Raw genomic sequence first — 62,776 nt, forward strand, 5'->3', positions numbered from 1 at the left:
AGTGACTGAGTGACTGAGTGACTGACTGAGTGACTGACTAGGTGACTAACTAAGTAACCTTCTCAGGAGTGGGCCAGGCTGGCTCCAGCTGGTCCAGGTAGAGGGAACGTGACAGTGAGTGACTGACTGAGTGAGTGACTGAGTGACTGACTGAGTGACTGAGTGAGTGACTGACTGAGTGACTGACTGAGTGACTGAGTGAGTGACTAGGTGAGTGACCTTCTCAGGAGTGGGCCAGGCTGGCTCCAGCTGGTCCAGGTAGAGGGAACGTGACAGCACCCAGCCCAGACCCGGCATGGACTCCACGCGGTATAGCAGTGAAGCATCCTGGGACGTGTGCTCGTAGCCCTGGCAACAGCAACAACAACAACAACAACAACCATCAACAACAACCATCAACAACAAGCATCAACAACAACAACCACCAACATCAACAACCAACAACGACATCAACCAACAACGACATCATCAACATAATCAACATCTACAACAATATCAACATCATCAACAACAACCAACAACAACGACCATCAACATCAACAACAAAAACGTCGTCATCATCATCATCACGAAGATGATGACGTCACGTAGATGATGATGACGTCACGTAGATGATGATGATGATGATGACGTCACGTAGATGATGATGACGTCACGTAGATGATGATGACGTCACGTAGATGATGATGACGTCACGTAGATGATGATGACGTCACGTAGATGATGATGACGTCACGTAGATGATGATGATGTCACGTAAATGATGATGATGTCACGTAGATGATGATGATGTCACGTAGATGATGATGACGTCACGTAGATGATGATGACGTCACGTAGATGATGATGATGTTACGTAGATGATGATGATGTCACGTAGATGATGATGACGTCACGTAGATGATGATGACGTCACGTAGATGATGATGACGTCACGTAGATGATGATGACGTCACGTAGATGATGATGATGTCACGTAGATGATGACGTCACGTAGATGATGATGATGTCACGTAGATGATGATGATGTCACGTAGATGATGATGATGTCACGTAGATGATGATGACGTCACGTAGATGATGATGACGTCACGTAGATGATGATGACGTCACGTAGATGATGATGACGTCACGTAGATGATGATGATGTCACGTAGATGATGATGATGTCACGTAGATGATGATGATGTCACGTAGATGATGACGACGTCACGTAGATGATGATGATGATGATGTCACGTAGATGATGACGACGTCACGTAGATGATGATGATGTCACGTAGATGATGATGATGTCACGTAGATGATGATGATGTCACGTAAATGATGATGATGTCACGTAGATGATGATGATGTCACGTAAATGATGATGACGTCACGTAGATGATGATGACGTCACGTAGATGATGATGATGTCACGTAGATGATGATGATGTCACGTAGATGATGATGATGTCACGTAGATGATGATGACGTCACGTAGATGATGATGACGTCACGTAGATGATGATGATGATGTCACGTAGATGCTGATGATTTCACGTAGATGATGACGTCACGTAGATGATGATGATGTCACGTAGATGATGATGATGTCACGTAGATGATGATGATGTCACGTAGATGATGATGATGTCACGTAGATGATGACGTCACGTAGATGATGATGATGTCACGTAGATGATGATGATGTCACGTAGATGATGATGATGTCACGTAGATGATGATGATGATGTCACGTAGATGATGATGATGTCACGTAGATGATTATGATGTCACGTAGATGATGATGACGTCACGTAGATGATGATGTCGTCACGTAGATGATGATGATGTCACGTAGATGATGATGATGTCACGTAGATGATGATGACGTCAGGTAGATGATGATGACATCACGTAGATGATGATGATGTCACGTAGATGATGATGACGTCAGGTAGATGATGATGACGTCACGTAGATGATGATGATGTCACGTAGATGATGATGACGTCACGTAGATGATTATGATGTCACGTAGATGATGATGTCACGTAGATGGTGATGACGTCACGTAGATGGTGATGACGTCACGTAGATGATGATGATGTCACGTAGATGATGATGATGTCACGTAGATGATGATGATGTCAAGTAGATGATGATGATGTCACGTAGATGATGACGACGTCACGTAGATGATGATGATGTCACGTAGATGATGATGATGTCACGTAGATGATGATGATGTCACGTAGATGATGACGTCACGTAGATGATGATGATGTCACGTAGATGATGATGACGTCACGTAGATGATGATGATGTCACGTAGATGATGATGATGTCACGTAGATGATGATGACGTCACGTAGATGATGATGACGTCACGTAGATGATGATGATGTCACGTAGATGATGATGACGTCACGTAGATGATGATGATGTCACGTAGATGATGATCATGTCACGTAGATGATGATGATGTCACGTAGATGATGATGATGTCACGTAGATGATGATGACGTCACGTAGATGATGATGACGTCACGTAGATGATGATGACGTCACGTAGATGATGATGACGTCACGTAGATGATGATGATGTCACGTAGATGATGATGATGTCACGTAGATGATGATGATGTCACGTAGATGATGATGACGTCACGTAGATGATGATGACATCACGTAGATGATAATGACGTCACGTAGATGATGATGACGTCACGTAGATGATGATGATGTCACGTAGATGATGATGATGTCACGTAGATGATGATGATGTCACGTAGATGATGATGACATCACGTAGATGATAATGACGTCACGTAGATGATGATGACGTCACGTAGATGATAATGACGTCACGTAGATGATGATGACGTCACGTAGATGATGATGATGTCACGTAGATGATGATGACATCACGTAGATGATAATGACGTCCCGTAGATGATGATGACGTCACGTAGATGATGATGACGTCACGTAGATGATGATGACGTCACGTAGATGATGATGACGTCACGTAGATGATGATGACGTCACGTAGATGATGATGACGTCACGTAGATGATGATGATGTCACGTAGATGATGATGATGTCACGTAGATGATGATGATGTCAAGTAGATGATGATGATGTCACGTAGATGATGATGATGTCACGTAGATGATGATGATGTCACGTAGATGATGACGTCACGTAGATGATGATGACGTCACGTAGATGATGATGATGTCACGTAGATGATGATGATGTCACGTCGATGATGACGACGTCACGTAGATGATGATGATGTCACGTAGATGATGATGATGTCACGTAGATGATGATGATGTCACGTAGATGATGACGTCACGTAGATGATGATGATGTCACGTAGATGATGATGACGTCACGTAGATGATGATGTCACGTAGATGATGATGATGTCACGTAGATGATGATGATGTCACGTAGATGATGATGATGATGACACGTAGATGATGATGACGTCACGTAGATGATGATGATGTCACGTAGATGATGATGATGTCACGTAGATGATGATGATGTCACGTAGATGATGTTGACGTCACGTAGATGATGATGATGTCACGTAGATGATGATGACGTCACGTAGATGATGACGTCACGTAGATGATGATGACGTCACGTAGATGATGATGATGTCACGTAGATGATGATGATGATGATGATGAAGTCACGTAGATGATGATGATGTCACGTAGATGATGATGATGTCACGTAGATGATGATGATGTCACGTAGATGATGATGATGATGACACGTAGATGATGATGACGTCACGTAGATGATGATGATGTCACGTAGATGATGATGATGTCACGTAGATGATGATGATGTCACGTAGATGATGTTGATGTCACGTAGATGATGATGATGTCACGTAGATGATGATGATGTCACGTAGATGATGATGACGTCACGTAGATGATGATGATGTCACGTAGATGATGATGACGTCACGTAGATGATGACGTCACGTAGATGATGATGATGATGTCACTGTGTAGTAGATGATGATGATGATGAAGTCACGTAGATGATGATGATGTCACGTAGATGATGATGATGTCACGTAGATGATGATGATGTCACGTAGATGATGATGATGATGACACGTAGATGATGATGACGTCACGTAGATGATGATGATGTCACGTAGATGATGATGATGTCACGTAGATGATGATGATGTCACGTAGATGATGTTGATGTCACGTAGATGATGATGATGTCACATAGATGATGATGATGTCACGTAGATGATGTTGATGTCACGTAGATGATGATGATGTCACATAGATGATGATGATGTCACGTAGATGATGATGATGTCACGTAGATGATGATGATGATGTCACTGTGTAGTAGATGATGATGATGATGATGTCACGTAGATGATGATGATGTCACGTAGATGATGATGATGATGATGACGTCACTGTGTAGATGATGATGATGATGATGATGACGTCACCTGGTCGTTCCAGGCGGAGATGCAGTAGATGCTGGGATCTTCATCCAGAAGATGCAAAGTCTGACTCATGAAGCTGCAGAGAGACACACACACAGACACACACACAGTCATACACACACACAGACACACACACACAGACACACACACAGTTACACACACACACACACACAGACACACACACAGACACACACACACACACAGACACACACACAGTTACACACACAATTACACACAACAACAACAACAACCGCCATTCGCCACTAAGTGGCGGTGACGTCACCACGACGCTTGTGCCAGGCCATGTGCACCTTGAGGCCACGTGAAGTGTCGAACGCCCGCTGGCAGGAGGTCACGGGGCAGACCCAGGTGCCACGGGTCGACTGACCGAGATGACCGAGATGACTGGCTGATGCACCACCTGTGCCCCCTACTGTGCCAACTTGCTGTGCTTTAGCCACCCGGCGCTCCGCTCGTTGTTGTGAGCGTCGCTCCTCCGCCCTCCGTTGTTGTTGGAGGGCGACTGCCTCCAACTGCCCAGTAGCGTCCTTCACGAGCCTCCTCCACTGAGGCCGATCTTGACACCGCTGGTACCAGTCATCGGCAAGTCCACTCAGCTCCACGTCCTCCTGTACCACATCACTCCATCTCTTCTCTAGCCCGTGCCGCGCCCGTTTAGCCCCCTCGATCCGGCCGAACAAAAGCTGTTTAGGCATGCGGTGGCTGGGCATGCGGGCTACATGACCCAGCCAACGCAGCCTTGCCTGCCGGAGGAGCTCACTGATGGGACTTTGCCCAGATCTTTCAAGGACTTGTGAGCTCCTCACACAATCCAGCCTGGTCAAACCCAGGATGGATCGTAGGCAGGCCAGCCTAAATGTTTCCAACCGGCGAAGATGCTCCACTAGGGGGGTCCACGTTTCGCAAGCGTAGAGAAGGGAGGGAATGACCGTGGCCGAGAAGACCTGAAGCTTCGTGCGGAGCGACAGACCAGGTAGCTTCCACACAGCGTTACGCAACCGATGAAAAGATATTGCCGCTCGACTGATTCGGAGTGAGACCTCTGCTGATAAACTGGAGCTGGTCATGAGCACACTGCCCAGGTATGGGAAACTCTCTACTCTCTCCACAACTGCCCCATCACCGATTGGGAGTTGTGGGGGCGGAGTGCCCGATGGTACAAAATACCCAGGCAGGTGCTTAGTTTTGGTGGGGCTGATGGTAAGGCCCCACCTCTTAGTGGCACACTCCAGCCTCAGCAGCAGCGTCTCCAACTCCTCTTCTGAATGAGCAGCTATTACCAAATCATCGGCATACATAACGTGGTTGACCAATAGGGAGCCATCCCTTGATCGCACCCGGGCGTCGATCAGCCTCCCATTATATCTGTACCAAATGGTAATTCCCCCGGTACAGCTATTGAAGGCTTCACGAACTACGCAGTCGAAATAGATGTTAAATAATGTGGGAGCCAGAGGACATCCCTGTCGCACCCCAAGGTGTACAGGGAAAGGCTCCGACTCCCGGCCACGTAGTTTTACCCGGGCCCGCTCACCATCATGAAGGTCCTTAATGATCGTGAGCAGAGGGTCAGGGACTCCGAAAGCACGAAGAACAACCCAGAGCCCAGTCCTACTGATGGTATCATAGGCCTTGACCAGGTCAATAAAGCAGAGATGTAGGTCTTTTTGGAATTCCCTACACCTCTGCTGTAGCAGACGGACAGAAAATATGGCATCTGTGCAGGACCGCCCTTTCCTGAAACCACATTGGGGCTCCGCAAGCCTCTCCTCAGCATGCCTAGCAAGGCGATGTTGAATAATCCTTGCCAGGACCTTACCCGGCACACTGAGGAGTGAGATGCCCCTGTAGTTGTTACAGTCTGTGCGGTCCCCCTTCTTAAAGAGGGGGACCACCAGGGCATCCTTCCAGTCCTGCGGAACCCGTCCAGTGGTCCAGACTGTTGTTATGATGTCATATAGGGCAGTCTGTGCACAAACGCCACCCTCCCTCAGCATTTCGCCTGGGAGATCATCTCTGCCCGGTGCCTTCCCTGGTCTCAGACTCCGGATCGCCCTCAGTACTTCCTCAACAGCCGGTACCTCAGCCAGCCACTCACAGGGGGTGACCTCTTCCAATATTTGAGGCACCGCAGCCTCAGCAGGGTTATCCCCACTTTGTGCCATGATGTTTTCCTGGCTGAGAGATTTTCCCTCCCCCAGGACCTCACAGAAATGCTCAGCAAATCTGCAAACCTGTTCCTGGGGGTCGGAGATTGGATCACCGTTTTTTCCTCTAATGATGGTAATAGGTGTGGCGCTGCAGGTTACTTTTTTGATGGAGTTAAATAGTGATTTGTGATCGCGGGCCACTGAGGCAGACTCCATCTCCTCAGCAACCCGCGACCACCACCCATCCTTACAGCGCCTTACGGCTCTCCGAACCTCCGAGCGAAGGCTGCGGTAAACCTCCTCATTCTCTGACGTGGGATGCTGTAGGCGATGAGAGTGGGCCTGTCGCTTTTTCTCAATTAACCTGAACACCTCCTCCGTCAGCCAGGGTTCCCGGGGAGGTCTGGACCGCGTACCCAAAGCAGCCATTGCAGCTGCATGAGTCACAGTCTTAAACCTCGCCCATTTACCCTCGACATCAGGTGGAGTGGGGGACGATGCCAACCCCAGCTGCAAGCGATGATGAAATTCTCGCTTGCAACTTTCATCAGCTAACTTAGACCAGGCCACTTTTGGTTGGAATGGGATCCTGGGTGTACACCCACCACCGGAGTGGAAGAATGGCAGGCGCATCTTACAGATGACTAGTCGATGGTCAGAGGGCAGATCAGCTCCACGGTAGGTCCTGGTGTCAAGGACATGGGCTCGCATCCGCTGGTCCGTCACTACGTAGTCCAGCAGATGTTCTTGCTTGGACCCGGCATGCATCCATGATGTTGTGTGGATGCGCCGATGCCGGAAGAGCGTGTTGGTAATTACAAGCCCATGGGCTGCACAGAAATCTAGCAGCCTCCTACCGTTGTTATTGAGCTGATCTGGCCCATGCCTTCCAATCACTCCAGACCAGGTGCCAGCATCATGACCAACTCGGGCATTGAAGTCACCCAACAAGATGACTCTGTCCCGAGTGGCCACTTTAGCCAGCACCTGTGACAGTAGGTCATAGAAAGCGTCTGACTCATCGGCTTTGCCTGCATCCCTCCACGGATGTTCGTCTTCGGTGGGGGCGTAAGTAACCACGACCACCACTCCTCGCCTCTGGTTGATGGGAAGGCGAGCCCAAAGTATCCTGGGGCTTACAGCTTCCCACACCTCACCGCCACGCTCCCACGCCCCCTTCATTCTTTTGTTCAGAAGAAGAGCCACACCCTGTTGTTTGGCAGTCTCCTGCCCCGAGTAGAGGACTGTCCACCCCTCATGGTGGCAGGAGCCAGAACCGGTCCACCGGACCTCCTGAATGCCACAGAGATCCAGGCGGTACCGGTCCAGCTCCCGACAGAGGAGTGGCAGCCTCTCCTCCGCAGTGAGCGTTCGAACATTCCACGTGGCCATCCGCAATGGTTTTTCGTTGTTACTGGAGGAGCCCCGAGGGTTAAAATTCAATCTCCTGGCTCCGCCAAATGGGGTTTGGCCAGGAGACGTCATAAAAGCCTGACCCCCCGGGGCCTCCGGCACAAGCTTATTAATTACAGGTTTATGTTTAAATCGTAGTTTAGTGGTGGTTAATTGAAGGTGGAGGGGTTACCAGCCCCTCGCACCCGTCCAGAGCCCCCGTTTAGCCACTGTGGTGGTCACAGACGCCATGAGGGGAGAGGCCAATGGGCATTGGCCCTCCCCCCACAGCACTGCCCACGACAGTGTTGCCCGTCCGGCACCGCGAGAAGGTAGGAGGTTGTTTTGCCGGACACACACACACACACACAGACACACACACACACACACAGACACACACACACACACAGACACACACACAGACACACACACACAGACACACACACAGACAGACACACACACACACAGACACACACACAGACACATACAGACACACACAGTCATACACACACACAGACACACACACACACAGACACACACACAGACACACACACACACAGACACACACACACAGACACACACACAGACAGACACACACACACAGACACACACACAGACACATACAGACACACACACACACAGACACACACACAGTCATACACACACACAGACACACACACAGTCATACACACACACAGACACACACACACAGACACACACACAGACAGACACACACACACAGACACACACACAGACACATACAGACACACACAGTCATACACACACACAGACACACACACACACAGACACACACACAGACACACACACACACAGACACACACACACACAGACACACATACACAGACAGACACACACACACAGACACACACAGTCATACACAGACACACACACACACAGACACACACAGACATACACAGTCATACATAGACACACACACACAGACGGTGTCTCTCTGTGTGTCTATGTGGTTTGTCTACCTGAAGAAGTCAACAGACACGTCCAAATCCTCCTCCAACACGATGACATGTGGAGCCTCCTACACACACAGACACACACAGACACACACAGACACACACACAGAGACAGAGACACAGAGACACACACAGACACACACAGAGAGACACACAGACACACACAGAGAGACACACAGACACACACAGAGACACACACAGACACACACAGACACACACACACACAGACACACACACAAACACACACAGACACAGACACACACAGAGACAGAGACAGAGACACAGAGAGACACAGAGACACACACAGAGACACAGAGACACACAGAGAGAGAGACAGACATAGACAGAGAGACACAGAGAGACACAGACAGAGACACACAGAGACACACAGAGACACAGAGACACACACAGAGACACACACAGAGACACACAGAGACACAGAAACACACACAGAGACACACACAGAGACACACAGAGACACAGAGACACACACAGAGACACACACAGAGACACACAGAGACACAGAGACACACAGAGACACAGAAACACACACAGAGACACACACAGAGACACACACAGAGACACACAGAGACACAGAGACACACACAGAGACACACACAGAGACACACAGAGACACAGAGACACACAGAGACACAGAAACACACACAGAGACACACACAGAGACACACAGAGACACACACAGAGACACACAGAGACACAGAGACACACACAGCGACACAGAGAGAGAGACAGATTGAGACACAGACACAGAGAAACAGAGAGACAGAGACACACACAGAGACACACAGAGACAGAGAGACACAGAGACACACACAGAGACACAAAGACACACAGAGACACAGAGACACAGACAGAGAGACACAGAGAAACACAGAGAGAGACACAGAGACACACAGAGACAGAGAGACACAGAGACACACAGAGACAGAGATACACAGAGACACACACAGAGACACACACAGAGACACACAGACACACAGAGACAGAGAGACACAAAGACACACACAGAGACACACACAGAGACACACAGATCCAAACACAGAGACACACAGAGACAGAGAGACACAGAGACACACACAGAGACACACAGACACACAGAGACAGAGAGACACAAAGACACACACAGAGACACACACAGAGACACACAGATCCAAACACAGAGACACACAGAGACAGAGAGACACAGAGACACACACAGAGACACACAGACACACAGAGACAGAGAGACACAAAGACACACACAGAGACACACACAGAGACACACAGATCCAAACACAGAGACACACAGAGACAGAGAGACACAGAGACACACACAGAGACACACAGACACACAGAGACACAGAGACACAGACAGAGAGACACAGAGAAACACAGAGAGAGACACAGAGACACACAGAGACACAGAGACACACAGAGACACAGAGACAAAAAGAGACACAGAGACACAGAGAGACACAGAGACACAGACAGAGATACAGAGAGACAGAGAGAGACAGAGAGAGAGTGGGTGAGATATTGTGCGTCTGTGTGTGTGTCTGTGTGTGTGTCTGTGTGTGTGTGTCTGTGTGTGTGTGTCTGTGTGTGTGTCTGTGTGTGTGTCTGTGTGTGTGTGTCTGTGTGTGTGTCTGTGTGTGTGTCTGTGTGTGTGTGTCTGTGTGTGTGTCTGTGTGTGTGTCTGTGTGTGTGTGTCTGTGTGTGTGTGTCTGTGTGTGTGTGTCTGTGTGTGTGTGTCTGTGTGTCGTACTCACAGGGAATAGGTTGAATGTAGCAGTCAAGCTCGCTTTGTAGTGCTGTTAGACACACACAGACACACACACATACTCACTCACCTACTCACTCACCAACTCACTCACTCATTCACTAGTATACTCACTCACCCACTCACCTACTCACTCATTCACTCACCTACTCACTCATTCACTCACATACTCACTCACCCACCCACTCACCCACTCACTCACCTACTCACTCACCTACTCACTCACCCACTCACTTACTAACTCACTCACCCACTCACCCACTCACTCACTCACCTACTCACTCACCCACTCACTCACCTACTCACTCACCTACTCACTCACTCACCTACTCACTCACCCACTCACCTACTCACGCACCCATTCACTCACTCACCCACTCACTCACCTACTCACCTACCCACTCACCCACTCACCTACTCACTCATTCACTCACCCACTCACTCACTCACTAACCTACTCACTCCCCACCCACTCACCCACTCACTCACTCACCCACTCACCCACTCAATCACTCACTCACCCACTCACCCCACTCACCTACTCAACCACTCACTCACCTACTCACCTACTCACCCACTCACTCACTCATTCACCCACTCACCCACCCACTCACCCACTCACTCACCCACTCACCCACCCACCCACCCACTCACCCACCCACCCACCCACCCACTCACCTACCCACCCACCCACTCACCCACCCACTCACCCACCCACCCACCCACTCACTCACTCACTCACCCACCCACTCACCCACCTACCCACTCACCCACTCACTCACCCACTCACTCACCTACTCACTCACCTACTCACCCACCCACTCACCTACTCACTCACCTACTCACCCACTCACCCACCCACCCACTCACCCACCCACTCACCCACCCACTCACCCACCCACCCACTCACCCACCCACCCACTCACCAACCCACTCACCCACCCACCCACTCACCCACCCACCCACTAACCCACTCACCCACTCACCTACCCACTCACCCACCCACCCACTCACCCACTCACCCACTCACCTACCCACTCACCCACTCACCCACTCACCCACCCACCCACTCACCCACCCACCCACTCACCCACTCACCCACTCACCCACCCACCCACTCACCCACTCACCTACCCACCCACCCAATCACCCACTCACCCACCCACTCACCCACTCACCCACCCACCCACCCACTCACCCACTCACCCACCCACCCACCCACTCACCCACTCACCCACTCACCCACTAACCCACCCACTCACCCACTCACCCACTCACCTACCCACTCACCCACTCACCCACTCACCTACCCACTCACCCACTCACCCACTCACCTACCCACTCACCCACTCACCCACTCACCCACCCACCCACTCACCCACTCACCCACTCACCTACCCACTCACAAACTCACCCACTCACCCACCCACTCACCCACTCACCCACTCACTCACCTACCCACTCACCCACTCACCCACTAACCTACCCACTCACCCACTCACCCACTCACCCACCCACCCACTCACCTACCCACTCACCCACTCACCCACTCACCCACTCACCTACCCACTCACCCACTCACCCACTCACCTACCCACTCACCCACTCACCCACCCACCCACTTACTCACCCACTCACCCACTAACCTACCCACTCACCCAGTCACTCACCCACTCACCCACCCACTCACCTACCCACTCACCCACTCACCCACTCACCTACCCACTCACCCACCCACCCACCCACTCACCCACGCACCCACTCACCCACTCACCCATTCACCTACCCACTCACCCACCCACCCACTCACCCACTCACCCACTCACCTACCCACTCACCCACCCACCCACTCACCCACTCACCCGCCCACCCGCTCACCCACCCACCCACTCACCCACCCACCCACTCACCCACTCACCCTCTCACCTACTCACTCACCCACCCACTCACCCACTCACCCACTCACCCACTCACCCGCCCACCCACTCACCCACCCACCCACTCACTCACCTACCCACTCACCCACTCACCCACTCACCTACCCACTCACCCACCCACCCACTCACCCACTCACCCACCCACCCACCCACTCACCCGCCCACCCACTCACCCCCCCCACCCACTCACCCACCCACCCACTCACTCACCCACCCACTCACCCACTCACCCACCCACTCACTCACCCACTCACCCACCCACCCACCCACTCACCCACTCACCCGCCCACCCACTCACCCACCCACCCACCCACCCACTCACCCACCCACCCACTCACCCACTCACCCACTCACCCACCCACCCACTCACCCACTCACCCGCCCACCCGCTCACTCACCCACTCACCCACCCACTCACTCACCTACCCACTCACCTACCCACTCACCTACCCACTCACCTACCCACCCACTCACTCACCCACTCACCCACTCACTCACCCACCCACTCACCCACTCACCCCCCACCCGCTCACCCCCCACCCACTCGCCCCCCACCCACTCACCCACCCGCTCGCCCACCCACTCACCCACCCACTCACCCGCCCACCCGCTCACCCGCCCACTCACCCACCCACCCACCCATCCACCCACCCACTCACCCACCCACCCACTCACCCACCCACTCACCCACTCACCCACTCCCCCACCCACCCACCCACCCACCCACCCATCCACCCACCCACTCACCCACCCACCCACTCACCCACCCACTCACCCACTCACCCGCCCACCCACTCACCCGCCCACCCACTCACCCACCCACTCACCCACTCACCCACCCACCCACTCACCTACCCACTCACCTATCCACTCATCCATTCACCCACCCACTCACTCACCTACCCACTCACCTATCCACTCACCCACCCACTCACCCACTCACCCACCCACTCACCCACTCATCCACTCACCTACCCACTCACCCACCCACCCACTCACCCACTCACCAACTCACCCACTCACCCGCCCACCCACTCACCCACCCACCCACTCACTCACCTACCCACTCACCCACTCACCCACTCACCTACCCACTCACCCACCCACCCACTCACCCACCCACCCACTCACCCACCCACCCACTCACCCACTCACCCACCCACCCACCCACTCACCCACTCACCCGCCCACCCACTAACCCGCCCACCCACTCACCCACCCACCCACTCACTCACCTACCCACTCACCCACCCACTCACCCACCCACCCACCCACTCACCCACTCACCCGCCCACCCACTCACCCACCCACCCACTCACCCACTCACCCACCCACCCACTCACCCGCTCACCCGCCCACCCACCCACCCACTCACCCACTCACCCGCCCACCCACTCACCCACCCACCCACTCACCCACCCACCCACTCACCCACTCACCCACTCACCTACCCACTCACCCACCCACCCACTCACCCACTCACCCACCCACCCACCCACTCACCCACTCACCCGCCCACCCACTCACCCACCCACCCACTCACTCACTCACCCACCCACCCACTCACCCACTCACCCACCCACTCACTCACCCACTCACCCACCCACCCACCCACTCACCCGCCCACCCACCCACCCACTCACCCACCCACCCACCCACTCACCCACTCACCCGCCCACCCACTCACCCACCCACCCACTCACCCACTCACCCACCCACCCACCCACCCACCCACTCACCCGCCCACCCACTCACCCGCCCACCCACTCACCCACCCACCCGCTCACTCACCTACCCACCCACCCACTCACTCACCTACCCACTCACCTACCCACTCACCTACCCACTCACCTACCCACCCACTCACTCACCTACCCACTCACCTACCCACTCACCTACTCACCTACCCACTCACCTACCCACCCACCCACTCACCCACTCACCCGCCCACCCACTCACCCGCCCACCCACTCATCCGCCCACCCACTCACCCACCCACCCACTCACCCACCCACCCACTCACCCACCCACTCACTCACCCACTCACCCACCCACCCACCCGCTCACCCACTCACCCGCCCACCCACTCACCCACCCACCCACTCACCCACTCACCCACCCGCCCACCCACTCACCCGCCCACCCACTCACCCACCCACCCACTCACCCACCCACCCACCCACCCACCCACCCACCCACTCACCCGCCCACCCACTCACCCACCCACCCACTCACTCACCCACTCACCCACCCCCCCACCCCCCCACCCACCCACCCACTCACCCACTCACCCACTCACCCACCCACTCACCCACCCACTCACCCACCCACTCACTCACCCACTCACCCACTCACCCACCCACTCACCCACCCACTCACCCACTCACTCACTCACTCACCCACTCACTCACTCACCCACCCACTCACCCACTCACCCACTCACCCACTCACCCACTCACCCACCCACTCACCCACTCACCCAACCACCCACTCACTCACCCACTCACCCACTCACCCACTCACCCACTCACCCACCCACTCACCCACCCACCCACTCACTCACCCACCCACCCACTCACCTACCCACTCACCTACCCACTCACCCACTCACCCACCCACTCACTCACCTACCCACTCACCCACCCACTCACCCACCCACTTACCCACTCACCCACCCACTCACCCACTCACCCACTCACCTACCCACTCACCCACCCACCCACTCACCCACTCACCAACTCACCCACTCACCCGCCCACCCACTCACCCACCCACTCACTCACCTACCCACTCACCCACTCACCCACTCACCTACCCACTCACCCACCCACCCACTCACCCACTCACCCACCCACCCACCCACTCACCCACTCACCCGCCCACCCACTCACCCGCCCACCCACTCACTCACCCACCCACTCACCCACCCACCCACCCACTCACTCACCTACCCACTCACCTACCCACTCACCTACCCACTCACCCACCCACCCACTCACTCACCTACCCACTCACCTACCCACTCACCCACCCACTCACCCACTCACCCACCCACCCACTCACCCACTCACCCGCCCACCCACTCACCCACCCACCCACTCACTCACCCACTCACCCACCCCCCCACCCCCCCACCCACCCACCCACTCACCCACTCACCCACTCACTCACTCACCCACTCACCCACCCACTCACCCACCCACTCACTCACTCACCCACTCACCCACTCACCCACCCACTCACCCACTCACTCACTCACCCACTCACTCACTCACCCACTCACTCACTCACTCACCCACCCACTCACCCACCCACCCACTCACCCACTCACCCAACCACCCACTCACCCACTCACCCACTCACCCACTCACTCACCCACCCACCCACCTACCCACTCACCCACCCACTCACCCACCCACCCACCCACCCACTCACCCACCCACCCACTCACCCACCCACCCACTCACTCACCCACCCACCCACCCACTCACCCACCCACTCACCCACCCACCCACTCACCCACCCACTCACCCACCCACCCACCCACTCACCCACCCACTCACCCACCCACCCACCCACTCACCCACTCACCCACCCACTCACCCACTCACTCACTCACCCACTCACTCACTCACCCACTCACTCACTCACTCACCCACCCACTCACCCACCCACCCACTCACCCACTCACCCAACCACCCACTCACCCACTCACCCACTCACCCACTCATCCACCCACCCACTCACCCACTCATCCACCCACCCACTCACCTACCCACTCACCCACCCACTCACCCACCCACTCACCCACCCACCCACTCACCCACTCACCCAACCACCCACTCACCCACTCACCCACTCACCCACTCATCCACCCACCCACTCACCCACTCACTCACCCACTCACCCACCTACCCACTCACCTACCCACTCACCCACCCACTCACCCACTCACTCACCCACCCACCCACCCACCTACCCACTCACCCACCCACTCACCCACCCACCCACCCACCCACTCACCCACCCACCCACCCACCCACCCACCCACTCACCCACCCACCCACTCACCCACCCACCCACTCACCCACCCACCCACTCACCCACCCACCCACCCACTCACCCACCCACCCACTCACCCACCCACCCACTCACCCACCCACTCACCCACCCACCCACCCACTCACCCACCCACTCACCCACCCACCCACCCACTCACCCACCCACCCACCCACCTGGGAGATGCGTGCATTCTTGATCCCCACTGGTTGATGCTGAACCCCTCTCAGATCGAAGAGTGTCACTACATCCATGGGCTCCTGTGGGGGGAGAGAAGCATTGGTGGGTGGGTGAGTGGGTGGGTGGGTGGGTGAGTGGGTGGGTGGGTGGGTGAGTGGGTGGGTGGGTGAGTGGGTGGGTGGGTGGGTGGGTGGGTGAGTGGGTGGGTGGGTGAGTGGGTGAGTGGGTGGGTGGGTGAGTGGGTGGGTGGGTGAGTGGGTGGGTGGGTGAGTGGGTGGGTGGGTGGGTGAGTGGGTGGGTGGGTGAGTGGGTGGGTGGGTGGGTGGGTGAGTGGGTGGGTGGGTGGGTGAGTGGGTGAGTGGGTGGGTGGGTGAGTGGGTGGGTGGGTGGGTTTGGGGGTGGGGGGGTGAGTGAGTAGCTGAGTGTGTAGCTGAGTAGCTGAGTGAGTGAGTAGCTGAGTGAGTGAGTAGCTGAGTGAGTGAGTAGCTGAGTGAGTAGCTGAGTGAGTAGCTGAGTGAGTCAGTAGCTGAGTGAGTGAGTAGCTGAGTGAGTGAGTAGCTGAGTGAGTAGCTGAGTGAGTGGCTGAGTGAGTAGCTGAGTGATTAGCTGAGTGTGTAGCTGAGTAGCTGAGTGAGTGAGTAGCTGAGTGAGTGAGTAGCTGAGTGAGTCAGTAGCTGAGTGAGTAGCTGAATGAGTATCTAGCTGAGTGTGTGAGTAGATCAGTGAGTGAGTGTGTGAGTGACTAGCTGAGTGGGTGAGTGAGTGGCTGAGTGAGTAGCTGAGTGATTAGCTGAGTGTGTAGCTGAGTAGCTGAGTGAGTGAGTAGCTGAGTGAGTCAGTAGCTGAGTGATTAGCTGAATGAGTATCTAGCTGAGTGTGTGAGTAGATCAGTGAGTGAGTGTGTGAGTGACTAGCTGAGTGGGTGAGTGAGTAGCTGAGTGAGTAGCTGAGTGAGTAGCTGAGTGAGTAGCTGAGTGAGTGGCTGAGTGAGTAGCTGAGTGAGTGAGTAGCTCAGTGAGTGAGTGTGTGATTGACTAGCTGAGTGAGTGAGTAGCTGAGTGAGTGAGTGAGTAGCTGAGTGAGTAGCTGAGTGACTGAGTGAGTGAGTGAGTAGCTGAGTGAGTGAGTAGCTGAGTGAGTGAGTAGCTGAGTGAGTAGCTGAGTGAGTAGCTGAGTGAGTAGGTGAGTGAGTGGGTGAGTGAGTAGCTGAGTGAGTGAGTGTGTAGGTGAGTGAGTGAGTAGCTGAGTGAGTAGCTGAGTGAGTAGCTGAGTGAGTGAGTAGCTGAGTGAGTAGCTGAGTGAGTAGCTGAGTGAGTAGCTGAGTGAGTAGCTGAGTGAGTGAGTAGCTGAGTGAGTAGCTGAGTGAGTAGCTGAGTGAGTGAGTAGCTGAGTGAGTAGCTGAGTGAGTAGCTGAGTGACTGAGTGAGTGAGTGAGTAGCTGAGTGAGTGAGTAGCTGAGTGAGTGAGTAGCTGAGTGAGTAGCTGAGTGAGTAGCTGAGTGAGTAGCTGAGTGAGTAGGTGAGTGAGTGGGTGAGTGAGTAGCTGAGTGAGTGAGTGTGTAGGTGAGTGAGTGAGTAGGTGAGTGACTGAGTAGCTGAGTGAGTAGCTGAGTGAGTAGCTGAGTGAGTGAGTAGCTGAGTGAGTAGCTGAGTGAGTAGCTGAGTGAGTAGCTGAGTGAGTGAGTAGCTGAGTGAGTAGCTGAATGAGTAGCTGAGTGAGTGAGTAGCTGAGTGAGTCAGTAGCTGAGTGAGTAGCTGAGTGAGTAGCTGAGTGAGTAGCTGAGTGAGTGAGTAGGTGAGTGAGTGAGTGAGTGAGTAGCTGAGTGACTAGCTGAGTGAGTGAGTGAGTAGCTGAGTGAGTAGCTGAGTGAGTAGCTGAGTGAGTGAGTGAGTAGCTGAGTGACTAGCTGAGTGAGTGAGTGAGTAGCTGAGTGAGTAGCTGAGTGAGTGAGTAGCTGAGTGAGTAGCTGAGTGAGTAGCTGAGTGAGTAGCTGAGTGAGTAGGTGAGTGAGTGGGTGAGTGAGTAGCTGAGTGAGTGAGTGTGTAGGTGAGTGAGTGAGTAGGTGAGTGACTGAGTAGCTGAGTGAGTAGCTGAGTGAGTAGCTGAGTGAGTGAGTAGCTGAGTGAGTAGCTGAGTGAGTAGCTGAGTGAGTAGCTGAGTGAGTAGCTGAGTGAGTGAGTAGCTGAGTGAGTAGCTGAATGAGTAGCTGAGTGAGTGAGTAGCTGAGTGAGTCAGTAGCTGAGTGAGTAGCTGAGTGAGTAGCTGAGTGAGTAGCTGAGTGAGTGAGTAGGTGAGTGAGTGAGTAGCTGAGTGAGTAGCTGAGTGAGTAGCTGAGTGAGTGAGTAGCTGAGTGAGTAGCTGAGTGAGTAGCTGAGTGAGTAGCTGAGTGAGTAGCTGAGTGAGTGAGTAGCTGAGTGAGTAGCTGAGTGAGTAGCTGAGTGAGTGAGTAGCTGAGTGAGTCAGTAGCTGAGTGAGTAGCTGAGTGAGTAGCTGAGTGAGTAGCTGAGTGAGTGAGTAGGTGAGTGAGTGAGTAGCTGAGTGAGTAGCTGAGTGAGTAGCTGAGTGAGTGAGTAGCTGAGTGAGTGAGTAGCTGAGTGAGTAGCTGAGTGAGTAGCTGAGTGAGTGAGTGAGTAGCTGAGTGACTAGCTGAGTGAGTGAGTGAGTAGCTGAGTGAGTAGCTGAGTGAGTAGCTGAGTGAGTGAGTGAGTAGCTGAGTGACTAGCTGAGTGAGTGAGTGAGTAGCTGAGTGAGTGAGTGAGTAGCTGAGTGAGTGAGTAGCTGAGTGAGTGAGTAGCTGAGTGAGTAGCTGAGTGAGTAGCTGAGTGAGTCAGTAGCTGAGTGAGTAGCTGAGTGAGTAGCTGAGTGAGTAGCTGAATGAGTATCTGAGTGAGTGAGTAGCTGAGTGAGTCAGTAGCTGAGTGAGTAGCTGAGTGAGTAGCTGAGTGAGTAGCTGAGTGAGTGAGTAGGTGAGTGAGTGAGTAGCTGAGTGAGTAGCTGAGTGAGTAGCTGAGTGAGTAGCTGAGTGAGTGAGTGAGTAGCTGAGTGAGTGAGTAGCTGAGTGAGTAGCTGAGTGAGTGAGTAGCTGAGTGAGTAGCTGAGTGAGTAGCTGAGTGAGTAGCTGAGTGAGTAGCTGAGTGACTAGCTGAGTGAGTGAGTGAGTAGCTGAGTGAGTGAGTAGCTGAGTGAGTAGCTGAGTGAGTAGCTGAGTGAGTGAGTGAGTAGCTGAGTGACTGAGTAGCTGAGTGAGTAGCTGAGTGAGTAGCTGAGTGAGTAGCTGAGTGAGTGAGTGAGTAGCTGAGTGAGTAGCTGAGTGAGTGAGTAGCTGAGTGAGTAGCTGAGTGAGTGAGTAGCTGAGTGAGTAGCTGAGTGAGTGAGTAGCTGAGTGAGTAGCTGAGTGAGTAGCTGAGTGAGTAGCTGAGTGAGTGAGTAGCTGAGTGAGTAGGTGAGTGAGTGAGTAGCTGAGTGAGTAGGTGAGTGAGTGAGTAGCTGAGTGAGTAGCTGAGTGAGTAGCTGAGTGAGTGGCTGAGTGAGTAGCTGAGTGAGTGAGTAGCTGAGTGAGTGAGTAGCTGAGTGAGTAGCTGAGTGAGTGAGTAGCTGAGTGAGTGAGTGAGTAGCTGAGTGAGTAGCTGAGTGAGTAGCTGAGTGAGTAGCTGAGTGAGTGAGTAGCTGAGTGAGTGAGTGAGTAGCTTAGTGAGTGAGTGAGTAGCTGAGTGAGTAGCTGAGTGAGTGAGTAGCTGAGTGAGTAGCTGAGTGACTGAGTAGGTGAGTGAGTAGCTGAGTGAGTGAGTAGCTGAGTGAGTAGCTGAGTGAGTAGCTGAGTGAGTGAGTGACTGAGTAGCTGAGTGAGTAGCTGAGTGAGTGAGTAGCTGAATGAGTAGCTGAGTGAGTGAGTAGCTGAGTGAGTAGCTGAGTGAGTAGCTGAGTGAGTGAGTAGCTGAGTGAGTGAGTAGCTGAGTGAGTAGCTGAGTGACTAGCTGAGTGAGCGCTCACATCGTAGTATCCGTCTATGAAGACAGTGATGAGTGATGGATTCACTCCGTCTGCAGACAGCAGCGAACGCAGCATCCTGTTCACCCAGCACAGACACAGCAGTACAGACACAGCGGTACAGACACAGCAGCACAGACACAGCAGCACAGACACAGCAGTACAGACACAGCAGCACAGACACGGCGGCACAGACACAGCAGCACAGACACAGCAGTACAGACACAGCGGTACAGACACAGCGGCACAGACACAGCAGTACAGACACAGCGGCACAGACACAGCAGTACAGACACAGCAGCACAGACACAGCAGCACAGACACAGCAGCACAGACGCAGCAGTACAGACACAGCAGCACAGACACAGCAGCACAGACACAGCAGTACAGACACAGCGGTACAGACACAGCAGCACAGACACAGCAGCACAGACACAGCAGTACAGACACAGCAGCACAGACACAGCAGCACAGACACAGCAGTACAGACACAGCGGTACAGACACAGCAGTACAGACACAGCAGTACAGACACAGCGGTACAGACACAGCAGCACAGACACAGCAGTACAGACACAGCAGCACAGACACAGCAGCACAGACGCAGCAGCACAGACACAGCGGTACAGACACAGCAGCACAGACACAGCAGCACAGACACAGCAGCACAGACACAGCAGTACAGACACAGCAGCACAGACACAGCAGCACAGACACAGCGGTACAGACACAGCAGTACAGACACAGCAGCACAGACACAGCGGTACAGAGACAGCGGTACAGAGACAGCAGTACAGACACAGCAGTACAGACACAGCAGTACAGACACAGCAGTACAGACACAGCAGTACAGACACAGCAGTACAGACGCAGCAGCACAGACGCAGCAGTACAGACACAGCAGTACAGACACAGCAGTACAGACACAGCAGTACAGACACAGCAGTACAGACACAGCAGTACAGACACAGCAGTACAGACACAGCAGTACAGACGCAGCAGCACAGACGCAGCAGTACAGACACAGCAGTACAGACACAGCAGTACAGACACAGCAGTACAGACACAGCAGTACAGACACAGCAGTACAGACACAGCAGCACAGACACAGCAGTACAGACACAGCAGTACAGACACAGCAGTACAGACACAGCAGCACAGACACAGCAGCACAGACGCAGCAGCACAGACACAGCAGTACAGACACAGCAGTACAGACGCAGCAGCACAGACACAGCGGTACAGACACAGCAGTACAGACACAGCAGCACAGACACAGCGGTACAGACACAGCAGCACAGACACAGGAGCACAGACACAGCGGTACAGACACAGCAGCACAGACACAGCAGTACAGACACAGCGGTACAGACACAGCAGTACAGACACAGCAGTACAGACACAGCAGCACAGCCACAGCGGTACAGACACAGCGGTACACCGATAAAATATTTAAAAAATACTTTAAAAAACACGATTTTATTAGTTCTAGATTTGAAGCTTTCGTGACTGCAAGGAATCATATTCGTAGGTTTTTTCGGTAAAGTCACCATGTAGGTAAAACATCAAAATTAATGAAAATAAAATAAAACAAAAATCACGACGTTTCGGAGGCAAATGACGGAGACTTGTGTCGCCTCTGAAACGTCGTGATTTTTATTTTATTTTATTTTGATTAATTTTGATGTTTTACGATTTTATGAGATGTACTGTCTGAGCTGCACCTGCCCCTGCACCCATCGCCCCTCCCCCCTCCTTCCACACCCCCCCTGCCCCGCCCCCCCCCCCCGCCCCTCCCCTCCTCCAACCTTATTTTTAAAAATACGTAATCAACCAGGCTAAAATACGTAATCAACCAGGCTAAAATACGTAATCAACCAGGCTAAAATACGTAATCAACCAGGCTAAAATACGTAATCAACCAGGCTAAAATACGTAATCAACCAGGCTAAAATACGTAATCAACCAGGCTAAAATACGTAATCAACCAGGCTAAAATACGTAATCAACCAGGCTAAAATACGTAATCAACCAGGCTAAAATACGCAATCAACCAGGCTAAAATACGTAATCAACCAGGCTAAAATACGTAATCAACCAGGCTAAAATACGTAATCAACCAGGCTAAAATACGTAATCAACCAGGCTAAAATACGTAATCAACCAGGCTAAAATACGTAATCAACCAGGCTAAAATACGCAATCAACCAGGCTAAAATATGTAATCAACCAGGCTAAAATACGCAATCAACCAGGCTAAAATACGTAATCAACCAGGCTAAAATACGTAATCAACCAGGCTAAAATACGTAATCAACCAGGCTAAAATATGTAATCAACCAGGCTAAAATACGCAATCAACCAGGCTAAAATACGCAATCAACCAGGCTAAAATACGTAATCAACCAGGCTAAAATACGCAATCAACCAGGCTAAAATACGTAATCAACCAGGCTAAAATACGCAATCAACCAGGCTAAAATACGTAATCAACCAGGCTAAAATATGTAATCAACCAGGCTAAAATACGCAATCAACCAGGCTAAAATACGCAATCAACCAGGCTAAAATACGTAATCAACCAGGCTAAAATACGTAATCAACCAGGCTAAAATACGCAATCAACCAGGCTAAAATATGTAATCAACCAGGCTAAAATATGTAATCAACCAGGCTAAAATACGTAATCAACCAGGCTAAAATACGCAATCAACCAGGCTAAAATATGTAATCAACCAGGCTAAAATACGCAATCAACCAGGCTAAAATACGTAATCAACCAGGCTAAAATACGCAATCAACCAGGCTAAAATACGCAATCAACCAGGCTAAAATATGCAATCAACCAGGCTAAAATACGTAATCAACCAGGCTAAAATACGCAATCAACCAGGCTAAAATACGCAATCAACCAGGCTAAAATACGCAATCAACCAGGCTAAAATATGTAATCAACCAGGCTAAAATATGTAATCAACCAGGCTAAAATACGCAATCAACCAGGCTAAAATACGCAATCAACCAGGCTAAAATACGCAATCAACCAGGCTAAAATACGTAATCAACCAGGCTAAAATACGTAATCAACCAGGCTAAAATACGCAATCAACCAGGCTAAAATACGTAATCAACCAGGCTAAAATACGCAATCAACCAGGCTAAAATACGCAATCAACCAGGCTAAAATACGTAATCAACCAGGCTAAAATACGTAATCAACCAGGCTAAAATACGCAATCAACCAGGCTAAAATATGTAATCAACCAGGCTAAAATATGTAATCAACCAGGCTAAAATACGTAATCAACCAGGCTAAAATACGCAATCAACCAGGCTAAAATATGTAATCAACCAGGCTAAAATACGCAATCAACCAGGCTAAAATACGCAATCAACCAGGCTAAAATACGTAATCAACCAGGCTAAAATATGTAATCAACCAGGCTAAAATACGCAATCAACCAGGCTAAAATACGCAATCAACCAGGCTAAAATACGTAATCAACCAGGCTAAAATACGCAATCAACCAGGCTAAAATATGTAATCAACCAGGCTAAAATACGCAATCAACCAGGCTAAAATACGCAATCAACCAGGCTAAAATACGTAATCAACCAGGCTAAAATATGCAATCAACCAGGCTAAAATACGCAATCAACCAGGCTAAAATATGTAATCAACCAGGCTAAAATACGCAATCAACCAGGCTAAAATATGTAATCAACCAGGCTAAAATACGCAATCAACCAGGCTAAAATACGTAATCAACCAGGCTAAAATATGCAATCAACCAGGCTAAAATACGCAATCAACCAGGCTAAAATATGTAATCAACCAGGCTAAAATACGTAATCAACCAGGCTAAAATACGCAATCAACCAGGCTAAAATACGCAATCAACCAGGCTAAAATACGTAATCAACCAGGCTAAAATACGCAATCAACCAGGCTAAAATATGCAATCAACCAGGATAAAATATGCAATCAACCAGGATAAAATATGCAATCAACCAGGCTAAAATATGTAATCAACCAGGCTAAAATACGCAATCAACCAGGCTAAAATACGTAATCAACCAGGCTAAAATATGTAATCAACCAGGCTAAAATACGCAATCAACCAGGCTAAAATACGCAATCAACCAGGCTAAAATACGTAATCAACCAGGCTAAAATACGCAATCAACCAGGCTAAAATATGCAATCAACCAGGATAAAATATGCAATCAACCAGGATAAAATATGCAATCAACCAGGCTAAAATATGTAATCAACCAGGCTAAAATATGTAATCAACCAGGCTAAAATATGCAATCAACCAGGCTAAAATACGCAATCAACCAGGCTAAAATATGTAATCAACCAGGCTAAAATACGCAATCAACCAGGCTAAAATACGTAATCAACCAGGCTAAAATATGCAATCAACCAGGCTAAAATACGCAATCAACCAGGCTAAAATATGTAATCAACCAGGCTAAAATACGCAATCAACCAGGCTAAAATACGTAATCAACCAGGCTAAAATACGCAATCAACCAGGCTAAAATATGCAATCAACCAGGATAAAATATGCAATCAACCAGGATAAAATATGCAATCAACCAGGCTAAAATACGCAATCAACCAGGCTAAAATATGCAATCAACCAGGCTAAAATACGCAATCAACCAGGCTAAAATATGCAATCAACCAGGCTAAAATATGCAATCAACCAGGCTAAAATACGCAATCAACCAGGCTAAAATATGCAATCAACCAGGCTAAAATACGCAATCAACCAGGCTAAAATACGTAATCAACCAGGCTAAAATATGCAATCAACCAGGCTAAAATATGCAATCAACCAGGCTAAAATACGCAATCAACCAGGCTAAAATACGCAATCAACCAGGCTAAAATACGCAATCAACCAGGCTAAAATATGCAATCAACCAGGCTAAAATACGCAATCAACCAGGCTAAAATACGTAATCAACCAGGCTAAAATATGCAATCAACCAGGCTAAAATACGCAATCAACCAGGCTAAAATACGCAATCAACCAGGCTAAAATATGTAATCAACCAGGCTAAAATATGTAATCAACCAGGCTAAAATACGCAATCAACCAGGCTAAAATACGCAATCAACCAGGCTAAAATACGTAATCAACCAGGCTAAAATATGTAATCAACCAGGCTAAAATATGTAATCAACCAGGCTAAAATATGTAATCAACCAGGCTAAAATACGCAATCAACCAGGCTAAAATACGCAATCAACCAGGCTAAAATACGTAATCAACCAGGCTAAAATATGCAATCAACCAGGCTAAAATACGCAATCAACCAGGCTAAAATATGTAATCAACCAGGCTAAAATACGCAATCAACCAGGCTAAAATATGTAATCAACCAGGCTAAAATACGCAATCAACCAGGCTAAAATACGTAATCAACCAGGCTAAAATACGCAATCAACCAGGCTAAAATATGCAATCAACCAGGATAAAATATGCAATCAACCAGGATAAAATATGCAATCAACCAGGCTAAAATACGCAATCAACCAGGATAAAATATGCAATCAACCAGGCTAAAATACGCAATCAACCAGGATAAAATACGCAATCAACCAGGATAAAATACGCAATCAACCAGGCTAAAATACGTAATCAACCAGGCTAAAATACGCAATCAACCAGGCTAAAATATGTAATCAACCAGGCTAAAATACGTAATCAACCAGGCTAAAATACGCAATCAACCAGGATAAAATACGCAATCAACCAGGATAAAATACGCAATCAACCAGGATAAAATACGCAATCAACCAGGATAAAATATGCAATCAACCAGGCTAAAATACGCAATCAACCAGGATAAAATACGCAATCAACCAGGCTAAAATATGTAATCAACCAGGCTAAAATACGCAATCAACCAGGCTAAAATATGTAATCAACCAGGCTAAAATACGCAATCAACCAGGCTAAAATATGTAATCAACCAGGCTAAAATACGTAATCAACCAGGCTAAAATACGCAATCAACCAGGCTAAAATACGCAATCAACCAGGCTAAAATATGTAATCAACCAGGCTAAAATATGTAATCAACCAGGCTAAAATACGTAATCAACCAGGCTAAAATACGCAATCAACCAGGCTAAAATACGCAATCAACCAGGCTAAAATATGTAATCAACCAGGCTAAAATACGTAATCAACCAGGCTAAAATATGCAATCAACCAGGCTAAAATACGTAATCAACCAGGCTAAAATACGCAATCAACCAGGCTAAAATATGTAATCAACCAGGCTAAAATACGCAATCAACCAGGCTAAAATATGTAATCAACCAGGCTAAAATACGCAATCAACCAGGCTAAAATATGTAATCAACCAGGCTAAAATACGTAATCAACCAGGCTAAAATATGTAATCAACCAGGCTAAAATACGCAATCAACCAGGCTAAAATATGTAATCAACCAGGCTAAAATACGCAATCAACCAGGCTAAAATATGTAATCAACCAGGCTAAAATACGCAATCAACCAGGCTAAAATATGTAATCAACCAGGCTAAAATACGCAATCAACCAGGCTAAAATACGCAATCAACCAGGCTAAAATATGTAATCAACCAGGCTAAAATATGTAATCAACCAGGCTAAAATACGCAATCAACCAGGCTAAAATATGTAATCAACCAGGCTAAAATACGTAATCAACCAGGCTAAAATACGCAATCAACCAGGCTAAAATATGTAATCAACCAGGCTAAAATATGTAATCAACCAGGCTAAAATACGCAATCAACCAGGCTAAAATATGTAATCAACCAGGCTAAAATACGTAATCAACCAGGCTAAAATACGCAATCAACCAGGATAAAATATGCAATCAACCAGGCTAAAATATGCAATCAACCAGGCTAAAATACGCAATCAACCAGGCTAAAATACGCAATCAACCAGGCTAAAATATGTAATCAACCAGGCTAAAATACGTAATCAACCAGGATAAAATACGCAATCAACCAGGATAAAATATGCAATCAACCAGGCTAAAATACGCAATCAACCAGGCTAAAATACGTAATCAACCAGGATAAAATACGTAATCAACCAGGCTAAAATACGCAATCAACCAGGCTAAAATACGTAATCAACCAGGCTAAAATACGTAATCAACCAGGATAAAATACGTAATCAACCAGGCTAAAATACGCAATCAACCAGGCTAAAATACGTAATCAACCAGGCTAAAATACGTAATCAACCAGGATAAAATACGCTAATCAACCAGGCTAAAATACGCAATCAACCAGGCTAAAATATGTAATCAACCAGGCTAAAATACGCAATCAACCAGGATAAAATACGCAATCAACCAGGCTAAAATATGCAATCAACCAGGCTAAAATACGCAATCAACCAGGCTAAAATACGCAATCAACCAGGCTAAAATACGTAATCAACCAGGCTAAAATATGTAATCAACCAGGCTAAAATACGCAATCAACCAGGCTAAAATACGCAATCAACCAGGCTAAAATACTGCAATCAACCAGGCTAAAATAGGCAATCAACCAGGCTAAAATATGTAATCAACCAGGCTAAAATACGCAATCAACCAGGCTAAAATATGTAATCAACCAGGCTAAAATACGTAATCAACCAGGCTAAAATACGTAATCAACCAGGCTAAAATACGCAATCAACCAGGCTAAAATACGTAATCAACCAGGCTAAAATATGCAATCAACCAGGCTAAAATATGTAATCAACCAGGCTAAAATACGTAATCAACCAGGCTAAAATATGCAATCAACCAGGCTAAAATACGCAATCAACCAGGCTAAAATACGCAATCAACCAGGCTAAAATACGTAATCAACCAGGCTAAAATACGCAATCAACCAGGCTAAAATACGTAATCAACCAGGCTAAAATATGTAATCAACCAGGCTAAAATATGTAATCAACCAGGCTAAAATACGCAATCAACCAGGCTAAAATATGTAATCAACCAGGCTAAAAATATGTAATCAACCAGGCTAAAATACGTAATCAACCAGGCTAAAATATGTAATCAACCAGGCTAAAATACGCAATCAACCAGGCTAAAATATGTAATCAACCAGGCTAAAATACGCAATCAACCAGGCTAAAATATGTAATCAACCAGGCTAAAATACGCAATCAACCAGGCTAAAATACGTAATCAACCAGGCTAAAATATGTAATCAACCAGGCTAAAATACGTAATCAACCAGGCTAAAATACGTAATCAACCAGGCTAAAATATGTAATCAACCAGGCTAAAATACGCAATCAACCAGGCTAAAATATGCAATCAACCAGGCTAAAATACGTAATCAACCAGGCTAAAATACGTAATCAACCAGGCTAAAATACGTAATCAACCAGGCTAAAATATGCAATCAACCAGGCTAAAATACGCAATCAACCAGGCTAAAATACGTAATCAACCAGGCTAAAATATGCAATCAACCAGGCTAAAATACGCAATCAACCAGGCTAAAATACGTATTCAACCAGGCTAAAATATGCAATCAACCAGGCTAAAATACGCAATCAACCAGGCTAAAATACGTAATCAACCAGGCTAAAATATGCAATCAACCAGGCTAAAATATGCAATCAACCAGGCTAAAATATGCAATCAACCAGGCTAAAATACGTAATCAACCAGGCTAAAATATGCAATCAACCAGGCTAAAATATGCAATCAACCAGGCTAAAATACGCAATCAACCAGGCTAAAATACGTAATCAACCAGGCTAAAATACGTAATCAACCAGGCTAAAATATGCAATCAACCAGGCTAAAATACGCAATCAACCAGGCTAAAATACGCAATCAACCAGGCTAAAATATGCAATCAACCAGGCTAAAATACGTATTCAACCAGGCTAAAATACGTAATCAACCAGGCTAAAATACGCAATCAACCAGGCTAAAATATGCAATCAACCAGGCTAAAATACGTAATCAACCAGGCTAAAATATGCAATCAACCAGGCTAAAATATGTAATCAACCAGGCTAAAATACGTAATCAACCAGGCTAAAATACGTAATCAACCAGGCTAAAATATGCAATCAACCAGGCTAAAATATGCAATCAACCAGGCTAAAATATGTAATCAACCAGGCTAAAATATGTAATCAACCAGGCTAAAATACGTAATCAACCAGGCTAAAATACGCAATCAACCAGGCTAAAATATGTAATCAACCAGGCTAAAATACGCAATCAACCAGGCTAAAATACGTAATCAACCAGGCTAAAATATGCAATCAACCAGGCTAAAATACGCAATCAACCAGGCTCAAATATGTAATCAACCAGGCTAAAATATGTAATCAACCAGGCTAAAATACGTAATCAACCAGGCTAAAATACGCAATCAACCAGGCTAAAATATGTAATCAACCAGGCTAAAATACGCAATCAACCAGGCTAAAATATGTAATCAACCAGGCTAAAATACGCAATCAACCAGGCTAAAATACGTAATCAACCAGGCTAAAATACGCAATCAACCAGGCTAAAATACGTAATCAACCAGGCTAAAATATGTAATCAACCAGGCTAAAATACGTAATCAACCAGGCTAAAATACGTAATCAACCAGGCTAAAATACGTAATCAACCAGGCTAAAATACGCAATCAACCAGGCTAAAATACGTAATCAACCAGGCTAAAATATGTAATCAACCAGGCTAAAATACGTAATCAACCAGGCTAAAATACGTAATCAACCAGGCTAAAATACGCAATCAACCAGGCTAAAATACGTAATCAACCAGGCTAAAATATGCAATCAACCAGGCTAAAATACGCAATCAACCAGGCTAAAATACGTAATCAACCAGGCTAAAATATGCAATCAACCAGGCTAAAATATGTAATCAACCAGGCTAAAATACGCAATCAACCAGGCTAAAATACGTAATCAACCAGGCTAAAATATGCAATCAACCAGGCTAAAATACGCAATCAACCAGGCTAAAATACGCAATCAACCAGGCTAAAATATGCAATCAACCAGGCTAAAATACGCAATCAACCAGGCTAAAATACGCAATCAACCAGGCTAAAATACGCAATCAACCAGGCTAAAATATGCAATCAACCAGGCTAAAATATGTAATCAACCAGGCTAAAATATGCAATCAACCAGGCTAAAATATGCAATCAACCAGGCTAAAATATGCAATCAACCAGGCTAAAATACGTAATCAACCAGGCTAAAATATGTAATCAACCAGGCTAAAATACGTAATCAACCAGGCTAAAATATGCAATCAACCAGGCTAAAATACGTAATCAACCAGGCTAAAATATGCAATCAACCAGGCTAAAATATGCAATCAACCAGGCTAAAATACGTAATCAACCAGGCTAAAATATGCAATCAACCAGGCTAAAATATGCAATCAACCAGGCTAAAATACGTAATCAACCAGGCTAAAATATGTAATCAACCAGGCTAAAATACGCAATCAACCAGGCTAAAATACGTAATCAACCAGGCTAAAATATGTAATCAACCAGGCTAAAATACGCAATCAACCAGGCTAAAATACGCAATCAACCAGGCTAAAATACGCAATCAACCAGGCTAAAATATGTAATCAACCAGGCTAAAATACGCAATCAACCAGGCTAAAATACGTAATCAACCAGGCTAAAATATGTAATCAACCAGGCTAAAATACGCAATCAACCAGGCTAAAATACGCAATCAACCAGGCTAAAATACGCAATCAACCAGGCTAAAATACGCAATCAACCAGGCTAAAATATGTAATCAACCAGGCTAAAATATGCAATCAACCAGGCTAAAATACGTAATCAACCAGGCTAAAATATGCAATCAACCAGGCTAAAATACGTAATCAACCAGGCTAAAATATGTAATCAACCAGGCTAAAATATGCAATCAACCAGGCTAAAATACGTAATCAACCAGGCTAAAATACGCAATCAACCAGGCTAAAATACGCAATCAACCAGGCTAAAATACGTAATCAACCAGGCTAAAATACGCAATCAACCAGGCTAAAATACGTAATCAACCAGGCTAAAATACGTAATCAACCAGGCTAAAATACGTAATCAACCAGGCTAAAATATGTAATCAACCAGGCTAAAATATGTAATCAACCAGGCTAAAATATGTAATCAACCAGGCTAAAATATGTAATCAACCAGGCTAAAATACGCAATCAACCAGGCTAAAATACGCAATCAACCAGGCTAAAATACGTAATCAACCAGGCTAAAATATGTAATCAACCAGGCTAAAATACGCAATCAACCAGGCTAAAATACGTAATCAACCAGGCTAAAATATGTAATCAACCAGGCTAAAATATGTAATCAACCAGGCTAAAATACGCAATCAACCAGGCTAAATACGCAATCAACCAGGCTAAAATATGTAATCAACCAGGCTAAAATACGTAATCAACCAGGCTAAAATACGCAATCAACCAGGCTAAAATACGTAATCAACCAGGCTAAAATACGCAATCAACCAGGCTAAAATACGTAATCAACCAGGCTAAAATATGTAATCAACCAGGCTAAAATATGTAATCAACCAGGCTAAAATATGTAATCAACCAGGCTAAAATATGCAATCAACCAGGCTAAAATACGCAATCAACCAGGCTAAAATATGTAATCAACCAGGCTAAAATACGTAATCAACCAGGCTAAAATACGTAATCAACCAGGCTAAAATATGTAATCAACCAGGCTAAAATACGTAATCAACCAGGCTAAAATACGTAATCAACCAGGCTAAAATACGTAATCAACCAGGCTAAAATATGTAATCAACCAGGCTAAAATACGTAATCAACCAGGCTAAAATATGTAATCAACCAGGCTAAAATACGTAATCAACCAGGCTAAAATATGCAATCAACCAGGCTAAAATACGTAATCAACCAGGCTAAAATACGTAATCAACCAGGCTAAAATACGCAATCAACCAGGCTAAAATACGTAATCAACCAGGCTAAAATACGTAATCAACCAGGCTAAAATACGTAATCAACCAGGCTAAAATACGCAATCAACCAGGCTAAAATACGTAATCAACCAGGCTAAAATACGTAATCAACCAGGCTAAAATACGTAATCAACCAGGCTAAAATACGTAATCAACCAGGCTAAAATACGTAATCAACCAGGCTAAAATACGCAATCAACCAGGCTAAAATACGTAATCAACCAGGCTAAAATACGTAATCAACCAGGCTAAAATACGTAATCAACCAGGCTAAAATACGCAATCAACCAGGCTAAAATACGTAATCAACCAGGCTAAAATACGTAATCAACCAGGCTAAAATATGTAATCAACCAGGCTAAAATATGTAATCAACCAGGCTAAAATATGTAATCAACCAGGCTAAAATACGTAATCAACCAGGCTAAAATATGTAATCAACCAGGCTAAAATACGTAATCAACCAGGCTAAAATACGTAATCAACCAGGCTAAAATACGTAATCAACCAGGCTAAAATACGCAATCAACCAGGCTAAAATACGTAATCAACCAGGCTAAAATACGTAATCAACCAGGCTAAAATATGTAATCAACCAGGCTAAAATATGCAATCAACCAGGCTAAAATACGTAATCAACCAGGCTAAAATATGTAATCAACCAGGCTAAAATACGTAATCAACCAGGCTAAAATATGTAATCAACCAGGCTAAAATATGTAATCAACCAGGCTAAAATATGTAATCAACCAGGCTAAAATATGTAATCAACCAGGCTAAAATATGTAATCAACCAGGCTAAAATATGTAATCAACCAGGCTAAAATACGTAATCAACCAGGCTAAAATATGTAATCAACCAGGCTAAAATACGCAATCAACCAGGCTAAAATACGCAATCAACCAGGCTAAAATACGTAATCAACCAGGCTAAAATATGTAATCAACCAGGCTAAAATACGCAATCAACCAGGCTAAAATACGCAATCAACCAGGCTAAAATACGCAATCAACCAGGCTAAAATACGCAATCAACCAGGCTAAAATACGTAATCAACCAGGCTAAAATATGTAATCAACCAGGCTAAAATACGTAATCAACCAGGCTAAAATACGTAATCAACCAGGCTAAAATACGTAATCAACCAGGCTAAAATACGTAATCAACCAGGCTAAAATACGCAATCAACCAGGCTAAAATACGTAATCAACCAGGCTAAAATATGCAATCAACCAGGCTAAAATACGCAATCAACCAGGCTAAAATACGTAATCAACCAGGCTAAAATACGTAATCAACCAGGCTAAAATACGTAATCAACCAGGCTAAAATATGCAATCAACCAGGCTAAAATACGTAATCAACCAGGCTAAAATACGTAATCAACCAGGCTAAAATATGTAATCAACCAGGCTAAAATATGTAATCAACCAGGCTAAAATACGTAATCAACCAGGCTAAAATACGTAATCAACCAGGCTAAAATACGCAATCAACCAGGCTAAAATATGTAATCAACCAGGCTAAAATACGCAATCAACCAGGCTAAAATATGCAATCAACCAGGCTAAAATATGTAATCAACCAGGCTAAAATATGTAATCAACCAGGCTAAAATACGCAATCAACCAGGCTAAAATATGCAATCAACCAGGCTAAAATATGCAATCAACCAGGCTAAAATACGCAATCAACCAGGCTAAAATATGCAATCAACCAGGCTAAAATATGCAATCAACCAGGCTAAAATATGCAATCAACCAGGCTAAAATATGCAATCAACCAGGCTAAAATACGTAATCAACCAGGCTAAAATATGTAATCAACCAGGCTAAAATACGTAATCAACCAGGCTAAAATACGCAATCAACCAGGCTAAAATACGTAATCAACCAGGCTAAAATACGTAATCAACCAGGCTAAAATACGCAATCAACCAGGCTAAAATACGTAATCAACCAGGCTAAAATATGCAATCAACCAGGCTAAAATACGTAATCAACCAGGCTAAAATACGTAATCAACCAGGCTAAAATACGTAATCAACCAGGCTAAAATACGTAATCAACCAGGCTAAAATACGTAATCAACCAGGCTAAAATACGTAATCAACCAGGCTAAAATACGTAATCAACCAGGCTAAAATATGTAATCAACCAGGCTAAAATATGTAATCAACCAGGCTAAAATATGTAATCAACCAGGCTAAAATACGCAATCAACCAGGCTAAAATACGTAATCAACCAGGCTAAAATACGTAATCAACCAGGCTAAAATACGCAATCAACCAGGCTAAAATACGTAATCAACCAGGCTAAAATATGCAATCAACCAGGCTAAAATACGTAATCAACCAGGCTAAAATACGTAATCAACCAGGCTAAAATACGTAATCAACCAGGCTAAAATACGTAATCAACCAGGCTAAAATACGTAATCAACCAGGCTAAAATACGTAATCAACCAGGCTAAAATACGTAATCAACCAGGCTAAAATACGCAATCAACCAGGCTAAAATACGCAATCAACCAGGCTAAAATACGTAATCAACCAGGCTAAAATACGTAATCAACCAGGCTAAAATACGCAATCAACCAGGCTAAAATACGCAATCAACCAGGCTAAAATATGTAATCAACCAGGCTAAAATATGTAATCAACCAGGCTAAAATACGCAATCAACCAGGCTAAAATATGTAATCAACCAGGCTAAAATACGCAATCAACCAGGCTAAAATATGTAATCAACCAGGCTAAAATATGTAATCAACCAGGCTAAAATATGTAATCAACCAGGCTAAAATACGCAATCAACCAGGCTAAAATACGCAATCAACCAGGCTAAAATACGCAATCAACCAGGCTAAAATATGTAATCAACCAGGCTAAAATACGCAATCAACCAGGCTAAAATACGCAATCAACCAGGCTAAAATACGTAATCAACCAGGCTAAAATATGCAATCAACCAGGCTAAAATACGCAATCAACCAGGCTAAAATACGCAATCAACCAGGCTAAAATATGCAATCAACCAGGCTAAAATACGCAATCAACCAGGCTAAAATACGCAATCAACCAGGCTAAAATACGCAATCAACCAGGCTAAAATACGCAATCAACCAGGCTAAAATACGTAATCAACCAGGCTAAAATACGCAATCAACCAGGCTAAAATACGTAATCAACCAGGCTAAAATACGTAATCAACCAGGCTAAAATACGCAATCAACCAGGCTAAAATACGTAATCAACCAGGCTAAAATACGTAATCAACCAGGCTAAAATACGTAATCAACCAGGCTAAAATACGCAATCAACCAGGCTAAAATACGTAATCAACCAGGCTAAAATACGTAATCAACCAGGCTAAAATATGTAATCAACCAGGCTAAAATATGTAATCAACCAGGCTAAAATATGTAATCAACCAGGCTAAAATACGTAATCAACCAGGCTAAAATATGTAATCAACCAGGCTAAAATACGTAATCAACCAGGCTAAAATACGTAATCAACCAGGCTAAAATACGTAATCAACCAGGCTAAAATACGCAATCAACCAGGCTAAAATACGTAATCAACCAGGCTAAAATACGTAATCAACCAGGCTAAAATATGTAATCAACCAGGCTAAAATATGCAATCAACCAGGCTAAAATACGTAATCAACCAGGCTAAAATATGTAATCAACCAGGCTAAAATACGTAATCAACCAGGCTAAAATATGTAATCAACCAGGCTAAAATATGTAATCAACCAGGCTAAAATATGTAATCAACCAGGCTAAAATACGTAATCAACCAGGCTAAAATACGTAATCAACCAGGCTAAAATATGTAATCAACCAGGCTAAAATATGTAATCAACCAGGCTAAAATATGTAATCAACCAGGCTAAAATATGTAATCAACCAGGCTAAAATATGTAATCAACCAGGCTAAAATACGTAATCAACCAGGCTAAAATATGTAATCAACCAGGCTAAAATACGTAATCAACCAGGCTAAAATACGTAATCAACCAGGCTAAAATATGTAATCAACCAGGCTAAAATACGCAATCAACCAGGCTAAAATACGTAATCAACCAGGCTAAAATACGTAATCAACCAGGCTAAAATATGTAATCAACCAGGCTAAAATACGCAATCAACCAGGCTAAAATACGCAATCAACCAGGCTAAAATACGCAATCAACCAGGCTAAAATACGCAATCAACCAGGCTAAAATACGTAATCAACCAGGCTAAAATATGTAATCAACCAGGCTAAAATACGTAATCAACCAGGCTAAAATACGCAATCAACCAGGCTAAAATACGTAATCAACCAGGCTAAAATACGTAATCAACCAGGCTAAAATATGCAATCAACCAGGCTAAAATACGTAATCAACCAGGCTAAAATACGTAATCAACCAGGCTAAAATACGTAATCAACCAGGCTAAAATACGCAATCAACCAGGCTAAAATACGCAATCAACCAGGCTAAAATACGCAATCAACCAGGCTAAAATACGTAATCAACCAGGCTAAAATATGTAATCAACCAGGCTAAAATACGTAATCAACCAGGCTAAAATACGCAATCAACCAGGCTAAAATACGTAATCAACCAGGCTAAAATACGTAATCAACCAGGCTAAAATATGCAATCAACCAGGCTAAAATACGCAATCAACCAGGCTAAAATACGTAATCAACCAGGCTAAAATACGTAATCAACCAGGCTAAAATACGTAATCAACCAGGCTAAAATATGCAATCAACCAGGCTAAAATACGTAATCAACCAGGCTAAAATATGTAATCAACCAGGCTAAAATATGTAATCAACCAGGCTAAAATACGTAATCAACCAGGCTAAAATACGTAATCAACCAGGCTAAAATATGTAATCAACCAGGCTAAAATATGTAATCAACCAGGCTAAAATACGTAATCAACCAGGCTAAAATACGTAATCAACCAGGCTAAAATACGCAATCAACCAGGCTAAAATATGTAATCAACCAGGCTAAAATACGCAATCAACCAGGCTAAAATATGCAATCAACCAGGCTAAAATATGTAATCAACCAGGCTAAAATATGTAATCAACCAGGCTAAAATACGCAATCAACCAGGCTAAAATATGCAATCAACCAGGCTAAAATATGCAATCAACCAGGCTAAAATACGCAATCAACCAGGCTAAAATATGCAATCAACCAGGCTAAAATATGCAATCAACCAGGCTAAAATATGCAATCAACCAGGCTAAAATATGCAATCAACCAGGCTAAAATACGTAATCAACCAGGCTAAAATACGCAATCAACCAGGCTAAAATACGCAATCAACCAGGCTAAAATACGTAATCAACCAGGCTAAAATACGTAATCAACCAGGCTAAAATACGTAATCAACCAGGCTAAAATACGTAATCAACCAGGCTAAAATACGTAATCAACCAGGCTAAAATACGTAATCAACCAGGCTAAAATACGTAATCAACCAGGCTAAAATACGCAATCAACCAGGCTAAAATACGCAATCAACCAGGCTAAAATACGTAATCAACCAGGCTAAAATACGTAATCAACCAGGCTAAAATACGCAATCAACCAGGCTAAAATACGCAATCAACCAGGCTAAAATACGCAATCAACCAGGCTAAAATATGTAATCAACCAGGCTAAAATATGTAATCAACCAGGCTAAAATACGCAATCAACCAGGCTAAAATATGTAATCAACCAGGCTAAAATACGCAATCAACCAGGCTAAAATATGTAATCAACCAGGCTAAAATATGTAATCAACCAGGCTAAAATATGTAATCAACCAGGCTAAAATACGCAATCAACCAGGCTAAAATACGCAATCAACCAGGCTAAAATACGCAATCAACCAGGCTAAAATATGTAATCAACCAGGCTAAAATACGCAATCAACCAGGCTAAAATACGCAATCAACCAGGCTAAAATACGCAATCAACCAGGCTAAAATATGTAATCAACCAGGCTAAAATACGTAATCAACCAGGCTAAAATACGTAATCAACCAGGCTAAAATACGCAATCAACCAGGCTAAAATACGTAATCAACCAGGCTAAAATATGTAATCAACCAGGCTAAAATATGTAATCAACCAGGCTAAAATACGCAATCAACCAGGCTAAAATATGTAATCAACCAGGCTAAAATACGTAATCAACCAGGCTAAAATACGTAATCAACCAGGCTAAAATACGTAATCAACCAGGCTAAAATACGTAATCAACCAGGCTAAAATACGCAATCAACCAGGCTAAAATACGTAATCAACCAGGCTAAAATATGTAATCAACCAGGCTAAAATACGCAATCAACCAGGCTAAAATACGCAATCAACCAGGCTAAAATACGTAATCAACCAGGCTAAAATACGTAATCAACCAGGCTAAAATACGTAATCAACCAGGCTAAAATACGCAATCAACCAGGCTAAAATACGTAATCAACCAGGCTAAAATATGTAATCAACCAGGCTAAAATATGTAATCAACCAGGCTAAAATATGTAATCAACCAGGCTAAAATACGTAATCAACCAGGCTAAAATACGTAATCAACCAGGCTAAAATATGTAATCAACCAGGCTAAAATACGTAATCAACCAGGCTAAAATATGCAATCAACCAGGCTAAAATACGCAATCAACCAGGCTAAAATATGCAATCAACCAGGCTAAAATATGCAATCAACCAGGCTAAAATACGCAATCAACCAGGCTAAAATATGTAATCAACCAGGCTAAAATATGCAATCAACCAGGCTAAAATACGCAATCAACCAGGCTAAAATATGCAATCAACCAGGCTAAAATACGTAATCAACCAGGCTAAAATATGTAATCAACCAGGCTAAAATACGCAATCAACCAGGCTAAAATACGCAATCAACCAGGCTAAAATATGCAATCAACCAGGCTAAAATACGCAATCAACCAGGCTAAAATATGCAATCAACCAGGCTAAAATATGTAATCAACCAGGCTAAAATATGCAATCAACCAGGCTAAAATACGCAATCAACCAGGCTAAAATATGCAATCAACCAGGCTAAAATACGTAATCAACCAGGCTAAAATATGTAATCAACCAGGCTAAAATACGCAATCAACCAGGCTAAAATACGTAATCAACCAGGCTAAAATATGCAATCAACCAGGCTAAAATACGCAATCAACCAGGCTAAAATATGCAATCAACCAGGCTAAAATACGTAATCAACCAGGCTAAAATACGCAATCAACCAGGCTAAAATATGCAATCAACCAGGCTAAAATACGCAATCAACCAGGCTAAAATATGTAATCAACCAGGCTAAAATACGCAATCAACCAGGCTAAAATACGCAATCAACCAGGCTAAAATATGTAATCAACCAGGCTAAAATACGCAATCAACCAGGCTAAAATATGCAATCAACCAGGCTAAAATATGTAATCAACCAGGCTAAAATATGCAATCAACCAGGCTAAAATACGTAATCAACCAGGCTAAAATATGTAATCAACCAGGCTAAAATATGTAATCAACCAGGCTAAAATACGCAATCAACCAGGCTAAAATATGCAATCAACCAGGCTAAAATATGCAATCAACCAGGCTAAAATATGTAATCAACCAGGCTAAAATACGCAATCAACCAGGCTAAAATATGCAATCAACCAGGCTAAAATATGTAATCAACCAGGCTAAAATATGCAATCAACCAGGCTAAAATATGCAATCAACCAGGCTAAAATATGTAATCAACCAGGCTAAAATATGCAATCAACCAGGCTAAAATATGCAATCAACCAGGCTAAAATATGCAATCAACCAGGCTAAAATATGTAATCAACCAGGCTAAAATATGTAATCAACCAGGCTAAAATATGTAATCAACCAGGCTAAAATACGCAATCAACCAGGCTAAAATACGTAATCAACCAGGCTAAAATATGTAATCAACCAGGCTAAAATATGTAATCAACCAGGCTAAAATATGTAATCAACCAGGCTAAAATACGCAATCAACCAGGCTAAAATACGTAATCAACCAGGCTAAAATATGTAATCAACCAGGCTAAAATACGTAATCAACCAGGCTAAAATACGCAATCAACCAGGCTAAAATACGCAATCAACCAGGCTAAAATACGTAATCAACCAGGCTAAAATACGCAATCAACCAGGCTAAAATATGTAATCAACCAGGCTAAAATATGTAATCAACCAGGCTAAAATACGTAATCAACCAGGCTAAAATACGTAATCAACCAGGCTAAAATACGCAATCAACCAGGCTAAAATATGCAATCAACCAGGCTAAAATATGTAATCAACCAGGCTAAAATACGCAATCAACCAGGCTAAAATATGTAATCAACCAGGCTAAAATATGTAATCAACCAGGCTAAAATATGTAATCAACCAGGCTAAAATATGCAATCAACCAGGCTAAAATATGTAATCAACCAGGCTAAAATATGTAATCAACCAGGCTAAAATACGTAATCAACCAGGCTAAAATATGTAATCAACCAGGCTAAAATATGTAATCAACCAGGCTAAAATATGTAATCAACCAGGCTAAAATATGCAATCAACCAGGCTAAAATACGTAATCAACCAGGCTAAAATACGTAATCAACCAGGCTAAAATATGCAATCAACCAGGCTAAAATATGTAATCAACCAGGCTAAAATATGTAATCAACCAGGCTAAAATATGTAATCAACCAGGCTAAAATATGTAATCAACCAGGCTAAAATATGTAATCAACCAGGCTAAAATATGCAATCAACCAGGCTAAAATATGTAATCAACCAGGCTAAAATATGTAATCAACCAGGCTAAAATATGTAATCAACCAGGCTAAAATATGCAATCAACCAGGCTAAAATATGTAATCAACCAGGCTAAAATACGCAATCAACCAGGCTAAAATATGTAATCAACCAGGCTAAAATATGTAATCAACCAGGCTAAAATACGCAATCAACCAGGCTAAAATACGCAATCAACCAGGCTAAAATACGTAATCAACCAGGCTAAAATACGCAATCAACCAGGCTAAAATATGTAATCAACCAGGCTAAAATACGTAATCAACCAGGCTAAAATATGTAATCAACCAGGCTAAAATATGTAATCAACCAGGCTAAAATATGCAATCAACCAGGCTAAAATATGTAATCAACCAGGCTAAAATATGTAATCAACCAGGCTAAAATACGTAATCAACCAGGCTAAAATACGTAATCAACCAGGCTAAAATATGCAATCAACCAGGCTAAAATATGTAATCAACCAGGCTAAAATATGCAATCAACCAGGCTAAAATATGTAATCAACCAGGCTAAAATATGCAATCAACCAGGCTAAAATACGCAATCAACCAGGCTAAAATATGCAATCAACCAGTCGATGCGTTAATTGTGTGTTGACCGACCCTCTGTGTTGCATTACATTACATTTCGATGTTTTACTGGGTTATTTAATTTGCGTGTGTCCTTCTCCTGATGTTCAGGCTTGCTTGCCATCGCATTCGCAGCACCACGTTTTGTTGACCGCTCATTGATATGCTAATTGTTTTTCTCTAACCCCCCTCCGCTCATTGATATGCTAATTGTTTTTCTCTAACCCCCCTCCGCTCATTGATATGCTAATTGTTTTTCTCTAACCCCCCTCCGCTCATTGATATGCTAATTGTTTTTCTCTAACCCCCCTCCGCTCATTGATATGCTAATTGTTTTTCTCTAACCCCCCTCCGCTCATTGATATGCTAATTGTTTTTCTCTAACCCCCCTCCGCTCATTGATATGCTAATTGTTTTTCTCTAACCCCCCTCCGCTCATTGATATGCTAATTGTTTTTCTCTAACCCCCCTCCGCTCATTGATATGCTAATTGTTTTTCTCTAACCCCCCTCCGCTCATTGATATGCTAATTGTTTTTCTCTAACCCCCCTCCGCTCATTGATATGCTAATTGTTTTTCTCTAACCCCCCTCCGCTCATTGATATGCTAATTGTTTTTCTCTAACCCCCCTCCGCTCATTGATATGCTAATTGTTTTTCTCTAACCCCCCTCCGCTCATTGATATGCTAATTGTTTTTCTCTAACCCCCCTCCGCTCATTGATATGCTAATTGTTTTTCTCTAACCCCCCTCCGCTCATTGATATGCTAATTGTTTTTCTCTAACCCCCCTCCGCTCATTGATATGCTAATTGTTTTTCTCTAACCCCCCTCCGCTCATTGATATGCTAATTGTTTTTCTCTAACCCCCCTCCGCTCATTGATATGCTAATTGTTTTTCTCTAACCCTCCTCCCTCTCTCTGCGTCCGCCCCCCCTCCTCCGTCTATTTAAGGCCACCACACAGAGACGACCACCCCTCTCTGTCACCTGTGTCGCTCTCTCGCTATGTATGTATCTTGGTGATGTCTGTCTGCTAATGTGTCTGTCTATAGTTTTCTGGTTAGATTTGATGTCGCTATTTCATTATACCTGATGATGATGATGATTGCTTGTGTTGCAATCGAAACGTCGTATTCTATTATTTAATTTAATTTATTATTTTATCTTTAGACGTGACTTCACCGAAAGGACCAAATAATAATTCCTGCAGTCACGAAAGTTCTAAAATTAAGATTGAAAATTTTTTATTTTAAAAAACAAACTAAAATAATTATTTTATAGCGTTTTTATTTTTTAATTTATTAAATAAACCCCTCTTATTATTTTATTGAATAAAACATACTAAAATAATTATTTTATAGCGTTTTATTTTTATTATTTTATTAAATAAAACCTTTTATTCTTGTTATTATTTTCTTGCATAACCCCCTCTTATTATTTTATTAAATAAAACATCATCAAAGAATTATTTTAATGCGTTTTCTTTTATTATTTAATTAAATAAAACCTTTTATTCTTGTTATTATTTCCTTGCATAACCCCCTCTTATTATTTTATTAAATAAAACATCATCAAATAATTATTTTATAGCGTTTAATTTGTATTCTTCTATTAAATAAAACCTTATTATTTAATCAAATAAAACGTCATAAAATACATATTTTTTTATGTTTAATTTTATTTACTTTATTAAAGACAACCTTTTTATTACGTTATTTCTTTCGGTAAAGTCACGTAGAAGGGAAATCATAAAATTTAAAAAATAACGCTTCATGAAATACACATTTAAAACATCACGTATTCCAAAGTGCTCGTATTACGAGATGCGACTGTAGTTAGTTGTGCTAGTTGTGGTTGTTGTTGTGGTTGTTGTTGTTGTTGTTGTTGTTGTTGTTGTTGTGGTTGTCGTGGTTGTTGTTGTTGTTGTTGTTGTGGTTGTTGTTGTTGTTGTGGTTGTTGTGGTAGTAGTTGTTGTTGTGGTTGTTGTGGTTGTGGTAGTTGTGGTTGTTGTTGTGGTGGTTGTGGTTGTTGTGGTTGTTGTTGTGGTTGTTGTTGTGGTAGAGGTAGTTGTGGTTGTTGTTGTTGTTGCTCTTGTTGTGGTTGTTGTTGTGGTTGTCGTGGTTACCTGTAGTGGTAGTTGTGGTTGTTGTTGTTGTGGTTGTTGTGGTTGTTGTTGTGGTTGTTGTTGTTGTGGTTGTTGTTGTGGTTGTCGTGGTTACCTGTAGAGGTAGTTGTGGTAGTGGTTGTTGTGGTTGTTGTGGTTGTGGTAGTTGTGGTTGTTGTTGTTGTGGTTGTTGTTGTTGTTGTGGAAGTTGTGGTAGTAATTGTTGTGGTTGTTGTGGTTGTTGTTGTTGTGGTTGTTGTTGTTGTGGTTGTTGTGGTAGTAGTTGTTGTGGTAGTTGTGGTTGTTGTTGTTGTGGTTGTTGTGGTAGTAGTTGTTGTGGTAGTTGTGGTTGTTGTTGTTGTGGAAGTTGTGGTAGTAATTGTTGTGGTTGTTGTGGTAGTAGTTGTTGTGGTAGTTGTGGTTGTTGTTGTTGTGGTTGTTGTGGTAGTAGTTGTTGTGGTAGTTGTGGTTGTTGTTGTTGTTGTGGAAGTTGTGGTAGTAATTGTTGTGGTTGTTGTGGTAGTAGTTGTTGTGGTTGTTGTTGTTGTGGTTGTTGTTGTTGTGGTTGTTGTTGTTGTTGTGGTTGTTGTGGTAGTAGTTGTTGTGGTAGTTGTGGTTGTTGTTGTTGTGGTTGTTGTGGTAGTAGTTGTTGTGGTAGTTGTGGTAGTAGTTGTTGTGGTTGTTGTGGTTGTTGTTGTTGTGGTTGTTGTTGTTGTGGTAGTTGTGGTAGTAGTTGTTGTGGTTGTTGTGGTTGTTGTTGTTGTGGTTGTTGTTGTTGTGGTTGTTGTTGTTGTGGTTGTTGTTGTTGTGGTTGTTGTTGTAGTAGTTGTTGTGGTTGTTGTTGTTGTGGTTGTTGTTGTTGTGGTTGTCGTGGTTACCTGTAGAGGTAGTTGTGGTTGTTGTTGTTGCTCTTGTTGTGGTTGTTGTGGTTGTTGTTGTGGTTGTTGTTGTTGTGGTAGTAGTTGTTGTGGTTGTTGTTGATGTTGTTGTTGTGGTTGTTGCCGTGGTTACCTGTAGAGGTAGTGAGGGCGGTTGCTGGCGATGACGACCACAGGGACATCGTGAGCTCCACTCAGACCCATCTACCATCAACAACATCAACAACAACATCAACAACAACATCAACAACATCAACAACAACATCATCAACATCAACAACACCATCACCACCACCACCATCACCACCATCACCATCACCACCATCACCATCAGTGTATTGGTGAGTGTGGTGGTGAGTGTGGTGGTGAGTGTGGTGGTGAGTGTGGTGGTGAGTGTGGTGGTGAGTGTGGTGGTGAGTGTGGTGGTGAGTGTGGTGGTGAGTGTGGTGGTGAGTGTGGTGGAGAGTGTAGTGGTGAGTGTGGTGGTGAGTGTGGTGGTGAGTGTGGTGGAGAGTGTAGTGGTGAGTGTGGTGGTGAGTGTGGTGGTGAGTGTGGTGGTGAGTGTGGTGGTGAGTGTGGTGGTGAGTGTGTTGGTGAGTGTGGTGGTGAGTGTGTTGGTGAGTGTGGTGGTGAGTGTGGTGGTGAGTGTGGTGGTGAGTGTGGTGGTGAGTGTGGTGGTGAGTGTGGTGGTGAGTGTGGTGGTGAGTGTGGTGGTGAGTGTGGTGGTGAGTGTGGTGGTGAGTGTGGTGGTGAGTGTGGTGGTGAGTGTGGTGGTGAGTGTGGTGGTGAGTGTGGTGGTGAGTGTGGTGGTGAGTGTGGTGGTGAGTGTGGTGGTGAGTGTGGTGGTGAGTGTGTTGGTGAGTGTGGTGGTGAGTGTAGTGGTGAGTGTGATGGTGAGTGTGGTGGTGAGTGTGGTGGTGAGTGTGGTGGTGAGTGTGGTGGTGAGTGTGGTGGAGAGTGTGTTGGTGAGTGTAGTGGTGAGTGTGGTGGTGAGTGTGGTGGTGAGTGTGGTGGTGAGTGTGGTGGTGAGTGTGGTGGTGAGTGTGGTGGTGAGTGTGGTGGTGAGTGTGGTGGTGAGTGTGGTGGTGAGTGTGGTGGTGAGTGTGTTGGTGAGTGTGGTGGTGAGTGTAGTGGTGAGTGTGATGGTGAGTGTGGTGGTGAGTGTGGTGGTGAGTGTGGTGGTGAGTGTGGTGGTGAGTGTGGTGGAGAGTGTGGTGGTGAGTGTAGTGGTGAGTGTGGTGGTGAGTGTGTTGGTGAGTGTAGTGGTGAGTGTGGTGGTGAGTGTGGTGGTGAGTGTGGTGGTGAGTGTGGTGGTGAGTGTGGTGGTGAGTGTGGTGGTGAGTGTGGTGGTGAGTGTGGTGGTGAGTGTGGTGGTGAGTGTGGTGGTGAGTGTGGTGGTGAGTGTGGTGGTGAGTGTGGTGGTGAGTGTGTTGGTGAGTGTGGTGGTGAGTGTAGTGGTGAGTGTGATGGTGAGTGTGGTGGTGAGTGTGGTGGTGAGTGTGGTGGTGAGTGTGGTGGTGAGTGTGGTGGTGAGTGTGGTGGTGAGTGTGGTGGTGAGTGTGGTGGTGAGTGTAGTGGTGAGTGTGGTGGTGAGTGTGGTGGTGAGTGTGGTGGTGAGTGTGGTGGTGAGTGTGTTGGTGAGTGTGGTGGTGAGTGTGGTGGTGAGTGTGTTGGTGAGTGTGTTGGTGAGTGTGGTGGTGAGTGTGGTGGTGAGTGTGGTGGTGAGTGTGGTGGTGAGTGTGGTGGTGAGTGAGTGGTGAGTGTGGTGGTGAGTGTGGTGGTGAGTGTACTAGTGGTGAGTGTGTTGGTGAGTGTGGTGGTGAGTGTGGTGGTGAGTGTGGTGGTGAGTGTAGTGGTGAGTGTGATTGTGAGTGTGGTGGTGAGTGTGGTGGTGAGTGTAGTGGTGAGTGTGTTGGTGAGTGTGGTGGTGAGTGTGGTGGTGAGTGTGGTGGTGAGTGTGGTGGTGAGTGTAGTGGTGAGTGTGATTGTGAGTGTGGTGGTGAGTGTGGTGGTGAGTGTAGTGGTGAGTGTGTTGGTGAGTGTGGTGGTGAGTGTGGTGGTGAGTGTGGTGGTGAGTGTGGTGGTGAGTGTGGTGGTGAGGGTAGTGGTGAGTGTGGTGGTGAGTGTAGTGGTGAGTGTGGTGGTGAGTGTGGTGGTGAGTGTGTTGGTGAGTGTAGTGGTGAGTGTGGTGGTGAGTGTGGTGAGTGTGGTGGTGAGGGTAGTGGTGAGTGTGGTGGTGAGTGTGGTGAGTGTGGTGGTGAGTGTGGTGGTGAGTGTGGTGGTGAGTGTGGTGGTTAGTGTGGTGGTGAGTGTGGTGGTGAGTGTGGTGAGTGTAGTGGTGAGTGTGGTGGTGAGTGTGGTGGTGAGTGTGGTGGTGAGTGTGGTGGTGAGTGTGGTGGTGAGTGTGGTGGTGAGTGTGGTGGTGAGTGTGGTGGTGAGTGTAGTGGTGAGTGTGGTGGTGAGTGTGGTGGTGAGTGTGGTGGTGAGTGTGGTGGTGAGTGTGGTGAGTGTGGTGGTGAGTGGTGAGTGTGGTGGTGAGTGTGGTGGTGAGTGTGGTGGTGAGTGTGGTGGTGAGTGTGGTGGAGAGTGTGGTGGTGTGTGAGTGGTGGTGAGTGTGGTGGTGAGTGTGGTGGTGAGTGTGGTGGTGAGTGTGGTGGTGAGTGTGGTGAGTGTGGTGGTGAGTGTGGTGGTGAGTGTGGTGGTGAGTGTGGTGGAGAGTGTGGTGGTGAGTGAGTGGTGGTGAGTGTGGTGGTGAGTGTGGTGGTGAGTGTGGTGGTGAGTGTGGTGGAGAGTGTGGTGGTGAGTGTGGTGGTGAGTGTGGTGAGTGTGGTGGTGAGTGGTGAGTGTGGTGGTGAGTGTGGTGGTGAGTGTGGTGGTGAGTGTGGTGGTGAGTGTGGTGGTGAGTGTGGTGAGTGTGGTGAGTGTGGTGGTGAGTGTGGTGGTGAGTGTGGTGGTGAGTGTGGTGGTGAGTGTGGTGGTGAGTGTGGTGGTGAGTGTGGTGGAGAGTGTGGTGGTGAGTGGTGGTGAGTGTGGTGGTGAGTGTAGTGGTGAGTGTAGTGGTGAGTGTGGTGGTGAGTGTGGTGGTGAGTGTGGTGGTGAGTGTGGTGGTGAGTGTAGTGGTGAGTGTGGTGGTGAGTGTGGTGGTGAGTGTGGTGGTGAGTGTAGTGGTGAGTGTGGTGGTGAGTGTGGTGGAGAGTGTGGTGGTGAGTGTGGTGGTGAGTGTGGTGGTGAGTGTGGTGGTGAGTGTGGTGGTGAGTGTGGTGGTGAGTATGGTGGTGAGTGTGGTGGTGAGTGTGGTGGTGAGTGTGGTGAGTGTGGTGGTGAGTGGTGAGTGTGGTGGTGAGTGTGGTGGTGAGTGTGGTGGTGAGTGTGGTGGTGAGTGTGGTGGTGAGTGTGGTGGTGAGTGTGGTGGTGAGTGTGGTGGTGAGTGTAGTGGTGAGTGTGGTGGTGAGTGTAGTGAGTGTGGTGGTGAGTGTAGTGGTGAGTGTATTGGTGAGTGTGGTGGTGAGTATGGTGGTGAGTGTGGTGGTGAGTGTGGTGGTGAGTGTGATGGTGAGTGTGGTGGTGAGTGTGGTGGTGAGTGTGGTGGTGAGTGTGGTGGTGAGTGTGGTGGTGAGTGTGATGGTGAGTGTGGTGGTGAGTGTGGTGGTGAGTGTGGTGGTGAGTGTAGTGGTGAGTGTGGTGGTGAGTGTGGTGGTGAGTGTGGTGGTGAGTGTGGTGGTGAGTGTGGTGGTGAGTGAGTGAGTGGTGAGTGTGGTGGTGAGTGTGGTGGTGAGTGTGGTGGTGAGTGTAGTGGTGAGTGTGGTAGTGAGTGTGGTGGTGAGTGAGTGGTGAGTGTGGTGGTGAGTGTGGTGGTGATGGTGGTGATGGTGGTGATGGTGAGTGAGTGGTGAGTGTGGTGGTGAGTGTGGTGGTGAGTGTGGTGGTGAGTGTAGTGGTGAGTGTGGTGGTGAGTGTGGTGGTGAGTGTGGTGGTGAGTGTGGTGGTGAGTGTGGTGGTGAGTGTGGTGAGTGAGTGGTGGTGAGTGTAGTGGTGAGTGTGGTGGTGAGTGTAGTGGTGAGTGTAGTGGTGAGTGTAGTGGTGAGTGTAGTGGTGAGTGTGGTGGTGAGTGTGGTGGTGAGTGAGTGGTGAGTGAGTGGTGAGTGTAGTGGTGAGTGTGGTGGTGAGTGTTGTGGTGAGTGTGGTGGTGAGTGTGGTGGTGAGTGTGTTGGTGAGTGAGTGGTGAGTGTGGTGGTGAGTGTGGTGGTGAGTGTGGTGGTGAGTGTAGTGGTGAGTGTGGTGGTGAGTGTGGTGGTGAGTGTAGTGGTGAGTGTAGTGGTGAGTGTGGTGGTGAGTGTGGTGGTGAGTGTAGTGGTGAGTGTGGTGGTGAGTGTGGTGGTTAGTGTAGTGGTGGTGAGTGTGGTGGTGAGTGTGGTGGTGAGTGTAGTGGTGAGTGTGGTGGTGAGTGTGGTGGTGAGTGTGGTGGTGAGTGTAGTGGTGAGTGTAGTGGTGAGTGTAGTGGTGAGTGGTGAGTGTGGTGGTGAGTGTGGTGGTGAGTGTGGTGGTGAGTGTAGTGGTGAGTGTGATGGTGAGTGTAGTGGTGAGTGTAGTGGTGAGTGTGGTGGTGAGTGTGGTGGTGAGTGTGGTGGTGAGTGTGGTGGTGGTGAGTGTGGTGGTGAGTGTAGTGGTGAGTGTGGTGGTGAGTGTGGTGGTGAGTGTAGTGGTGAGTGTGGTGGTGAGTGTGGTGGTGAGTGTGGTGATGGTGAGTGAGTGGTGAGTGTGGTGGTGAGTGTGGTGGTGAGTGTAGTGGTGAGTGTGGTGGTGAGTGTGGTGGTGAGTGTGGTGGTGAGTGTGGTGGTGAGTGTGGTGGTGAGTGTGGTGGTGAGTGTGGTGGTGAGTGTGGTGGTGAGTGTGGTGGTGGTGAGTGTGGTGGTGAGTGTAGTGGTGAGTGTAGTGGTGAGTGTGGTGGTGAGTGTGGTGGTGAGTGTGGTGGTGGTGAGTGTGGTGGTGAGTGTGGTGGTGAGTGTGGTGGTGAGTGTACTAGTGGTGAGTGTGTTGGTGAGTGTGGTGGTGAGTGTGGTGGTGAGTGTGGTGGTGAGTGTGGTGGTGAGTGTGATTGTGAGTGTGGTGGTGAGTGTGGTGGTGAGTGTGGTGGTGAGTGTAGTGGTGAGTGTGGTGGTGAGTGTGATTGTGAGTGTGGTGGTGAGTGTGATTGTGAGTGTGGTGGTGAGTGTGGTGGTGAGTGTAGTGGTGAGTGTAGTGGTGAGTGTGGTGGTGAGTGTGGTGGTGAGTGTGGTGGTGAGTGTGGTGGTGAGTGTGGTGGTGAGTGTGGTGGTGAGTGTGGTGGTGAGTGTGGTGGTGAGTGTGGTGGTGAGTGTGATTGTGAGTGTGGTTGTGAGTGTGGTGGTGAGTGTAGTGGTGAGTGTGGTGGTGAGTGTGGTGGTGAGTGTGTTGGTGAGTGTGGTGGTGAGTGTGGTGGTGAGTGTGGTGGTGAGTGTGGTGGTGAGTGTGGTGGTGAGTGTGGTGGTGAGTGTGATTGTGAGTGTGGTGGTGAGTGTGGTGGTGAGTGTGGTGGTGAGTGTGGTGGTGAGTGTGGTGGTGAGTGTGGTGGTGAGTGTGGTGGTGAGTGTAGTGGTGAGTGTGGTGGTGAGTGTAGTGGTGAGTGTGGTGGTGAGTGTGGTGGTGAGTGTGTTGGTGAGTGTAGTGGTGAGTGTACTAGTGGTGAGTGTGGTGGTGAGTAGTGGTGATGATGGTGGTGATGCTGAGTGAGTGGTGAGTGTGGTGAGTGTGGTGAGTGAGTGGTGAGTTCCTCACCGGGGCTGGTGAGAAGGTGAGTGAGGCGGGATCGCGACACGCACAGAGGGAGCCGAAGCCCTCGTGTGTTGGTGAGTGTGGTGGTGAGTGTGGTGGTGAGTGAGTGGTGAGTGTGGTGAGTGAGTGGTGAGTGTGGTGAGTGTGGTGAGTGAGTGGTGAGTTCCTCACCGGGGCTGGTGAGAAGGTGAGTGAGGCGGGATCGCGACACGCACAGAGGGAGCCGAAGCCCTCGTGTGTTGGTGAGTGTGGTGGTGAGTGAGTGGTGAGTGTAGTGGTGAGTGTGGTGGTGAGTGTGGTGAGTGAGTGGTGAGTTCCTCACCGGGGCTGGTGAGAAGGTGAGTGAGGCGGGATCGCGACACGCACAGAGGGAGCCGAAGCCCTCGTGTGTTGGTGAGTGTGGTGGTGAGTGAGTGGTGAGTGTGGTGGTGAGTGAGTGGTGAGTGTGGTGAGTGAGTGGTGAGTTCCTCACCGGGGCTGGTGAGAAGGTGAGTGAGGCGGGATCGCGACACGCACAGAGGGAGCCGAAGCCCTCGTGTGTTGGTGAGTGTAGTGGTGAGTGTACTAGTGGTGAGTGTGGTGGTGAGTGAGTGGTGAGTGTGGTGGTGAGTGAGTGGTGAGTGTGGTGAGTGAGTGGTGAGTTCCTCACCGGGGCTGGTGAGAAGGTGAGTGAGGCGGGATCGCGACACGCACAGAGGGAGCCGAAGCCCTCGTGTGTTGGTGAGTGTAGTGGTGAGTGTACTAGTGGTGAGTGTGGTGGTGAGTGAGTGGTGAGTGTGGTGAGTGAGTGGTGAGTTCCTCACCGGGGCTGGTGAGAAGGTGAGTGAGGCGGGATCGCGACACGCACAGAGGGAGCCGAAGCCCTCGTGTGTTGGTGAGTGTGGTGGTGAGTGAGTGGTGAGTGTGGTGGTGAGTGAGTGGTGAGTGTGGTGAGTGAGTGGTGAGTTCCTCACCGGGGCTGGTGAGAAGGTGAGTGAGGCGGGATCGCGACACGCACAGAGGGAGCCGAAGCCCTCGTGCGTTGGTGAGTGTGGTGGTGAGTGTACTAGTGGTGAGTGTGGTGGTGAGTGAGTGGTGAGTGTAGTGGTGAGTGTGGTGGTGAGTGTGGTGAGTGAGTGGTGAGTTCCTCACCGGGGCTGGTGAGAAGGTGAGTGAGGCGGGATCGCGACACGCACAGAGGGAGACGAAGCCCTCGTGTGTTGGTGAGTGTGGTGGTGAGTGAGTGGTGAGTGTGGTGGTGAGTGAGTGGTGAGTGTGGTGAGTGAGTGGTGAGTTCCTCACCGGGGCTGGTGAGAAGGTGAGTGAGGCGGGATCGCGACACGCACAGAGGGAGCCGAAGCCCTCGTGCGTTGGTGAGTGTGGTGGTGAGTGTACTAGTGGTGAGTGTGGTGGTGAGTGAGTGGTGAGTGTAGTGGTGAGTGTGGTGGTGAGTGTGGTGAGTGAGTGGTGAGTTCCTCACCGGGGCTGGTGAGAAGGTGAGTGAGGCGGGATCGCGACACGCACAGAGGGAGCCGAAGCCCTCGTGTGTTGGTGAGTGTGGTGGTGAGTGAGTGGTGAGTGTGGTGGTGAGTGAGTGGTGAGTGTGGTGAGTGAGTGGTGAGTTCCTCACCGGGGCTGGTGAGAAGGTGAGTGAGGCGGGATCGCGACACGCACAGAGGGAGCCGAAGCCCTCGTGTGTTGGTGAGTGTAGTGGTGAGTGTACTAGTGGTGAGTGTGGTGGTGAGTGAGTGGTGAGTGTGGTGAGTGAGTGGTGAGTTCCTCACCGGGGCTGGTGAGAAGGTGAGTGAGGCGGGATCGCGACACGCACAGAGGGAGCCGAAGCCCTCGTGTGTTGGTGAGTGTAGTGGTGAGTGTACTAGTGGTGAGTGTGGTGGTGAGTGAGTGGTGAGTGTAGTGGTGAGTGTGGTGGTGAGTGTGGTGAGTGAGTGGTGAGTTCCTCACCGGGGCTGGTGAGAAGGTGAGTGAGGCGGGATCGCGACACGCACAGAGGGAGCCGAAGCCCTCGTGTGTTGGTGAGTGTGGTGGTGAGTGAGTGGTGAGTGTGGTGGTGAGTGAGTGGTGAGTGTGGTGAGTGAGTGGTGAGTTCCTCACCGGGGCTGGTGAGAAGGTGAGTGAGGCGGGATCGCGACACGCACAGAGGGAGCCGAAGCCCTCGTGTGTTGGTGAGTGTAGTGGTGAGTGTACTAGTGGTGAGTGTGGTGGTGAGTGAGTGGTGAGTGTGGTGAGTGAGTGGTGAGTTCCTCACCGGGGCTGGTGAGAAGGTGAGTGAGGCGGGATCGCGACACGCACAGAGGGAGCCGAAGCCCTCGTGTGTTGGTGAGTGTAGTGGTGAGTGTACTAGTGGTGAGTGTGGTGGTGAGTGAGTGGTGAGTGTAGTGGTGAGTGTGGTGGTGAGTGTGGTGAGTGAGTGGTGAGTTCCTCACCGGGGCTGGTGAGAAGGTGAGTGAGGCGGGATCGCGACACGCACAGAGGGAGCCGAAGCCCTCGTGTGTTGGTGAGTGTGGTGGTGAGTGAGTGGTGAGTGTGGTGGTGAGTGAGTGGTGAGTGTGGTGAGTGAGTGGTGAGTTCCTCACCGGGGCTGGTGAGAAGGTGAGTGAGGCGGGATCGCGACACGCACAGAGGGAGCCGAAGCCCTCGTGTGTTGGTGAGTGTGGTGGTGAGTGAGTGGTGAGTGTGGTGGTGAGTGTGGTGAGTGAGTGGTGAGTTCCTCACCGGGGCTGGTGAGAAGGTGAGTGAGGCGGGATCGCGACACGCACAGAGGGAGCCGAAGCCCTCGTGTGTTGGTGAGTGTGGTGGTGAGTGAGTGGTGAGTGTGGTGGTGAGTGTGGTGAGTGAGTGGTGAGTTCCTCACCGGGGCTGGTGAGAAGGTGAGTGAGGCGGGATCGCGACACGCACAGAGGGAGCCGAAGCCCTCGTGTTTGGAGCAGAAGCTGCGGCGCCGTGAAGACACGGGGCCCGCAGGCCAGCCACAGTCAGCCTCTACGCACACGCACATACACACACATACACACACATACACACACATACACACACACAGTGACACACACACACACACGCACACACATACACACACACACACATACACACATACACAGTGACACACACACGCACACGCACACACACACACATACATACACACACACACATACACACACAGCCACAATCAGCCTCTACTCACACACACAGTGACACACACACATACACACACACACAGTGACACACACACACACACAGTGACACACACACACACACACAGTGACACACACACATACACACACACACAGTGACACACACACACACAGTGACACACACACACATACACACACACATACACACGCACACACACATACACACACACACACATACACACACACACAGCCACAATCAGCCTCTACTCACACGCACACACACACATACACACATACACACAGTGACACACACACAGTGACACACACACACAGTGACACACACAGTGACACACACACAGCCACAATCAGCCTCTACTCACACATACATACACCCACGCACTCACCCACCCACCCACTCACCCACTCACTCACTCACTCACCCACCCACCCACCCACCCACTCACCCACCCACCCACCCACCCACCCACTCACCCACTCACTCACCCACTCACTCACCCACTCACTCACCCACTCACCCACTCACCCACTCACCTTCCACAGGAACCAGGGTGATTTCAGTCCTCAGGAGGACCGGGTCTGCCCAGGATGTGAGTGACGGAGAGTGGGAAATCAACTCTCCCTTACTCTCACCTGGGGAGAGAGTGGGTGGGTGGGTGGGTGAGTGGGTGGGTGGGTAGGTGAGTGGGTGGGTGGGTAGGTGAGTGGGTGGGTGGGTGAGTGAGTGGGTGGGTGGGTGGGTGAGTGAGTGAGTGAGTGGGTGGGTGGGTGAGTGGGTGGGTGGGTGGGTGAGTGGGTGAGTGGGTGGTTGAGTGGGTGAGTGGGTGGGTGAGTGAGTGAGTGAGTGGGTGTGTGAGTGAGTGAGTGAGTGGGTGGGTGGGTGGGTGGGTGAGTGGGTGGGTGGGTGGGTGAGTGAGTGAGTGGGTGGGTGAGTGGGTGGGTGGGTGAGTGGGTGAGTGAGTGGGTGAGTGGGTGGGTGAGTGAGTGGGTGGGTGAGTGGGTGGGTGGGTGGGTGAGTGGGTGGGTGGGTGGGTGGGTGGGTGAGTGAGTGAGTGAGTGGGTGGGTGAGTGAGTGAGTGAGTGGGTGAGTGGGTGGGTGGGTAGGTGAGTGGGTGAGTGAGTGGGTGAGTGGGTGGGTGAGTGAGTGGGTGGGTGGGTGAGTGGGTGGGTGGGTGAGTGGGTGGGTGGGTGGGTGAGTGGGTGGGTGGGTGAGTGAGTGAGTGAGTGGGTGGGTGAGTGAGTGAGTGAGTGGGTGGGTGGGTGAGTGGGTGGGTGGGTGGGTGGGTGGGTGGGTGAGTGAGTGAATGAGTGGGTGGGTGAGTGAGTGAGTGAGTGAGTGGGTGGGTGAGTGAGTGGGTGGGTGGGTGAGTGGGTGAGTGAGTGGGTGGGTGAGTGAGTGGGTGGGTGGGTGAGTGGGTGGGTGGGTGGGTGGGTGAGTGGGTGGGTGGGTGGGTGGGTGAGTGAGTGAGTGAGTGAGTGGGTGGGTGGGTGAGTGAGTGAGTGGGTGGGTGAGTGGGTGGGTGGGTAGGTGAGTGGGTGACTGAGTGAGTGACTGACTGACTGAGTGACTGACTAAGTGACTGACTAAGTGACTGACTGACTGAGTGACTGACTGACTGACTGGGTGACTGACTGACTGAGTGAGTGACTGACTGAGTGATTGAGTGACTGACTGACTGAGTGAGTGACTGACTGAGTGAGTGACTGACTGACTGAGTGAGTGACTGACTGAGTGATTGACTGACTGACTAAGTGACTGACTAAGTGAGTGACTAAGTGACTGACTGACTGAGTGAGTGACTGACTGAGTGACTGACTGACTAAGTGACTGACTAAGTGAGTGACTAAGTGACTGACTGAGTGACTGACTGAGTGACTGAGTGAGTGAGTGACTAAGTGACTGACTGACTGACTGAGTGACTGACTGAGTGACTGACTGAGTGACTGACTGAGTGACTGACTGACTGAGTGACTGACTAAGTGACTGACTAAGTGAGTGACTAAGTGACTGACTAAGTGAGTGACTGAGTGAGTGACTGAGTGACTGAGTGTCTGACTGAGTGAGTGACTGACTGAGTGAGTGAGAGACTGACGGAGTGACTGACTGACTAAGTGAGTGACTGACTGAGTGAGTGACTGACAGACTGAGTGACTGACTGACTGAGTGACTGAGTGACTGAGTGAGTGACTGACAGACTGAGTGACTGACTGAGTGAGTGACTGAGTGACTGAGTGTCTGAGTGACTGACTGAGTGACTGAGTGACTGAGTGAGTGACTGACTGAGTGACTGACTGACTGAGTGACTGACTGACTGAGTGACTGGGTGAGTGACCGACTGAGTGACTGACTGACTGAGTGACTGACAGACTGAGTGACTGAGTGACTGACTGACTGAGTGACTGAGTGAGTGACTGACAGACTGAGTGACTGACTGACTGAGTGACTGAGTGACTGACTGACTGAGTGACTGACTAAGTGAGTGACTGAGTGAGTGACTGAGTGACTGAGTGTCTGACTGAGTGAGTGACTGACAGACTGAGTGACTGACTGACTAAGTGAGTGACTGACTGAGTGAGTGACTGACAGACTAAGTGACTGACTGACTGAGTGACTGAGTGACTGAGTGAGTGACTGACAGACTGAGTGACTGACTGACTGACTGACTGAGTGACTGAGTGACTGAGTGAGTGACTGACAGACTGAGTGACTGACAGACTGAGTGAGTGACTGACTGACTGAGTGACTGACAGACTGAGTGAGTGAGTGACTGAGTGACTGAGTGAGTGACTTACAGACTGAGTGACTGACTGAGTGACTGACTGACTGAGTGACTGACTGACTGAGTGACTGACTGACTGAGTGACTGACAGACTGAGTGACTGACTGACTGAGTGACTGAGTGAGTGACTGACAGACTGAGTGACTGACTAACTGAGTGACTGAGTGACTGACTGACTGAGTGACTGACTGGGTGACTGACTGACTGAGTGACTGACTGAGTGACTGACTGACTGAGTGACTAAGTGAGTGACTGACTAACTGAGTGACTGAGTGACTGACTAACTGAGTGACTGACTAACTGAGTGACTGAGTGAGTGACTGAGTGACTGACTGACTGAGTGACTGACTGAGTGACTGACTGACTGAGTGACTAAGTGAGTGACTGACTGACTGAGTGACTGACTGGGTGACTGACTAACTGACTGACTAAGTGACTGACTAAGTGAGTGACTAAGTGGGTGACTAAGTGACTGACTGACTAAGTGACTGACTGAGTGACTGACTGACTGACTGGGTGACTAAGCGAGTGACTGACTGGGTGACTAAGTGACTGACTGACTGAGTGACTGACTGACTGAGTGACTGACTGGGTGACTAAGTGAGTGACTGACTGAGTGACTGACTGACTGAGTGACTGGCTGGGTGACTGAGTGAGTGACTGAGTGACTGACTGACTAAGTGACTGACTGACTGACTAAGTGGGTGACTGACTGGGTGACTAAGTGAGTGACTAACTGGGTGACTAAGTGAGTGACTGATTGGGTGACTAAGTGAGTGACTGGGTGAGGGTCTCACCGCCGTTGTAGAGGACCAGGGCCCAGGCGTCGCGCCAGGCAAGGCCTGAGGCCTGCACGCTGCCTAGCTCCGTGAGGCGCAAGCGGGCAGACGCAGAGAGGTGGAACGAACCCTCATCCTAGACAGTGAGTCAGTCAGTCAGTGAGTCACTCAGTGAGTCACTCACTCAGTCAGTCAGTCACTCAGTCAGCCAGTCAGTCACTCACTCAGTCACTCAGCTCCGTGAGGCGCAAGCGGGCAGACGCAGAGAGGTGGAACGAACCCTCATCCTAGAGAGTGAGTCAGTCAGTCACTCAGTCAGTGAGTCAGTCAGTCACTCAGTCAGTGAGTCACTCAGTCAGTGAGTCAGTCAGTCAGTCAGTCACTCACTCAGTCAGTCACTCAGTCACTCACTCAGTCAGTCAGCCAGTCAGTGAGTCACTCACTCAGTCAGTCACTCACTCACTCAGTCACTCACTCACTCACTCACTCACTCAGTCACTCACTCACTCACTCACCCACCCACCCACCCACTCACTCACCCACCCCCCACCCACCCACCACCACTCACCACCACCCACCCACCCACTCACCCACACTCACCCACACCACTCACTCACCCACCCACCCACCCACCCACCACCCACCCACCCACCCACCCACTCACCCCACCCACCCCACCCACCCACTCACTCACCCACCCACCCCACCCACCCCACCACCCACCCACCCACCCACCCCCCACCCACCACCCACCACCCACTCACCCACCCACCCACCCACCCACCCACCCCACCATCACCCACCCACCCACTCACTCACCCACCCACCCACCCACCCCCCACCCACTCACCCACCCACCCACACACCCACCCATCCACCCACCACCCACCCCACCCACTCACCCACCCACCCACCCACCCACTCACTCACCCACCCCACCCCACTCACCCACCCACCCACCCACCCACTCACCACCCACCCCACCCACCCACCCACCCACCCACCCACCCACTCACCCACCCCACCCACCCACTCACCATCCACCCACTCACCCACCCACCCACTCACCCACCCACCCACTCACTCACCCACCCACCCACCCCACTCACCACCCACCCACCCACCCACCCACCCACCCCACCACCCACTCACCACCACCCACCCACCCACCCACCCACCCACTCACCCCACCCACCCACCCCCACCACCCACCCACCCCACTCACCCACCCACCCACCCACCCCACCCACTCACCCACCCACCCACCCACCCACCCACCCACCCACCCACCCACCCACCCACCCACCCACCCACCCCACCACCACCCACCCACCCACCACCCACTCACCACCCCACCCACCACCACTCACTCACCCCACCCCACCCACCCACCCACCCACCCACCCACTCACCCCACCCACCCACCCACCCACCCACCACTCACCCACCCACCACCCACCCACCCACTCACTCACCACCCACCCACCCACCCACTCACCCCCCCCACCCACCCACCCACCCACCACCACCCACCACCACCACCCACCCACCCACCCACCACCCACCCACCCCACCCACCCACCCACCCACCCACCCACCCCCCCACCCCACTCACCCACCCCACCCACCCCCCCACCCACTCACCAACCCACCCACCCACCACTCACCCACCACCCACCCACCCACCCCACCACACCACCCCACCCACCCACCCACCCACCCCCACCCACCCACCCACCCACCCACCCACCCACACACACTCACTCACCCACCCACCCCACCCACCCACCCACCACTCACACACCACCCACCCACCCACCCACCCACCCCCACCCACCCACCACCCACCCCACCCACCCACCCACCCACCCACCCACCCACCCACACACCACTCACCCACCCACCCACCCACCCACTCACCCACTCACCCACCCACCCACCCACTCACCCACCCACCCACCCACCCACCCACCCACCCACCCACCCACCACCCACCCACCCACCCCACTCACCCACCCACCCACTCACCCACCCACCCACCCACCCACCACTCACCCACCCACCCACCCCACCCACTCACCCACCCACCCACCCACACACTCACCCACCCACCCACCACCCACCCACTCACCCACCCACCCACTCACCCACCCACCCACCCACCACCAACCCACCCACCCACCCACTCACTCACTCACCCACCCACCCACCCACCCACCCACCACCACTCACTCACCCACCCCACCCACACCCACCCACCCACCCACTCACTCACCCACCCACCCACTCACCCACCCACCCACCCACCCACCACCCCACCCACCCACCCACCCACCCACCCACTCACCCACCCACCCACCCACCCACTCACCCACCCACCCACCCACCCACTCACTCACCCACCCACCCACTCACCCACCCACTCACCCACCCACCCACTCACCCACCCACCCACCCACCCACCCACCCACCCACTCACCAACCCACCCACCCACCCACCCACCCACTCACTCACTCACCCACCCACTCACTCACTCACTCACTCACCCACCCACCCCACTCACTCACTCACCCACTCACCCACCCACTCACCCACCCACCCACCCACTCACCCACCCACTCACCCACCCACCCACCCACTCACTCACCCACCCACTCACCCACCCACCCACCCACTCACTCACCCACCCACCCACTCACTCACCCACCCACTCACTCACTCACCCACCCACCCACCCACTCACTCACCCACCCACCCACCCACTCACTCACTCACCCACCCACCCACTCACCCACCCACCCACTCACTCACTCACCCACCCACCCACTCACCCACTCACCCACCCACCCACCCACTCACTCACCCACCCACCCACTCACCCACCCACTCACCCACTCACCACTCACTCACCCACCCACCCACCCACTCACCAACCCACCCACCCACCCACCCACTCACTCACTCACTCACCCACCCACCCACTCACTCACCCACTCACCCACCCACCCACCCACTCACCCACCCACCCACCCACTCACCCACCCACCCACCCACCCACTCACTCACCCACCCACCCACCCACCCACTCACCCACCCACCCACCCACCCACCCACTCACCCACCCACTCACCCACCCACTCACCACTCACCCACCCACCCACCCACCCACTCACCAACCCACCCACCCACCCACCCACCCACTCACTCACTCACTCACCCCACCCACCCACTCACTCACCCACTCACCCACCCACCCACCCACTCACCCACCCACCCACCCACTCACCCACCCACCCACCCACTCACCCACCCACCCACCCACTCACCCACCCACCCACCCACCCACCCACTCACTCACCCACCCACCCACCCACCCACTCACCCACCCACCCACTCACCCACCCACCCACCCACTCACTCACCCACCCACCCACCCACCCACTCACTCACTCACCCACCCACCCACTCACCCACCCACCCACCCACCCACTCACCCACCCACCCACCCACCCACCCACTCACCCACCCACCCACCCACCCACCCACCCACCCACCCACCCACCCACCCACCCACTCACCCACCCACTCACCCACCCACCCACCCACCCACTCACCCACCCACCCACCCACTCACCCACCCACCCACCCACCCACCCACCCACCCACCCACTCACCCACCCACCCACCCACCCACTCACCCACCCACCCACCCACCCACTCACCAACCCACCCACCCACTCACTCACTCACCCACCCACCCACCCACTCACCAACCCACCCACTCACCAACCCACCCACTCACCCACCCACCCACCCATCCACACAAACTGGTGGAAAAACTGGCCGACCTGGGGATTCCACATTCCACCTGCATGTGGATACACCGTTTCCTCTCGGGCCGCAGACAGAGGGTCAGAGTGGGCCGTCATACATCCACAGCCCTGAGCCTCAGCACCGGCTCCCCCCAGGGCTGTGTACTGAGCCCCCTGCTCGACTCCCTCTACACACACGACTGCGCCGCCGCCCACCATAGCAACACCATTGTGAAGTTCGCTGATGGCAACCACAGTGGTGGGGCTCATCTCTGGGGGGGGATGAGTCTGCCCACAGGGACGAGGTGGAGCGGCTGACAGCATACTGCAGGGGCAACAATCTGCACCTCAACACCGCAAAGACCAAGGAGCTCATAATAGACTACTGGAGAAAGAAAACGGACACTCCGCCACTAATCATCAGCGGGGACTGTGCGGAGAGGGTGGCAGACTTCTGCTTCCTGGGAGTCCGCATTGGGGAGGGCCTGACCTGGAGCGCCAAGAGCACTGGGCTTCTGAAAAAGGCCCAGCAGAGACTTTCCTTCCTGAGATTCCTCAGGAATAATAACATCGCACAGACACTGCTGGTGTCCTTCTACGGAGCCTCCATCGAGAGCATTCTCACATAGTGCATCTGTGTATGGTAGACCAGCTGCACAGTGGCTCAGAGGCAAGCACTCCAGAGGGTCATCAACACAGCCCAGAAGATCGCCGGCTGCCATCTCGCCACACTGGAAGAACGACGCAGTTCACGTTGCATCAAAAAAGCACAGATCGTTCTAAAGGACTCTTCTCACCCTGGACACTCACTGTTTGAGCTGTTGCCATCAGGCAGACGATTCAGATCAGTCAAAACAAGGACAAACAGATTCAAACAGAGCTTTTATCCTACAGCGATCACCACACTCAATAATGCGAAATAATTATTAAGTAATAGTGTTAACAATTGAATGTGAAATAGAGATGTGCGATGACAAAATGTAACCTTATGTGGGTATGTGGGTATACTTGGGCTGTTT

The 62,776-nt window shown here is 48.8% G+C and overlaps 2 long non-coding RNA genes across 2 annotated transcripts; both read right to left on the reverse strand.

Moving 5' to 3' along the window:
* Positions 1-225: 225 nt before the first annotated feature.
* Positions 226-21,071, reverse strand: LOC144954770 (uncharacterized). The gene is made up of 6 exons (XR_013641352.1): positions 20,992-21,071; positions 16,998-17,081; positions 10,815-10,856; positions 9,052-9,110; positions 4,494-4,566; positions 226-348 (listed from the first exon to the last, which is right to left on the reverse strand). It is a non-coding gene; the product is annotated as an uncharacterized LOC144954770 (long non-coding RNA).
* A 33,022-nt stretch (positions 21,072-54,093) lies between these two features.
* On the reverse strand, positions 54,094-58,085 carry LOC144954771 (uncharacterized). Its single transcript, XR_013641353.1, has 3 exons — positions 57,963-58,085; positions 54,920-55,018; positions 54,094-54,218 (listed from the first exon to the last, which is right to left on the reverse strand). It is a non-coding gene; the product is annotated as an uncharacterized LOC144954771 (long non-coding RNA).
* Positions 58,086-62,776: the final 4,691 nt, after the last annotated feature.

Source organism: Lampetra fluviatilis, unplaced genomic scaffold (assembly GCF_964198595.1).
Source record: "Lampetra fluviatilis unplaced genomic scaffold, kcLamFluv1.1 SCAFFOLD_278, whole genome shotgun sequence".
Lineage (NCBI taxonomy): Eukaryota > Metazoa > Chordata > Hyperoartia > Petromyzontiformes > Petromyzontidae > Lampetra > Lampetra fluviatilis.